The following is a 72089-nucleotide window of genomic DNA, read 5'->3' as shown; positions in this document are numbered from 1 at the left end:
TGGAAATCAAAAGAAAGCTGGAGTAGCAATTCTCATATCAGAAAAAATAGACTTTAAAACAAAGACTATTAGAAGAGACAAAGAAGGACACTACATACTGATCTAGGGATCAATCCAAGAAGAAGATATAACAATTGTAAATATTTATGCACCCAACATAGGAGCACCACAATGCATAACAAAAATGCTATCAGCCATAAAAGGGGAAATTGACAGTAACACAATAATAGTAGGGGACTTTAACAACCCACTTTCACCAATTGACAGATCATCCAAAATGAAAATAAATAAGGAAACACAAGCTTTAAATGATACATTAAACAAGATGGACTTAATTGATATTTATAGGACATTCCATCAAAAGTCGACAGAATACACTTTCTTCTCAAGTGCTACGTGTCTAAGTGTCCATTGACAAATGAATGGATAAAGATGTGGCACATATATACCACAGAATATTACTCAGATATAAAAAACAAAATTGAGTTATCTGTAGTGAGGTGGATGGACCTAGAGTATGTCCTACAGAGTGAAGTAAGTCAGAAAGAGAAAAACAAATACTGCATGCTAACACATATATATGGAATCTAAAAAAAAAAAATGTGTGGAAGAACCTAGGGACAGGACAGGAATAAAGACGCAGACATAGAAAATGGACTTGAGGACTCGGGGAGGGGGAAGGGTAAGCTGGGATGAAGTGAGAGAGTGGCATCTACATATATACACTCCCAAATATAAAATAGCTAGTGGGAAGCAGCCACATTGCACAGGGAGATCAGCTCGGTGCTTTGTGACCACCTAGGGGATGGGGTTGGGAAGGTGGGAGGGAGACACGAGAGGGAGGAGATATGGGGATATATGTATATGTATATTCAATTCACTTTGTTATAAAGCAGAAACTAACACATCATTGTAAAGCAATCGTACTCCAATAAAGATGTTAAAAAAAAAGAATACTTGGGGAAACTTCAGCAAAGGCAAGGTATTAGAATTAATTAATCAATATTATAGATATTAAATAATGTCATGAAATTGCTAATTTCTTTATGTGTCATAATGGTGTGAGGAGTTACGAAAATATCCTTGTTCTTAGGAGTTTAATGCTAAATTATTTAAGGTTGAATTGTCATGATGATTAAAATTTACTTTCAAGTAATTCAGCAAAATATGACTGTGATGTATATGTGTGTGCTGTATGCATAGATAAAACAAATATTGCAGAATATTAAGAATTATGGAAACTAAGTGGTTGATAAACGTGTACTTTTTGTACTATTTTAATTTTTCTGTGTGTTTGAAAATTTTTGAAATATAATTTTGGGAATATAGATGATGACATAGCATGTTTAAATGAAGTAGTTTTTGTAGCTGACATTTTTCAGAGAGCTGGCCCCCTCACTATAACACCCCCTCCCCTTTTCTCTAGGAGAAACTCTCAGGTGTACGTGGCTGGGACCCCCAATTCTGAAAATTTTGCATTTAGAGATACAGGGAATAGAGCTCACCACACTTAATCATACTATGAGCAGAGCCCTCCGTCTTCACAGTAAGTCCAAGAATTCCTGCTGATGAGTCTACCGACCTGCCCTGATTCCTGCACTTTAAAAGGCTTGGTTGGCTACTTTTACCTTAGATTCCCTGTAATGTCTCCTATAATCCTTCCGATAAATTTCGTTTTATTTTTGCTAGGCTAGGTAAAGTACATTTCTATTACTTACCATCACACGTGCAAAAAAAACCAAAACAAACAAACAAACAAAAAAACCCTTAAGTAATATGGAACAATTTTTATAAATAAAGTTTCCAAATTACTAAAGATAGATATATGGCTAGAGAACATATTTGTGGTTTCCATAGTAGAAAATAATGTTTTGCAAATTTATGAATTTGTAATTTATTTTTCGCTTTAACTCTAAGAAATCGAGTTCCTCTGCAACGTTCAGTAATTAGTGCTGGCTAGTAAAGCTAAAAAAAAAAAGAAGAGAAAGAGTCTTCATACACAAAAAAGCTTATCCTTCATATAATATATGAAAAACTCCTGATATGTGCACTTGCTAATGATTTTTCTGCTACAGACATCAGCTTCAGTTTGATCTTTAGAGATAACATATATCTTTATTTACATTATGATGTCCTCCCATCTGTGGGTATAAGTGTGACTGAAAAGACTAATGTCAGACCAATGGTCCTTTGCACACTGTGTACGTACAAAGACATTTCTTCAGAATCATGTCTGCAGTTATTTAAAGAGCTTGTTTTGCTTTGACCTCTATCTTTGAAATCCTTGCTTGGTCTGAAACCCTTACTAGTAAAAAGATAGTCCATTCTTTAAAGTCATAAACCAGACTGATGATTCAGTGGTTCATTTATTTCTCAGCTGTATACTGTTGTGCTTTGTTGCTCAGGAATTTTTTTTTTTTATGTTTTACAGTTGCCTGGGGGAGTTTAAAAGAAATAAAAGGACAAGTAAAAAACCTTTGGAGACAAAGAGACCTGGGTTCAAATCTAAGTTTTGTTATTTATTATCTGTGTGACCTTGGAAAATTCATGCTCACTCTTACTCTATTATTTCTTTCTGTGTACAGTGGGGAGAATAATGCATCATCTCAGGGTTAGTGTTGGAATGAAGTTTAACACAATGTACGTAAAGCATCTGACACAGAGGTTATACGAATGTTGTTAAATATATACATCCCTTTATATCAGTATCTTTCAACTTTTCTAACCCCTACACACTCAAGGGTCATAACACAGTAACAGTGGTTCAAAACAGCTGTTATTTATATTTATGTTGGGCATACTCTCCTTCCTAGATTGAGGGTATATCATGATTTTGGTAATTGCATAGTTTGAAAAAGCTTCTCAATTATTCTGATGTTTCCTCCTCTCCCCAATCCTAACAACTTTGGAAGATATGGATAATAATAGCTAACATTTAGGTAGTATCTCCTATGTGTAAGGAACTCTTCTAAATATTTTACATATCCAAACTCATTTAATTCTCACAACAACTCTATGAGGTAAATGTACTTTGATTATTTCTCTATTACGTTTGAGGAATGTAAGGCTTAGATAAGTAACTAGTGTAAAACAGAGTCAGGATTTGAGTCCAGGCAGCCTGCATCCAGAACTCATAATGTAAATTTCTTTATTAAACCAAGCAATATTTTGCTATAGACTCAATAATATTTGTAGTGTGCCATCATAGGTCAAATTTTTCCTCTACATATTTATGAAGAAATAATTGATAAGTCCCTGAAAATATCGGTTTATACTGGAAATCTGGTCTCAATTATAACATCACCTTGGGCTTGGAGCAGAGTAATGTATTAATACTGAAACCCACTACCGTTATTTTTCCCACTTCTTTTGTTTTGTACTTAGGCTTAGGGAGACATAAACTGGAAATAATAATCCTCCTTCTCCATCCTTTGCATTATGACCAGATTGTTTCATTACTTGTAACATCAGCATTCACATGCTTCCCTTGGACTTTCTAGCAGTATGTAAATACTTATACAGGAAAGAAGTTAAGATAGAAAGATAAAGAAGAAAACTTGTGCAATAATCTTCTCTTGGCAACAGGCATTGTTGGAGTTGCTTCAACACCTGCAGCAGAGTACGAGTAAAAAGGGTTTTGCCCCTGATCTTGGAAAGAGACTTTCATATCAGAATTTGTCTTCAGTGTTTTATGGTAAAGAAACCAACAAACATAAATGGATTTGTTCCCTCAGGGAATACAGAGAGGCTTTTGGGGCCAGATTAGCTAAGAAACTGCTGGACAGAGATTGTTCATCATTTTTCTAAAAGACATTTCACTTACAGCCTAAGAAGTGTTAATGAAGCATTCACACTTTTACCAAGTGAAAAAGCATAGAAAAACAGCTCCTTCAATCTCTTTTCAGAAATTCTCAGCAGTAACACATGGACTGCTCCTATGCAGTCTTCAGACAGCTGTAGTATTAAAAGATAAAAGATGAAAGTGGACTCTCAAAATAGGAAAGAAAGAAAAAATGAAAGGAGAAAGAAACACACACACACACTCACTGTTTTGAAAATCTTGCTTCTGGTGCCTTAATGAACAACACATTATGAAAGCAGAACTTCTGGAAGATGTCTCCTTTGACAAAGGCATTTCCTAGCATCCTTGAATAAAATGAATTCCTTACCACAAACAAAACAATTAGAGATCGGACTTTCACTTCTCTATAAACTGTTATTGATAGAATTGTATGGATGAACAACAAATCCTGTTTTAAGTTTATCAGGCAACTTTCTTTTCTTTTCTTTTCTTTTTTTTTTTTTTGCGGTACGAGGGCCTCTCACTGTTGTGGCCTCTCCCATTGAGGAGCACAGGCTCCGGACATGCAGGCTCAGCGGCCATGGCTCACGGGCCCAGCCGCTACGCGGCATGTGAGATCTTCCTGGGCTGGGGCACGAACCTGTGTCCCCTGCATTGGCAGGCAGACTCTCAACCACTGCGCCACCAGGGAAGCCCTCAGGCAACTTTCAATAACTCATATTGCTAGTATCAAAGACTTTATATCACAGCATACGCCCCTTCTCTGCATTCATTACAGGTATTTGTTGTCTGTAAATTATTTACACAAACTGTTGCCAGTCTTTAAGAGGCAGGGGAGATGGCACAAGCTGCCAGCTATTAGATTTCCTTGAAGGAGGCCATTATAAATCATTCTCAGGCATTTTTCTGAAATAAGCTATTTAGGACTTATTCAAGACAAGCAGGACAAGCCCTCTGAAAAACTGTGAAGTTTACCCTTAGTTGCTGTCTACTTGTCTGCTTAACCTTTCCTTATTCATTTAGTGGAAAGTTTTCCAGGACTTTTATTTTTGGTGTTAAATGCAATCTTAATATAGGACAAGAAAGCAAAGGGCACCCTCTATCTTAGAATAGAATATGCAGGCTCATGTATCTGAATGTAGGCCGTCAAGATTTGCTGCCTCACATTTGTTACCCAAAAGAATGGCCCTGATGTTCAGGCAGAGCACTTGAATGAGAGAAGTGTGCTAGACACATATTCCAGAGTTTAAGGAGTGTGGTCCTGTATTCCTATCTCTGAAGAGGCTGCTTTAGTGCTGATTAAAATGTTATTAATATTGAACAACATAGTGACCACCTCCTCCTCCCTACTCTTGTCAACAGGGACCATGAATGTTTTTTCTGGAAAGATAGACAAAACTTACTCCCTGAAAAGGAAAAAAGAAGGTTTGGACAACATAGAGGCAAAAGTTGAAAATTACACTGCCATATAGTCTTAGTACCATTTCTTTTTAAGTATTCTGCAATCTTCATGTTACTCAGACCCCAATAAGGAAGTATTTTTAAATGATGCATTGGTTTCATATTACACTGATTTGAAGGAAATCCCATGCATAAAACTGCATTACTTAGAAAAGATTTATCTCTTGGGTGATTGCTGCACAAGCATATAATTGAATCAGTGTGGTATCTCAGCTCCATAATGGAAGTCTTCCTGCCCATAGAATAAATATATTTCCTACTTGTACTTAATGTAATTTTTAAAAGATTTGTTTTAATCCTATGTATATGTAGTTGAAGAAGAAAACACACAGACCTTCATTTTACAATTTATAATGGACATACATTTTCTCCACAATTCTCATATGCAAGGAATGCCCCATATCTCTATATTTTCTTAACTCAAATTACATCTGCCTCTATACTCCAACTTGTCAGTATGATACCCGTATCATTGATGATTTTGAGCCTTCTTTGAGACTGGAGTCCTACAGTGACAAGAAAATACAGGAAGGTCCCTATTATCTTCATTCCAGTTTTTTAATAGTCACTGAAATATTCATTGTCCAAGCCCCCTTAGTCCATTTTGAAAGATCATTGTTTACTTGCTCTCCATGTCTTCCTTCACCTTTAATTAGCTCCCACCCTCTAATAAAAAGTTGGACCTTCTTGATACATTAAACTTCTCTTTTGGGCCCTGAAATAAAAAGATATGAAGGAACTCATGAGGCAAGGAGTCAAAATTCAGAAAAGGCTTGTTTACTTTCCCAGGATACAAGAATGAAAGCACTTCTCATTCTTTGCAGTTTCCTGCCACATAAAGAACAAAATGGAAAAAAACAAAAAGCAAAGAAAACCTACTGACAGATAATCCTGACTTAAGTGTTTGTTGAAAGTTCAGTGCAGTCAGTGATTAATGAAGCCAACTTTGTAGGTTCTATCCCCGGGTGGGCTAGTTAGCATCATTTTATCCTAGTCACAGATTATATCTGGATTTGTAAATATCTTGAAAATTTGTGTAACCAGTCACAAGGATAACTGACTGCAGATTATTTGACACAAACTCCTAACTTGTAAGAACCATAATGTAGTGTTATATGCATCTTCATATTTTCAGTAGCACCTAGAATATGTTTCATAGAGGTTTGTTCAATTGAACTGAATTTAATTGAAATTGATCATCATTGAAAGATAAGTGGCTAAGTAACAATCACTCTTTGTCTAAAGTAGATGATGTTATAGAGTCATAAGGATCACAGTAGAGAAGAGTGGCTGGTACCAAAACCTGAGTAAAAAGATCAAAAACATTCTGGATTAGTAAAATTTTTCTAAAACAAATAAGTACTATTCTTATTTCATTCATAGAAAAACTCATTTTAAAGATAATTATGTATTTTCATGTTTGGGAAATGTTGACTTACACCATAACATTTGAAGCTTGAGAACTAAAGAAAGAGTGCATGATTGTATTGAGAAGTGGAGGCAAAGGTGGACACACACTTAATTTGAGAGAGCATCTACCAACCTGTATAATTTTAAAGATCACCCTCATCTTCCTGACCTCAACACTATTAGCATTCCTTTACCAAGGGTTCAAGGAGTTAATTCCACAGTCAGAGTTAATTCCTTAATTTCTAATACCCCTGGGAAAGGGAACTGTTTGAGCTTCCATAACAAAACACCATAAATTGGATGACTTAAACAACAGAAATTTATTTTTTCACAGTTCTGGAAGCTAGAAGTCCAACATCAGAGCGCCAGCAAGGTCAGTTTCTGGCGAGAACTCTCTTTCTGACTTCTTATGGCTGCCTTCTCTCTGTATTCTCAAATGGAGAGAGAGAGAGAGAGATCAAGCTCTCTGGTGTCTTTTCTTGTAAGGTTATTAATCCCATCAAGAGGGCCCCAGCATCTTGACCTCATCTAAATCTAATTACCTCTCAAAGGCCCCATCTCCGAATACCATCTCATTGAGGATTAGGACTTCAATATATGAACTGGGGGAGGGAGACAAACTTTCAGTCCCTAACACTGTAAGGATACAGAACACCCTTTGGTATTAGGCTATGGAGAGAACACACCAAACACCTTTGGCTGTGAAAGGAGAGGCCCAACAATAGGAAAAGAGAAAGAGAATAGAAACAAAATACATCTACTTCAAAATTGTGTGGCCAATCCAGATACGTCAAAAGTGTTAAATTTAAGTCAGGAATTTTGTTCCCTTAAGTCAAATGTTATATGATTTAATTATTAGTGCTATACAACATGAGACTCTCCATCTTTCCAAATAATCTAACCATACTCCATTAGAAAAGTCTAATATGTCATTTTTCAAAGTAATACAGAACATCAATATGATATCTACAGTATTTCAAAATATCAGTTGTCTCTTAAGAGCTATTTTGAAAACAACGATTTTTTTGCATTTGACTTTTTACTTAGTTTCTCCCCCACCTAGAATTTTGCCCTGTTCATCTTTGTATCCTACATAGAGTGCATAATATTTGGCAAACACTAGATATCTAAAAAAAAATGATTAGTGGATTTAAAGTAAAAAAATCTAAAAATCTGCTGTGATAGTTAAAACCTTGAAAAAAATTTTATAATAACAATTTTGGTTTTCTGTTTTTAAATAGCAAACTTCCATATGTTACTTACCCTTCTAATTTATTTTTGTATCTCTTATTTTAAAATTATCTCTCAAGATTTTTTCAAAGTAAGAAGGCAGTGAGGTATTGTGTTAAAGATAAAATAAAATAGATTATCTTAACCTCTACTGTGATATTGCTTCTAATGAATAAATCATATAGTAACATTTAAATGAGCAGTATGTTAAACAGAATATGAATTGAGGGAAGTGACTTGTCATTCATCACAACTATACATTGTTCTAAGGAGACATAGAATCATTCACAAAAATATGGCACTAGGAGAAAATATTGTAGATTCAGCTTTAGAACCAATCCAGAAATGTTTTTAAGTAAGTTCCACAATTTTCATTAAGCTTTACTTATGCCACATATATTTGTAGATTCTTTGTAGATTTTTTAAGAGCTTATTCCCCAGCTATGTTTTCTTTGCAGAGCACTGTAGTTAAGCTTTTCTTTTTAATCTGCTTTTAAAATGGAAAGAAAACTTCATAGTTGCCCCTAATTTCCAATTTTGAATCATGTCATTACTGGGTATTTCTATTGAAAGCTGAGTTATCAATCTTGTAATAATTTAAAAAAAACACAAGGAGATGTTTAAAGAAAGAAATTATTTGTTTTGATATGTGCTTTAATTATGAATAAAATCTCCAGATATATCATCTTTCTTGTAATATACCACAAAATAAATCTATTAGAGTTATCTATCAACACATGAAAATAAAATTCCTTACGAATTATTAATACAGTTCTTGGGTACTTTTCAGTGTTGTTGTCATGTTTTTGCTGTTGTTGTTATTTTCCTGTTGTGGAAATTAATTACTGGGGCAAATGTGAGCCGTATGAGGTGATGAACTTTGAAGTTCAAGGTTGTATTGAGACTATTCATCTAGTGTCTAGTTTCTCAATGAAACACCTTAGTAACTTATAGTGTTACTCTCAAAACTTCTTCAGGTCTCTACTGAAATAGAAGGCCAGCTTGTTGTTCATTGATATACACTTGTATTATCTCCGTAAATACAGAGTGTGAATGAAAACCATCAAATTCCTTTTGTCCTTTACATGGAGCACCTCTTCTCTATTTATGGCAAGTCATATTGTGTGGACCATACTAAGAAAGTGAAATGTAACCAATTATAATTCAAGGTAATCTGATATAGCCATACACACATTTTAAACATTTGCACAATGTGTCTGTTCTTTAACTCAGCAAAACAGATTTGGAAATATTTGCAAAAAAGGGCATCTTACATATTGAAACAAAGGTTCTAAAAGTCTTACGCACATTTTCAATGCATCTAACTGCCTTTATAATGGAGTCACAACATTTGATTGATTGATTGCATTACAGGAAAGACAGTAAATCTTTCAAAGAAAGTCATCTAATTTTCCTCTTAAGACATTACCCTCTAATATATTTCAAACTCAAATAAAATTTTGTGAGTGTCCTGATCCACTTGGCCTTATTTTGTTCATTGTTGCTTTCTACTTGCTTCTCCTCCTTGACTTTGCCATTGAAACGTATGCAACATTGACCTTTCCTTTTTTCATATTCTCGTACCTTCATGTCCCATAAACATGACCAATATGACTATCTGCTGTAATTTGGGAAAACAACATACCTGCTATATCTATGAATCCTTCCAAAGTCTGTCTTTTCATGGTGTATGTTTTATAATGGCATGTTTTATAATAATATCATGAAATCTTTTTTAATTGTGGGGCATTATAATAAATACCCAGATATCAGTAAATCATACTGATATTTTTATGTGAAAACTAATTTTAAAATAAGTTTGAAATTTTAAAATCAGCAAGGGAGATCATATTTACAAATATGTAAAGCTCAATTTTATCATCATATGACACACTTGAAAACAAACATGGATACTTTTGTTGATTTACTTCTGAATTATGTAAATTAATTAAAGATAAGGAAATGACCCCAAACTGAGGGTTTAGTACAATCTAGTCAACAAAGTTCATAAGGTTTAAATAGAAAAGGAATTATTAAAAACTATGATACTTAGCACCTTGTTTTATGATGAATAATAATTCTACTGATGAAACAAAAAATAAGGCTTCTATATGTGTGCAGCTACTACTTACACTTTATAAAAAACTCATTACAGAATAGCAGGAGAAAAATTGAAGTATTTATGCTATGTAAATAATAGTATTTTATAATCATATAGTGTCAGAGCTAGGAGGGAACACAGAGTTAATTCTAAATGGGTGACCTTAAAAAGGTCACCCAACCGGTTTAAAACAGAACCAAAGCAGAATAGAAGCACTATGAGAAGAGAAAGGAATTAACATAGAGTCCCTATGGGACTGATAATGGGTTCTTTACATAAATTCAGTCTTGTAATACTTCTCATACCCTGGTGAGCTAAGTACTATCATTATTTGTATTATACCGACGAGGCAGCTGAGACTCACCCAGGGTCAATTCAGTACTGATGAACCAAGTCAGTCTAAGTCCAAAGTCCTTGCTCTTTCCATTATGCTGCTCTGCCTCTCATATTTTTTCCTGATTTCCTGTCCAGTGTTCTTTAGCTATATCATTCTGTTGATGTGCCTTTTCTGCTTTACCATTAATAATAGAAACTCAAAGTGCAAAAAGATTTGAAACCATACCCTATCCTACATTTTGTAGTACCTATTCTATATATATATATATATATATATATATATATATATATATATATATATATCTCCACTTCTTCACTTGAAATCTCAGCCACGTGTGTGTTGCATAGATAGCAATTGCATGAAGATGAGAAAGTGTAATAACTTCGTAATAGAATGATAATAATGCACACAGCCATCAGGGCATGTTTTAATTCCAACATGCACTGAGTCTAGGATCAAGAAAGGATCCAATGGATGTAGTATTGGACCATAAGTTAGGAAGGGCACTCCTTAACTTTCTCTGAATCTTAGAAGATTTAAAAAGTGTGTAAGATAGACTGTGTCACAGACTTTCAAGCTTTTTTCCTCAAATCCATTTATAGAAAGCAGAGGGTAAAAAAAGGGAGTGCAGACATGGCCAGGCTCCAGAACATCCACTTCCACTGTAACTGTAAGCTCCATTTTCAGCTGTTTTGCACATTAGACTTCTGTTTAGTACTTGATTTGAAGAAAATATATTTCTGCAAAAATTTTTAAAATAAAAATCTTTTGATGATCTTTAAAGTCCCCTACTGTTCCAAATAATGTTGGAAGTATCATGATATTTATAAAATTAAGTTAAATCTGACTGAAAACAAAGATCTGTTTAAGTAGTAAGAATACTTAGACTTACACAATTTTTTTTTCCTTCTGCCTATACATTTTCTGGAAACCCACTAGTTTTTTGCTGGTTTCAACTAGCACAATATTTTTTTTATCTAGCAAGTAATTTTTAAGGTCTCTAGTGTTTGAGTATACAGAAGGAATGCAAAAGGAATCTATAAATTATAGAAGTTCTTTTTGAAATAATGAGAAAAACTGTCCTCTAAGACTAGCCAACTATAGAGCAAAAAAAGCTAATTAAATGGGTCTGAATGTGCAAAAACGTGCTTCTGACTGGCCTAACAGAAGAAATCAGGGTTCTTTGTATTATTTCCCTTGGAATAATTAATTTATCATTAATCTATTTTTAATCAAAAATGTGTATTAGTCACTTCCATTTATTATTAGCAGACTCATCCTGCCATCTAGTGGTAAGCTTGATGACAATTATTGTTGAAATAAGATAGTTATTTAAACCTACTAGGTAACTCGGTGATAAATGGAAAAGAATTCCCAAAAGCAAAAAAAAAATTTCAAAGAATTTGTGTCAGAGTAATTGCACACCTTTTTACTTCCTTTGTATCATCAGGTATATTTCTCAATTCCTTTTCTTTTGAGTTACCTACAACATTTAAAATAGTTTTGTACACTGGTTATCCTTAATTGTTCGCTGTCATTTTTATTGACCTTGCTGAAAATGTTACTATCAGTTAACTCATCCTCATTATTTTGAGAACTCTTAGGAACATCCAGTGAGCCTATCTAGAAAGACCTTGCTTTTTGTTATTGAGAAAGCTTCCATCATCACCCTTTTTAAAATACTTCAATGTTTTTGCATTTTATTTATTAAACAGTAAATTGAATTGAGTAAAAATTCTTACTTTGACTTCTTGCCAATCTTATCTTCTCATTACTTTGTATGTCTATTCTAAGCTTAAGCCAAATCGAGCTATTCACTGTTCCCACAAAACCCCACTTCTGTGTTTTGACCATCTTTTCATTTTACCTAGAAAGATTTTTGAATATATCTCTGTCTGTCAGTATTCTACATATCTTTTATGATACTTTCATTCATTTAGTAATATTTAAGTGTCCACTTTATGCAAAGTATAATTCTGGGAATAGTTGAGGTAAGTGAAAGGAGCTTAAGGGTTTATGTCAGAAAACCAGAGTTTAAATGTTAGCTCTGCTTCTATCTAGTCATGAGACATTGAACTAGTCATCTCCCCTGCTTTAGCCTCAGTTCTTTAATCTCTAAAAGATTGAATTAATAATAGTTGCTCACTGGATTGTTGTAAATAATGAATTAGATAAGATACGCAGAAAAAAAAGTATGCCAAAAACATCTAGCATGGTGTGTCTGCCACATAAACACACCTTGAGTAAAATGTTACTTCTTCTTTGAAGGCTTATCACCCATAAAGTTGTGTTTTCCTTTACCACACAACACGTTGGAGAAGTATGGCATAACAGTTAAGTGTGAGGTTTTGGGAGCTAGATAGATGGAGGTTCAAATGTCAGCTTAATAGTCACTAGTATGTGAGCCTGAGAAAACCACTTAATCTTCTGATCCTCAGCTTCCCCCCCTTCAAACTTTAGATAATAACAGCTATTACTCACAGGGTTCTTGTAAGGATTAAATGTTATGCATGTAAAATGCTTTGATAGTATCTTCTGCTGTTGGTATCATAACCATTTTTTAATATTTGTCTAGTCTCCATTACCTAATTGCAACATTTCTGAAGAAAAAGCTATATTCTACTAATTTTTATATGATCCATAATGCCATACACCTAGGTTTGTCTCAATAAATGTTTGTGAAATGACTTTGGAAAGCAAGCATTCATTCTTCAGGTATCACTGTGCATGTAAAGGAGTGGAAAGCACTGATGTACATGTAGGATTACTTTACTAATCTCAGTGCCTCAATTCACATAAAACTGAGATCAGTTGCAAAATTTCTCTTAATATGGGTGTTTTGTTAAAACAGTCAAAAACACTTTGCATTGCTTTTTCCTTTCAGACCTAAAATATTCAAGTGTTCAATATTTCCAGACCACAAAACATCAAAACTGGAACACAAATGAACATGAAGGATCAAAGGCACTAGGTGGGCAATGGGCAAACTATTGCTAGTAATCATACCAATATCTAGGCTTTGACTAGAAATAGCAATTCCTTTGCCCTAAACTTGATGATTTTCAGCCTCCTATAAGTAGGAAAAAAAGTATTAAACATTTAATTATCTTAAAGTGGCTTTGCTAAGTGAATTATCCAATACAACAACAAATCTGTGACAGAATAAAGTGTAGAATATGTGCTTACTCCACAGACTACAGGCTATCTTGGTGTTTTGGCTATGTTTATCAACATTACAATTAAAATATGGTGTGGTTGTCTAAAAGATCTGGAGTCTCCCTTTTCTTTGAAGGCTGTCTTGGTTAGAGTCAGACAGCCCTAGCCTTGAATTCCAGCTTGCATGCTCATTGTCTGTGTGACATTTAATGAACGGCTAAACCTCAAAATAATTAAAATAAAAGATATGGAGTTTCTATGAAAGTAAAAAAAAATGTATATTAAATATCAGAATCAGTTTACATTTATGAAAACTCTTATGGCAATTATAAGGTAAGCTTTCATTTCCTCTTTATGTGAATGAAATATCACTCTGGTAATTGTTTTATCTTCAATCAGATACAGTTCACAAATAGAAAGTAAGAGATCCATTGGACCATTCTAGTCTAGGGCAGTCAGTTTTAGTAAGTAAAATTAATTGTCCAATTCAGAGACCATAATTTCTCTCATAGAAATGGTCTCAAATCTTTTTCTGGAGAGGAAGTGAAAAAGGCAGAAAGCAACCTAGTAAAATTCATCAGCCATTCACTTTGAAAAACCCAGCTTTAAATTCCGCAATTTCCATTGAATCATTAAGAGGAAAAATGAACGTTATCATGGGACTCAAATTTTTTTTTTATTTTTGTTTGCCTAGACAAAGTTGATATGGAATTTGCAAAAATAGACACTCAAAAATAAGAACATGACCAGGTATGCAGAACAGAGCTGTATAAGAAACCTGGAAAAGGAATGTGCCATCAGGTCTGAACACTCAAGCATGACGATCATTTGAATAAATTACTTAAACAGATTGTGCCCATCTCTCCCTTGAGATAGTTTAAATGCAGCATCTTTAAAAATCATGTTCAATCTTATGTCTACTGTCTGGCATAATTTAAAAGAATGATGCCCAAGGCTAGGTAATAGACTAGATTAAGCCTGGATTGTCCTTCCGGTCTTTTATAATTATGATACAGTGAAATTTCAATTAACCAGAATATTTGGAGGACTGAATATCCTGAGAAATTTGATGTTATTTTTTTTTTAAACTGAAAAGGAAAAACATCTTAAATTTGGTCCAATTTTGTAAATCTATTTTAGGTTGTCTGATTCTACTTTCCTGTCACATGACTGACATATTTTCTTCTTTGAAGCTTTGTAAAATTCAGGGTCATCAACATGCTCATCAATTCTTATTATCCAGGATTATGGAAATAACCAAGTTCAAGGGATATATTCTTAAGGCAGAGCAAACAAGATTTTCTAATGGATTTGATGTGTGCAAAAAGGAGAAAGCCTAAAGATTACACCATGATTTTAGGGCTGAGCAAGTGGCAGGAAGGAGTTTCCATTAACTGAAATGGGAAAATATGTGGAAGGATCTCATTAGGATTGAAATATCAGGAACTCAATTTAGAATGTTCCTTTTGAAATAACTACTTGCCATTCAAGAGATGATTGGTAGGCAGCTAGTCGTATGGATCTGTAGTTGAGGGAAGAGCCAGGTTTCTACTGCACAATCACCCAATCATTCTGTAATCCCCAACTTTAGTCGAAGTAACCATGTTCTATATCAGTGGTCCCCAATATTTTTGGCACCAGGGACCGGTTTGTGGAAGACAATTTTTCCATGGATGGGGGTGTGGGAGGGGGATGGTTAAGGCAATAATGCAAGCGATGGGGATTGGCAGATGAAGCTTCGCTCACCCGCCTGCCACTCTCCTCCTGCAGTGCAGCCCGGTTCCTAACAGGCCACAGACCAGTACCTGTCCATGACTCGGAGACTTGGGACCCCTGTCTTAAAGCATAGGGTGCAAAACTTTGAACCTTCAGAGACATTTTCCCCCTAAATCATTTTTCCTCCTGGTTTCCTATTACACATAAAAGTGTATATATAATGTACTAAAAATCATAATAACAATACCCAATATCTGTGTTATCTCATGTAATTCCCAAACTAATACTAGATGAGAGATACTTTTTATTACCCTACATTACTGATGATGACACTGAGACTTAGAGTTAGATAGCTTTACCAAAGTCACACAAATGTGAGTTGAGTACTGGTTTAACTGTCTTCAGATCCCCAAATTTTAACCACAACATAGTTCTGCCTCTCTCTGATGAGTTCATTTCCCCCCTTCTGCATTATTTTGCTTTTCTCAGCATACATGTGTGTGTGCGCACGCGCACACACACACACACACACACACACACACACACACCTGTTTGTCAAGGTTTTTTATCAGTACAGAGCAAGGTTAACAAAACTGCCATAGGCTCAGGTGCTTCTTACTACTGGTAGCTTCTTCAGTCCAATTTCTCCTTTTCCCCTCTCAGTGTATTCATTTTGTTTTGGTATCAGATGAGAAAAATATTTGTTACATACTTGATATACATATGTGAGTACTTTGACATCACACTTCTCAGTTACAGCAGTGGGGGGAACATAGAGCTGGCAAAAATTGACATAATTTTAGGTAGAAAAGAGGCTCCAATTAATATTTTGGCATAATTAAATTTGCTACAATTATTTTGCCATACAGATTGCTTTCTGATGCTAGTATTTTTGAATTCTGTAAATAAGTTGTCAAGAAATCACTTGACATATAATTGAGCTATGCTTCCACTTACAACAATAATGAAAACAAATATGGAAACTATGCATTCTGGGTTTTTTCCCCACAAATAATACTTTCATATTGTTGAGCAATGTATTTTTCTCTCTTTCTCTTTGTACTCAATGTGAGGATAAATTTATGTCTATCACAGTCTAAATTTATTTTAAATGAATTTCTATGTCATTTTTTACAGTTCCAGGTACTTGTAGTTTCAAAATCATGTTCACAACCTGAGTTCGATATCATGGACAATACTCCTGTTTTACAGCTGTAGAGCTTCAGGATCAGAGAAAGTAGGTGATTGACCCAAAATTTCTTACTCTTATGAGCGGCAGAGCTAAATTTACAACCTGATGTTCGAGTGCAATTTATCTCAAACTTTAATGTACCTAAGAATCATCCATGGATCTTGTTAAAATGAAGATTTTGATTCATTAGATCTAGAATGCAGTCCAAGACTGTATTTCTATCATGCTCCCTATTGGCAATAAGGCCACCAGGTCCAGGACCACATCTTGATTAGAAAAGGGCTAGATCAAACTGCTGTTCATAGTTGAATTCAGAAGAAGGATTTAGCCTATTTGCTAAGTTTATTCACTCACTTTCAAATACCTACTATGTTGAAATTTTGTGGATGTAAAGATGAAGAAGCCATAGTCCTTGTCTTCAAAGAATTCACAGTAAAATTGACAAGGTAAACCCCTCTACAAATAAATACATTGTAATATATACATATATGAATGTGAGGTAATTTTAAAAGGAAAGCAGGATTTCATTCTTTCTGTAACTAGAAAAACTCAAACAATGGAAAGATATACAATATAAAAAGTGAGAGGTCCCCTTTCATTTTCATTCTTAGTCTTCAAAAGTAACTACATTTTTCCAGTTTTACTGAGATATAATTTATATACATCACTATATAAATTTAAGGTGTACAACATAATGGTTTGACTTACATATATTGTGAAATGATTGCCACAGTAAATTTAGCTAGAAGTAATTACTTTTAATAGATCAATGTGTATTCTTCCAGATTTTGAAAATGAACAGAGAGATACATTAATTACCAAAAACAGGATCATATTCTATGTATTGTTCAGCAAGTATTTATTTTAATTCAACAATGAACGTCTTATTTCAATGTATCTATATATCTTTTTCCTCATTATTTTTAAAATTTTACACATAACAATTTTTTTCCAGTAGTAGAGCTTTATTAGATATTCTGATTTTGGTTGTTTACATTATTAAAAAAATTACTCTGATTTGTATCAGCCAAATTGAAAATTCTAAAGGGCATCAATATTTAAAAATGGAAGAGACAAAAACTCCCTGCTCATATTCAAGTTTCAGCTATCAAATTAATATATTCTGGCTATTTTTCTTTTTTTCAGTTACATATATATTCTTTTCCATATCCTTTTTCATTATGGTTTGTCACAGGATATTGAATATAGTTTCCTGTGCTATACAGTAGGACCTTTTTGTTTATCCATCCTATATATAATAGTTTACCTTTGCTAATCCCAAACTCCCAACCCTTCCCTCCCCTACTCCCTTTCCCCCTTGAAAACCACAAGTCTGATCTTTATATCTGTGAGTCTCTTTTTGTTTTGTAGATATGTTGATTTGCATCGTATTTGACATTCCACATATAAGAGATATCATATGGTATTTGTCTCTCTCTTTCTGACTTACTTCACTTAGTATGATAATCTCTAGGTCCATCCTAGAGATACTCCAATGTGTGTGTGTGTGTGTGTATGTGTATATGTATATATATATATATATATATATTTATATGTATACCACAACTTCTTTATCAATTCACCTGTAGATGGACATTTAAGCTGTATCCATGTTTTGGCTATTGTAAAGTGCTGCTATGAACATAGGTCTGCATGCATCTTTTCGAATTATAGTTTTGCTCAGGAGTGGGATTGCTGGATCATATAGCAACTCTATTTTTAGTTTTTTGAGGCGCCTCCATACTGTTTTCCATAGTGGCTGCACCAATTTACATTCCCAGCAACAGTGTAAGGGGGTTCCCTTTTCTCCACACCCTCTACAGCATTTGTTATTTGTAGAATTTTAATGATGGCCATTCTGACTGGTGTGAGGTGGTACCTCATTGTAGTTTTGATTTACATTTCTCTAATAATTAGTGATGTTGAGCAGCTTTTCATGTGCCTCTTGGCCATCTGTATGTCTTATTTGAAGCAATGTCTATTTAGATCTTCTGCCCAGTTTTTTGATTGGGTTGTTCTTTTTTGCTGTTGACTTGTATGAACTATTTGTATATTTTGGAAATTAAGCCCTTGTCAGTTGCATCATCAGCAAATATTTTCTCCCACTCTATACGTTGTCTTTTCATTTTGTTTATGGTTTCTTTTGCTGTGCAAAAGCTTATAAGTTTGATTAGGTACCATTTGTTTATTTTTGTTTTTCATTGCTATTGCCTTGGGAGTCTGACCTAAGAAAACATTGGTACAATTTATGTCAGAGAATATTTAGCCTATGATGTCTTCTAAGAATTTTATGGTGTCATATCTTAGGTTAAACTCTTTAAGCCATTTTGATTTACATGCTGCTGTCCAACTTTCCCAGCACCAGTTGCTGAAAGGACTGTCTTTTACCCATTTTATATTCTTGCCTCCTTTGTTGGAGATTAATTGACCATAGGTGGGTAGCATTTTTTTTTCAGGCTCTCTCTTCTGTTCCATTGATCTGTATGTCTGTTTTTGTACCAATACTACACTGTTTGGTCTGAAGTCTGGGAGGGTTATGCCTCCTGCTTTGTTCTTTTTCCTCAGGATTTCTTGGCAATTCTGGATCTTTTATGGTTCCATAAAATGTGGAAAGTTCCATGAGTAATTTGATAGGGATCATTATAAATCTGTAGATTGCTGTGGGTAGTATTGTCATTTAAATTATATTAATTCTTCCAATCCAAGAATATGGGATATCTTTCCATTTCTTTGATCATCTTTAATTTCCTTTTTTAACATTTTGTAATTCTCAGCATATAAATCTTTCACCTCCTTGTTGATGTTTATTCCTAAGTATTTGGGGGTTTTTTTGATGCAATTTTAAAAGGAATTGTTTGTTTACATCCCTTTTCTGATATTTCATTGTTAGTGTAAAGAAATGCAATTGATTTCTTGTATCCTGCTATGTTGCTGAATTCATTTGTCAGTTCTAGTAGTCTTTGTGTGAAGTCTTTAGGGTTTTCTATATATAGTATCATGTCTTCTGCTTATAATGAAAATTTTCCCTCTTCCTTACCAATTTAAATACACTTTATTTTTTTTTTTCTTGTCTGATTGCTGTGGTTAGGACTTCCAATTCTATGTTGAAGAGAAGTGGTGAGAGTGGAAATCCTTATCTTGTTCCAGATTTTAGTGGGAAGTCTTTCAGCTTTTCACTATTTTGTATTATATTGGCTGTGGGTTTGTCATAAATAGCTTTTATTATGTTGAGATATGTTCCTTCTATACACACTTTAGTAGGAGTTTTTACCATGAATTTATGTTGAATTTTGTCAAATGCTTTTTCTGCATCTATTGAGATGATCATGTGGTTTTAGTCCTTTCTTTGTTTATGTGGTGTGTTGTATCACATTGATTAATTTGCATATGTTGAACCATGCTTGTGACCCTGGGATGACTCTAACTTGGTCATGGTGTATGACCTTTTTTTTGTGTTGATGCTGCTTCATTTCTAGTGATTGGTCTGTTCAAGTTATCTATTTCTTTTTGATTCGTTATCAGCCAGTTGTATGTTTCTAGAGACTTGCCCATTTCTTCTAGGTTGTCAAATTTTTTGGAATGTAATTGTTCATAGTATTCTCACTTTTTTTGTATGTCTGTGGTATCAATTGTGATTTCTTCTCTTTCATTTCTTATTTTGTTTATTTGGTCCTTCTCTCTTTTCTTCTTAGTGAGCCTGGCCAGAGTTTTGTCAATTTCTTTTAACCTTTTCAAAGAATCAGCTCTTGGTTTTATTGATTTTTTTAATTGTTTTTTAAATCTCTATTTAATTTTTTTCCTCTCTGATCTTTATTATCTCCTTCCTTCTGCTGACTTTAGGTTTTGTTTGTTCCTTTTTTCCTAATTATTTTAGGTGGTGGGTTAGGTTGTTTATTTGAGATTTTTCTTGTTTCTTAAAGAAGGCATATATTGCTATGAACTTCCCTCCATGAACTACTTTTGCTGCATCCCATAGATTTTATCTGGCTGTATATTCATTGTCATTCGCCTCAAGGTATTTTTTAATTTTTTCTTTCATTGTTCACCCATTGGTGTTTTAGTAGCAGGTTGTTTAGTCTCCATGTAATTGTTTTTTTTTTCTTTATTTTCCCCCCGTCATTGATTTCTAATTTCATGCCATTGTAGTCAGAGAAGATGCTTGAAATAATTTCTATACTCTTAAATTTGATGAGGCTTGTTTTGTGCCCTAGTATGTGGTCAGTCCTAGAGAATGTTCCATGTTCACTTGAAAAGAATATTCTGCTTTATTTGGAGGTAATGTCCTGAAGATGTCTATTAAGTCTAACTGTTCTATTGTATCATTTAGGATCTCTGTTGCTTTATTGATTTTATGTCTTGAAGATATGTCCATTGATGTGAGGGGGGTGTTAAAATCTCCTACTATTTTTGTATCCCCATCAATTTCTCTTTTTATGTCTGTTAGTATTTGTTTTATGTATTTGGGTGCTACCATGTTGAGTGCATATATGTTGATGAGTGCAATATAATTTCCTTGTATTTACCTTTTATCATTATATGTTGTCCATTTTTATCTTTCTTTATAGCCTTTGTTTTAAAGTCTACTCTGTCTGATGAGTATTGTGATCTCTGCTTTCTTGTTATTTCCATTTGCATGAAATATCTTTATCCATCCCCTCACTTTCAATCTATGTATGTCATTTGCCCTAAAATCGGTCTCTTATAGGCAGCATATTATAGACTCTTGTTTTTTTATCCAATCTGCTGCTCTATATCTTTTGATTGGAGCATTTAGTCCATTGACATTTAAGGTAATTATTGATAGATATGTACTTATTGTGATTTTAAACATTATTTCCCATTGATTTTATATTTCTTCTTTGTCCCTTTCTTTTTCTTGTTTGTTTTTCCTTTCGAGGTTTGATGATTTTCTTTTGTATTATGCTTATGTTAGCTTCTTTTTGTTTTTGTGAATCTGTTGTATGCTTTTGATATGTGGTGCCCTATTTTTCAAGCATGTTAACCCCTTCCTATCTCTACTTGCTTTAGACTGGTAGTCATATAGGCTCAAATACATTCTAGAAAAAAAAACTGCATTTTATTACACTCTCCCCCATATTTTATGATTTTGATGTCTTCTTTTGCATCTTCATGATCATTCTTTTGCTGTTCATTGTGGTTATCATCACTTTCACAGAATTTTTTTGATTTTTTTGATTTTTTAATCAGTGTACTGGTTTATTTAAGTGATTTACTTTCCAATTGTGATTTTCTCTTTCCTATAGATTCTTACTTCTTTTCTATTTAGAGAAGACCTTTTGATATTTCCTTTAGGATAAGTTTAATTTTGCTGTATTCTTCTAGTTTTTGCTTGTCTGAGAAAATATTTCTCTCTCCTTCTATTCTAAATGATAATCTTTCTGGGTAGAGTATCCTAGGTTTCACATTTTCCTTTTCAGGATTTTGAATCTATCTTGCCACTCCCTCTGGCCTGCAATGTTTCTGTAGAGACTTCAGCTAATAGCCCTATGGGAGTTCCCTTGTAACTGACTCTTTGTTTTTCTCTTGCTGCCTTTAGAATCCTCTATCTTTAAATTTTGCCATTTTTATTATAATATGTCTTGGTGTAGGTCTGTTTGAATATATCTTGTTTGGGACCCTCTGTGCTTCCTGTATCTGGATATCTGTTTCCTTCTTTAAGTGTGGAAAATTTTCAGCCATAATTTCTTCAAATATATTTTCAATCCCCTTTTCTTCTCATTCTGGGATCCCTTATTATGCATAGATTGGGGCATTTTACATTATCCCATAGACCTTGTATATTGCTTTAATTATTATTATTATTTTTTTAATTTGGATTTCTGTCTGCTGTTCTAATTAGGTGATTTCCATTATTCCATCTTCCAGATCACTTATTTGTTCTTCTGTCTCATTCATTCTGCTATTCATAGTCTTTAGTTCAGCTTTCCTCTCTTCAAATAAATTCTCTAATTTTTCTTGGCTCCTCCTTATAGTTTCTAGTTCCTTTTTACAGTAATCTGCATTTCTGTCAATAGATTTTCTTAATTCCTTCAGTATTTTTATTATCTCCTTTTTGAACTTAGTGTCTATTAGACTGAAGGGATCTATTTCATTGTTCTTTCAGGGGAATTCTCTTGATCTTTTAATTGGATGTGGTTCCTCTGCTTCTTCATTTTACTTATATTTCTCTTGCTCTATGAGTTTAGGAGAAATAAGTATCTACTGTGGTCTTGGAGGGCTATATTTTTGTGGGAATGTCACTGTGTAGCCTGTGTGGGCTTAATATTCTTTGGTGCAAGGGCTGTTTTTAGTATGTATGCCTACCGCCTCTTTCCTCAGTGTATGACAGTTATCCCCTTGATAGGAGGTGTAACTGAAGTTGTGGTGACCAGAGTCTTGATAGGAGATATAACTGATGTTGTGGTGACTAGAGCCTGAAATGGATACTGAGAAGGACCTCCTCTTTTCTCTGTGGTTTTCACTGCCCTGTCAGGGTCAGGGTCTGCTTCTTAGTTGTTCGAGTAGAAACCCCCAGATCCGTTCTGAGTTGCATTTCTGATCTGCAGTGCAAGGTAGGTGGGATTGGGGTACTCCCACTGGGAGAAGAGTCACTGAATATTCCTGTGCTGGAGTTGTTCACCTGTGAGCATTCTTTGTTGTGTCACCTGTCAACTGTAGAGTGGGCTCACAAAGAGCACTGTTGTTAGCACAGTCCTTGGCCCCATCTCAACCATGGGTATTCTGGCAATCAGCTCTGGTATCTCTCAGGCATTTACCCCAGGCTACCAGCACAGATCCACTGAAGTCTGGTCCCAGGACTGCAGTAGTTGTGCCCTTTGGCTCCCTGTAGGAGTTATGGAGGCATCTCAGACCCGGGCCCAGCACAGCTCACATGTGTACATGCCCACAAAGCCCACAGCTGAGGCCAGATGTGTCCCAGCCACGGGAGCACTTGTTGTGTGTTCAAATCTTCTACAGGTTCTGCATTTACACAGCCAGCAGCAGTTTGTAAATAAGATCGTCTATATCAATGTTTTCAGGTTCCACATATATGTGTTAATATACAATATTTGTTTTTCTTTTTCTGACTTACTTCACTGTATGACAATCTCTAGGTCCATCCATTTCTCTACAAATGACCCAGTTTTGTTCCTTTTTATGGCTAAGTAATATTCCATTGTATATATGTATCACATCTTCTGTATCTATTTTTCTGTTGATGGACATTTAGGTTGTTTCCATGCCCTGAGTATTGTAAACAGTGCTGCAATGAACATTGGTGTTGCATGTGTCTTTTTGAATTATGGTTTTCTTTGGTATATGTCCAGTAATGGATTTGCTGGGTCACATGGTAGTTCTATTTTTAGTTTTTTAAGGAAGCAATTTCCCTACTGTTCTCCATAGTGGCTGTATCAATTTACTTTCCCACAAGCAGTACAAGAGGGTTCCACTTTCTCAACACTCTCTCCAGCATTTATTGTTTTTAGATTTTTTGATTATGACCATTCTGACAAGTGTGAGGTGTTATTTATTTGCAAAGCAGAAATAGAGACACACATGTAGAGAAAAAGTGTATGGATACCAAGGGGGAAAGGTGGAGGGTGGGATGAATTGGGAGACTGGGATTAACATATATACCATATCAATACTATGTATAAAATAGATAACTAATGAGAACCTACTGTATATCACAGGGAACTCTACTCACAGCTCTGTGGTGATTTAAATGGGAAGGAAATCCAAAAAAGAGGTGATATAAGTATACATATAGTTGATTCACTTTGTTGTACAGTAGAAACTAACACAATATTGTAAAGCAACTATACTCCAATAAAAAGTTTTTTTAAAAAAAAAAGGAATATAGCTTCATCTCTGGAAGGGTTTCAAAGTGGATATCACAGGAAAAAGGATTCAATGTTTAGAGGACTTGGGTTGTTTGAAGCAATCTGGTGCATGTTGGATGTGGCAAAGACTATCATAGTCTCTCAACAGCCATTCTTCTCTCCCACTGAACAGAACACTGACTTTTTGAAATGCACATTTCACAGGTTCTTTTGTAGTTAGGTGAGGCCATGTGATTAAGCAGAAGTATTGTATGGAAGCAAAAGTATTGTATGGGAGTAAGTACTTAAGTAAAGAAAAAAATTTAAAAAGAAAATATTAAAACAAAACAAAGCCAGCAGCGGAAAGGTGTTAATCCATAGTGCGTGCAGCTGTGGGGAGAGATTTCAGCTGTTTCCTAAGTTGCACCCTGGGGCTCAGCTGTGATTTCAGCCCCACACCTGCACTTGGGCAACCTACCAGCATCTGCTCCCAGGACCTGCCTTGGTGGCCAGGGCGAGGGAGCTTACCCAGGCATGAGGGAGCCAGGGTGGTGGCCATGGCATGAGAGCCTGCTCAGGTGGGAGGTGGCCAGAGTGGTGACGTGGGCACTCCAGCCTGTCCAGGTGGGAGCCTCTCCTGGAACCGGCAGTGTCAGGGCCCAGTGTGTGGGGAAAGAGGCTGCAATGGCAGCCACACCTCTCCCTTTCATGCCACTTAACAATGGCACTTTACTTCTGTAGCAGTCCGGGATTCTTCTGCAAATATTCCCAGTTGCGGTGACACACACTCCAACCCTTTCAGGCTGTCTTCACACATCCAACAGCTGTCCTCTCCCCAGGTCTGTTCTCCAGCACCCACACTGGTGGATGTGCATCTCCGCCTTGGCCATGTAGGGCAGTGGTGGAGACAATCTGTGTAGATCTCTTTCTGTCCTGCCTGTCACAAACTGTTTGTTTCACTCTCCTCTGAGACTCTGAAGCTCCTTTTCTGTCACGCTAAGCTCCTCACCAGGGAGAGTGTTTCTCAGGGTGCAGGAACCCCTACTTTCGTTCAGTTCCCTCCCAGGGTCTCGCAGGTCCCATTCTACTTCCTCTTTTTTTTTTTTTCCTTTTGTCCTACCCAGTTATGTGGAGACCTTTCTTGTCCTTTCAGGTGTTTGAGGTCTTCTTATAGTGTTTAGTAGGTGTTCTGTGAGAATTGTTCAATTTGTAGATGTATTCTTGATTTATTTGTGGGAGGAGGTGAGTTCCAAGTCCTACTACTCCATCATGTTTATTGGAGCCTCTTTCCTCATTCATTTTAATGACTATGTAGTTTTCCCATTAAGGAGACAACATAATTTGTTTAACTATCCCCCTATTACATACATTCAGTTTGCCTCTATTTTTTTCTTGGTACAAATATTGCTTTAAGGGAGACCTTCAAGATGGTGGAGGAGTAACATGTGGAGATCACCTTCCTCCCCACAAATACATCAGAAATATATCTACATGTGAAACAACTGCTACAGAACACCTACTGAACGCTGGCAGAAGTCCTCAGACCCCCCAAAAGGCAAGAAATTCCTCACGTAGCTGGGTAAGGCAAAAGAGAAAAGAAAAAACAGAGACAAAAGAATAGGGACAGGACGTGCACCAGTGGGAGGGAGTTGTGAAGGAGGAAAAGTTCCCACACACTAGGAAGCCCCTTCACTGGCAGAGATGGCAGGTGGTAGGGTGGAAGCTTCAGAGGCATGGAGGAGAGCACAGCAACAGAGGTGCAGAGGGCAAAGTGGAGAGATTTCCACACAGAGGGTTCGTGCTGACCAGAACTCACCAGACCAAGAGGCTTGTTTGCTCACCCATGGGGGTGGGTGGGGACTGGGAACTGTGGCTCAGGCTTCAGAGGTCAGACTCCAGGGAGGACTGGGGTTAGCTGCGTGAACACAGCCTGAAGGGGGTTAGTGCACCACAGCTAGCCTGGAGGGAGTCTGGGAAAATGTCAGGAACTGCTTAAGAGGCAAGAGACCGCTATTTTGGAGTGTGCAAGGAGAGGGGATTCAGAGCACCTCCTAAATGAGCTCCAGAGACAGGCGTAGGCGACGGCTAACAGTGTGGACCACAGAGATGGGCATAAAATGCTAAGTCTGCTGCTGCAGCCACCAAGAAGCCTGTGTGTAAGCACAGGTTACTATCCACACCTCTCATCCTGGGAGCCTGTGCAGCCCGCCACTGCAGGCACCCATGGGACAACTTCCCCGGGAGAACACACAGTGCACATGAGGCAGTTGCAACGTCATGCTGACCTCTTCTGCCATAAGCTTGTCCCGCATTCCGTACACCTCCTTCCACCCAGTCTGAGTGAGCCAGAGCCCCTTAATCAACTGCTACTTTAACTCAATTCTGTCTGAGCAAAGAACAGACGTCCTCATGTGACTGACACACAGAGGTGGAGCCAAATCCAAAGGTGAACCCCCAGAGATGTGGGAACAAAGAAAAGAAAGGGAAATCTCTCCCAGCAGCCTCAGTAGTGCAGAATTAAATCTCCACAATCAACTTGATTTACCCTGCATCTCTAGAATACCGGAATAGACAATGAATCATCCCAAAATTGAGGTGGTGGACTTTGCGAGCAACTGTAAACTTGGGGTTTGCTTTCTGCATCTAATTTGTTTCTGGATTTATGTTTACCTTAGTTTAGTATTTAGATTTTATCATCATTGGTAGATTTGTTTATTGATTTGATTCCTCTCTTCCTTTTTTAATATATAGAAATATATATTTTTTCCCTTGTCTCTTTGTCTGAGTGTGTATGTGTATATTTCCTTGTGTGATTTTGTCTGTATAGCTTTGCTCTTACCACTTGTCCTAAGGTTCTGTCTTTTTTTTTTTTTTTTTAGTATACTTTGTAACACTTATTATCATTGGTGTATTTTGTTTTTTGGTTTGGTTGCTCACTTCTTTCTTTCTTTTTTTTTAAAATTACTTTTTAATTTTTACTAATTTTTCTTTTTTTATTTTAATAACTTTATTTTATTCTTTCTTTCTTTCTTCTTTTCTCCCTTTTATTCTGAGCCTTGTGTCTGACAGGGTCTTGGTGCTCTGACCGGGTGACAAGCCTGTGCCTCTGAGGTGTGAGAGCCAAGTTCAGGACATTGGTCCACCAGAGATGTCCCAGCTCCATATAACATCAAACAATGAAAGCTCTCCCACAGATCTCCATCTCAATGCTAAGACCCAGCTCCATTCAACAACCAGAAATCTACAGTGTCAGACACCCTAGGCAAAACAACCAGCAAGACAAGAACACAATCCCACCCATTAGCACAGAGGCTGCCTAACGTCACAGTAAGGTAACAAACACCCCAAAACACACAACCAGACACAGTCCTACAAACCAGGAAGACAAGATTCAGCCTCATACACCGGAACAGAGGCACCAGTCCCCTCAACCGGGAAGCCTACACAAACCACTGAAACAACTTTAGGCAGGGGGAACAGACAACAAAAAAAAGGAAATATGACTGCACTCAGGGAAAAGGAGACCCAAAACACAGTAAGTTAAGCAAAATAAGAAGACAGAAAAACACACAGCAGATAGAGGGGCAAGAGGTAACAGGAAGTCTACCTGAAAACTAATTCAGAGTAATGATAGTACAGGTGATTCAAAATCTTAGAAATAGAATGGAGAAAATAAAATAAACATTTAACAAGGAATTGGAAGGACTAAAGAGCAAACAAACAATGATGAACAGCACAATAAATGAAATTAAAAATTCTCTAGAAAGAATCAATAACAGAAAAACTGAGGCAGAATAAAGGAAAAGTGACCTGGAAGATAAAATAGCGGAAATAATTACTGCAGAGCAGAATAAAGAAAAAAGAATAAAAAGAATTGAGGACAGTCTCAGAGACCTCTGAGGCAACATTAAATGCAGCAACATTCGAATTATAGGGGTCACAAAAGAAGAAGAGTAAAAGAAAAGGACTGGGAAAATATTTGAAGAGATTATAGTTGTAAACTTCCCTAATATGGGAAAGGAAATAGTTAATCAAGTCCAGGAAATGCAGAGAGTCCCAAACAGGATAAATCCAAAGAGAAAACCGGCCAAGACACTTATTAACCAAAGTATCAATAATCAAATACAAAGAAAAAATATTAAAAGCAGCAATGGAAAAACAACAAATAACATACATTGGAATCCCCATAAGGTTAACAGCTGATCTTTTAGCAGAAACTCTGCAAGACAGAAGGGAGTGGGAATACATAATTAAAGTGATGAAAGGGAAAAACCTACAATGAAGATTACTCTAACCAGCAAGGATCTCATTCAGAGTCGATGGAGAAATTAAAATCTTTATGCACAAACAAAAGCTGAGAGAATTCAGCACCACTGAACCAGCTTTACAACAAATGCTAAAGGAACTTCACTAGGCAGGAAACACAAGAGAAGGAAAAAACCTAGAATAACAAACCCAAAACAGTTAAGAAAATGGTAATAGGAAAATACATATCTATAACTAACTTAAATGTTAAATGTATTAAATACTCTAACCAAAAGACATAGACTGGCGGAATGGATATAAAAAACAAGACCCATATATATGCTGATTACAAGAGACCCACTTCAGACCTAGGGACACCTACAGACTGAAAGTGAAGGGAAGGAAAAAGCCATTCCTTGCCAGTGGAAATCAAAAGGAAGCTGGAGCAGCAATTCTCATATCAGACAAAATAGACTTTAAAATAAAGACTACTACAGGAGACAAAGAAGGACACTACATAATGATCAAGGGATCAACCCAAGAAGAAGATATAACAATTGTAAATATTTATGCACCCAATATAGGAGCACATCAAATGCATAAGGCAATGATAGCAGCCATAAAAGGGGAAATTGACAGTAGCACAATCATAGTAGGGTACTTTAAACCCCCAGTTTCAGGGCTTCCCTGGTGGTGCAGTGGTTGGGAGTCCACCTGCTGGTGCAGGGGACGTGGGTTCGTGCTCTGGTCTGGGAGGATCCCGCATGGCGCAGAGCAGCTGGGCCTGTGGGCCATGGCCACTGAGCTTGCACATCTGGAGCCTGTGCTTCACAATGGGAGAGGCCACAACAGTGAGAGGCCCGCATACCACACACAAAAAAACAACAACCCAGTTTCACCAATACAGATCACCCAAAATGAAAATAAATAAGGAAACAGAAGCTTTAAATGATACATTAAGCAAGAAGGACTTTATTGATATTTATAAGATATTCCATCCAAAAACAACAGGATACAGTTTCTTCACAAGTGCTCATGGAATATTCTCCAGGATAGATCCAATCTTGAATCACAAATAAGCCTTGGTAATCTTAAGAAAATTGAAATTGTATCAAATATCTTTCCGACCACATTGCTATGAGACTAGATAACAATTACAGGAAAAAATTATGTAAAATATACAAACACATGGAGGCTAAACAATACACTACTAAATAACCAGGAGATCACTGAAGAAATCAAAGAGGAAATCAAAAAATACCTGGAAACAAATGACAATGAAACATGACAACCCAATATCTATGAGATGAAGCAAAAGCAGTTCTAAGAGGGAAATTTATAGTAATACAATCCCACCTGAAGAAACAAGAAACACCTCAAATAAACAAACTAACCTTACACCTAAAGTAATTAGAGAAAGAAGAACAAAAATACCCCAAATTTAGCAGAAGGAAGTAAATCATAAAGATCATATCAGAAATTTAAAACAAGAAATGAAGGAAATAATAGTAAAGGTCATTAAAACTAAAAGCTTTTTCTTTGAGAAGATAAACAAAATTGATAAACCATTAGCCAAACTCATCAAGGAAAAAGGGGAGAAGACTCATTTCAATAGAATTAAAAATGAAAAAGGAGAAGTAACAAGTAACACTGCAGAAATACAAAGGAGCATGAGGGATTATGACAAGCAAATATATGGCAATAAAATAGAAAACCTGGAAGAAATGGAAAATTCTTAGAAAAATCACAACCTTCTGAGACTGAACCAGGAAGAAATAGAAAATATAAACAGACCAATCACAAGCACTGAAACTGAGACTGTGATTAAAAATTTTCCAACCAACAAAACCCCAGGACCAGATGGCTTCACAGGTGAATTCTTTCAAACTTTTAGAGAAGAGCTAACAGCTAACCTTCTCAAACTCTTCCAAAAATAGCTGAGGGAGGATCACTCTCAAACTCATTCAATGAGGCCACCAGTAACCTGATACCAAAACAAGAAAAAGATGTCACAAAGAAAGAAAACTACAGGCCAATATCACCGATGAACATAGATGGCAAAATTCTCAACACAATGCTAGCAAACAGAATCCAACAGCACATTAAAAAGATCATACACCATGATCAAGTGGGGTTTATTCCAGGAATGTAAGGATTCTTCAGTATATACAAGTCAATCAATGTGATACACTACATTAACAAATTGAAGGATTAAAACCATATGATCATCTCAGTTGATGGAGAAAAGTCTTTCAAGAAACTTCAACACTGATTTATGATAAAAACCCTCCTGAAAGTAAGCATAGAGGGAACTTATCTCAACATAATAAGGGCCATATATGACAAACACACAGCCAACATCGTTCTCAATGGGGAAAAACTGAAACCATTTCCTTTAAGCTCAGGAACAAGACATGTTGGTACACTCTCACCACTATTATTCAACATAGTTTTGGAAGTTTTAGCCACAGCCAGAGAAGAAAAAGAAATAAAAGGAATCCAAATCAGAAAAGAAGAAGTAAAGCTGTCACTGTTTGCAGATAACATGATACTATACATAGAGAATCCTAAATGTGCTACCAGAAAACTACTAGAGCTAATCAATGAATTTGGTAAAGTAACAGGATACAAAATTAATGCACAGAAATCTCTTGCATTCTTATATGTTAATGATGAATAATCTGAAAGAGAAATAAAGGAAACACTCCCATTTATCACTGCAACAAAAAGGATAAAATACCTAGGAGTAAACCTACCTAAGGAGACAAAAGAACTTTATGCAGAAAATTATAAGACACTGATGAAAGAAATTTAAGATGATACAAACAGTTGGAGAGATATACCATGTTCTTGGATTGGAAGAATCAACTTTGTGAAAATGACTATACTACCCAAAGTGATCTACAGATTCAATGCAATCCTTATGAAACTACCAATGGCATTTTTCACAGATCTAGAACAAAAAAATTCACAATTTGTATGGATAAACAGAAGACCCTGAATAGTCAAAGCAATCTGGAGAAAGAAAAACTGAGCTCGAGGAATCAGGTCCCTGTCTCCAGACTATAATACAAAGCTAGATTAATCAAGACAGTATGGTACTGGCACAAGAACAGAAATATTGGTCAATGATATGGATTAGAAAGCCCAGAGATAAACCCATGCACATATGGTCATCTTATTTTTGATAAAGGAGGCAAGAATGTACAATGGAGAAATGATAGCCTCTTCAATAAGCGGTGCTGGGAAAACTGGACACCTACATGTAAAAGAGTGAAATTAGAACATTCCTTAACACCGTACACAAAAATAAACTCAAAATGGATTAGAAACCTAAATGTAAAGCCAGACACTATAAAACTCTTAGAGGAAAACATAGGCAGAACACTCTATGATATAAATCACAGCAAGATCCTTTTTGACCCACTTCCTAAAGTGTTGCAAATAAAAATAAACAAATGGGACCTAATAAAATTTAAAAGCTTTTACACAACAAAGGAAATCATAAACAAGACGAAAAGACAACCCTCAGAATGGGAGAAATTATTTGCCAATGAAGCAACTGACAAAGGATTAATCTCCAAAATTTACAAGCAGCTCATGCAGCTCAATATAAAAAAAAAAAAAAAACCAAACAGCCCAATCCAAAAACGGGCAGAAGACCTAAATAGACATTTCTCCAAAGAAGATATACAGATTGCCAAAAAACACATGAAAGGATATTCAACGTCACATAAAAAATTACAAACAAAAGAAAAATAGTCATGTGCCACAATATTAATTGCAGATTAAAAACAGATGTTCAGAGAACTGAAGTAATTTTCCCCGGTAAATAACTAACTGGCGGAGGCCAGATTTACATCTCACACACCAGAGCCTAGACACTTAACATCTTTACAACAAAATGCTCCCTTCTAAAATCATACGAAAAGCTAAAACACAAGCATACACGGAAGCTCTCCACACCTTTTCTTTTATCTCTCTCATGAAGTATCAAGTGTCTCTGATTCTCAAGTTATCTAACTAAACTCTAGAAAATTTAAACCTAGAAATAAAGATAAATACAAATTGAGTTGAGAACCACAGCATAACACCTGTGTGATCTTGGACACATAATTCAATCATTCTGTGCCTTGTTTTCTACATCTGTAAAATGTTAATAATAACAGTACTTATCTCGTGGTGCTGCTGTAAGACTTATGATTAAATGAAATAATGCATATAAGAACAGTGACTTGCATATGGTGAGTGCTCAAAAAATGTTAGCAACTATTATTATTTAATACCTATGGTTTGGTAATAATATGAAGAAGTTTCTGAATGGATTTGAATTGCTTATGCAAAAAAAAATCTGCAGTGTTAAAAGAGCTGTGGAAAATAGAAATTAATGGTAACACTGAACAACAGATACACTGAGTATGCTATTTAATCCTTTTACATAAGCCACCCAACAAAAACATGGCTACCAAGGAGCCATTCAGAAACAAATGTCTTTTGCTATTTCATAAACACATTCTAAGTTTCGTGTGAAGTCCCCAAATTGTCTTCTTACCACTCAGAGTTTCTAAATAAGAGGTGCATATATAACAAGTCTAGAAGGATCATTTTCTAAAAGTACTGGCAGAATTCTGGTGAGAATTTTGCATGTTTCAAAGTCTTAAGATCAGCTATTCTTCAGTCCATCACTGAATAAACTTTGAGCTCTCTAAAAAACTTTCAAATTTTTATAAACAAATTCTAAAATAAATTTATGTTTTAAAACAAGTGTTCTCTATTACCAATCTCTGTTTTGTTTAAGGATTTTTATAAGGAACTGTGTACTGAAGTAACACAGCTTTCAGTTGTCACTGCTGTACGTTTGTTAAATGTATGTTCATTAGTTGATACTGATTTTCAAGTGAAAATACAGCAGCTCATCCCTGATTAAGGAAGTAAGGTATTATACCAGGTCAGTGTTCAAAGACTGTACTAACAAGAATTGGAACTAGAACAGTCTTTGTTCATTTTAAACATCTCTGTCTAGAACAACTACTCCCATGAAAGAATGTTTCTATTCATCTAGGAGTAAATATAAGTTAGAATTTGCCATATCTTATTATTTTAATTTTCCTTAATAGCTGAAGAAGCATGCATTTAATGTAAAGGATAGATTTTTAAACTATTAGGACTTGATCATCTGGAGATGAGGGCAAAGAAAATAAAATTAAAATTTATAAATTCATGGAATATAGCAATTGTGTAAATTCAAACATCTTGATTAAATTCTGCTATGTTAATGAATTGGAAGTATCTTTAGAAATTGAGAGATCTCATTTTTCTTTAAGATATAGAATAAGAATCTACAACCTAGATTTTCAAAGAATTTTAGCTTCTATAACTCATCTAACCTGTGGTCTCCATCCTACTGTGCAGCTAAAGACAGAGGGTTTAGTGGGATATCATTATTTCTGCCAAATAAAAGGATCCAAGTTTGTCTGAACTCCTACTATGTACCAGGCACTAGTCTAAGTGCTTTACATATGTAATTCCTTTAATCCTCACAGTAACCTTATGAGGTAGGTACTATTATCACCCAGTTTTATAGATGAGGAAACTGAGGTACAGAGCATTTAAGTTATTTTTTTTTCCCGATGTTTACACATGAACATGAAAAGCTAGATCTTTTATATTACCCTTTGGAGTACATTTTGAAGCTTTCAGGATTGTTCATTCCTTACAGTGCCAGCATCTGTGAAGAGAAACGCTTCTGTGTTCTCATGGTGATGCGTGGGGACATTTGTAGATACACACTGTCCACTGTCTTCTAAGTATTCACTGGTTTCTGATGTGATATGATTGACTGGTTTGATTTTGTCCCAGGGCATCAAAATGTTTTCAGCTGCCTAAGTGCATAAATGATGAATCACAAGGTCTGTTCTGCTGCTGATTCCAGTACCGGTGATGCCTAGTTGACACTGCAATCATGTGGCAATGGTATAACAAGTGGCCCCATGTGTTGACTGGCTGTTAAACAGAGTGATTGAGAGGACAGAACCATATGTCAATCATAATTTAATAATCTCTCAGGGGGGCTTCTTCACTTGGCAGTCACAGGATTCCAAGAATTCAGGAGTATAAATTGCAAGCACTATTAAGGCCTAGGTTTAGAAATCACACAATGTCATTTTCAATCCAGATTCAAGTGGTGGAGAAAACAATTATGCTTCCTGAAATGAAGACTTTAAAAATACTACAGCCAATTTTCAAATCTACATACAACCCAAATGTCAATCAGCAGGGAGTGAATAAATACATTTTTATATTGAAACAGTGGAATACTATATAGCAATGAAAAGGAACACTTCATTGCTATGCACAATAACTTAGATAAATCTTAGAAACAATGTTGAACAAAAGAAAGCAGTCATAAAAGTATATATCTGAATGATTTCATTTATATAAAATTCATTTTGGGGGGGCATGAAAGACATTTTATATACTAGTAATGTTCTATTTCTTCATCTAGGTTTTGATTATATGGATATGTTCAATTTGTTATAATTAATTGAGTTGTACATTTAAAATTTGTGCACTTTGCTATATATAATGTTATAACTTAATTTAAATTTTAAAAAGTGAAAATTATAAATAAGTTGTCTAATATTTCTCAGATATTCTTACAAGTGGGAATCTTCCACTGATTGATTTCCCTTGTTGATACTAAGCTATATTGTTTCTGAGGAAACTCAAGTTTTTTTCACATTATTACTCAGCTATGTCAATCATCTTTGTTTCACTTATAGTCTATTGTAGCCTTGTTCTATAAGCCATAATTTTACAACCAAGTTGGTTTATTAAAATGTTTTTCCAAACTGACTATTCTCCCCCTAAAAAATGCTATTTACATTTCTTAAACAGACAATATTTTCAGCAGAGTAGTTATTGCCATTATTATAGTTGCTATTTTTTTTTTTTTAGCTCTGGAATAGTTTATAATGGCAGCTATTTTGCCAAAAGTGCAAGGAGATGACAATAGAGCACAAGGTAAGCTGTTAGTGAATATTCTGTGAGTTGTAGTATCTGATCAATAGATAGAGCTGGTAAGGACAAAGGACAAGTAATTTGGCTGCCTAGTCTTAGACCTCTATCTGTGCCACAGCTAAGCATAACGATCAACAAGGGCATGCATTTAAAGGTTAGTGACAGTGGCTGCTTAGCATAATTTAAGAAGTATTCTTCTACATACTCAAATCACCTAAAATACCTCAATCACCTCTCTGCCTAAGGTTTTTTGAAATTCCACTAATAGCAGTTCATTTTTTAGGATTAAGGTGTTAATGTTCCTAAGAATCTTCTTAAATTTTCAATACTGTGGAAAATAGAAACTTAATCCATTATTACCTTGCTTAAATTAGTTTATCAGATTTGCTAGCCAATCATCAGCAATACCCTCAGTAAACTAGACATAGAACATATGTTTCTTTAATTTAATTTAATTTAATTTTATACACAGGTTCTTATGTTATCTATTTTATACATATTAGTGTATATATGTCAATCACAATCTCCCAGTTCATCCCACCACCACCTCCCCCATTGGTGTCCATACATTTGTTCTCTATATCTGTGTCTCTATTTCTGCCTTGCAAACCAGTTCATCTGTAACATTTTTCTAGATTCTACATATGTGTTAATATATGAAATTTGTTATTCTTTTTCTGACTTACTTCACTCTGTATGATAGTCTCTATGTCCATCCACGTGTCTAGAAATGACCCAATTTTGTTCCTTTCTATGGCTGAGTGATATTCCATTGTATATATGTACCACATCTTCTTTATCCATTCATCTGTAGATGGGAATTTAGGGTGTTTCCCTGAGCTGGCTATTGTAAATAGTGCTGCCATGAACATTGGGGTACATGTGACATTTTGAATTATGGTTTTCTCTGGGTACATGCCGAGTAGTGGAATTGCTGGGCCATATGGAAATTCTTTTTCTAGTTTCTTAAGGAACCTCCATACTGTTCTCTGTAGTGGCTGTACCAATTTACATTCCCACCAACAGTTCAAGAGGGTGCTGTCTTCTCCACACCCTCTCCAGCATTTGTTGTTTGTAGATTTTCTGATGATGCACATTCTGACCAGTGTGAAGTGATAACTCAATGTAGTTTTGATTTGCATTTCTCTAATAATTAGTGATGTTGAGCAGCTTTTCATGTGCCTCATGTCCATCTGTATGTCTTCTTTGGAGAAATGTCTATTTAGGTCTTCTGCCCATTTTTGGATTGGGTTGTTTGTTTTTTTAATATTGAACTTCATGAGCTGTTTATATATTTTGGAGATTAATGCTATGTCCATTGATTCACTTGCAAATATTATCTCCTATTATGAGGGTCTTTTCATGCTGTTTATAGTTTCCTTTGCTGTGCAAAAGCTTTGAAGTTTCATTAGGTCCCATTTGTTTATTTTTGGTTTTATTTCCATTAATCTAGGAGGTGGGTCAAAAAAGATCTTGCTGTGATTTATGTCAAAGAGTGTTCTTCCTATGTTTTCCTTTAAGAGCTTTATCGTGTCTCTTACATTTAGGTCTATAACCTATTTTGAGTTTATTTTTGTGTATGGTGTTAGGGAGTGTTCTACTTTCATTCTTTTACATGTAGTTGTCCAGTTTTCCCAGCACCACTTATTGAAGGGGATGTCTTTCCTCCATTGTATATCCTTGCCTCCTTTGTTATAGATTAGTTGACCATAGGTGTGTGGTTCTTCTCTGAGCTTTCTATCCTGGTCCATTGATCTATATTTCTATTTTTGGGCCAGTACGATTTTGTCCCAATTACCATAGCTGTGTAGTATAGTCTGAAGCTAAGGAGTCTTAAACAGACAATATTTCTCTAACGCTGATTCCTCCACCTCGGCTTTTTTTTTCCCCTGAAGATTGCTTTGGCTATTCGGGGACTTTGTGTCTCCATACAAATTTTAAGATTTTTGGTTCTAGTTCTGTAAAAAATGTCACTAGTAATTTGATAGGGATTGCATTGAATATGTAGATTGCTTTGTGTAGTATAGTCATTTTCACAATATTGATTCTTCCAATCCAAGAACATGGTATATCTCTCCATCTGTTTGTGTCATCTTTTATTTCTTTCATCAGTGTTTTATGGATTTCTGAGTACAGGTTTTTTGCCTCCTTAGGTAGGTTTATTCCTAGGTATTTTTTTTCTTTTTGTTACAATGGTGAATGGCACTCTTTCCTTAATTTCTCTTTCTGAAATTTCCTTGTTAGTGTATAGGTACGCAAGATATTTCTGTGCATTAATTTTGTATCCTGCAACTTTACCAAATTCATTGACTAGCTCTAGTACTTTTCTCATGGCATCTTTAGGATTATCTATGTGTAGTGTCATATCATCTGCAAACAGTGACAGTTTTACTTCTTCTTTTCCAAGTTGTATTCTTTTTATTTCTTTTTCTTCTCTGATTGCTGTGGCTGGGACTTCCAAAACTATGCTTAATAATAGTGGCAAGACTGGACACCCTTGTCTTGTTCCTGAACTTAGAGGAAATGCTTTTAATTTTTCACCATTGAGAATGACGTTGGCTCTGGGTTGGTCATACATGGCCTTTTTTATGTTGAGGTCAGCTATCTTTATGCCCACTTTCTGGAGAGTTTTTTTTATCATAAATGGGTGTTGAATTGTGTCAAATTTTTTTTCTGTGTCTATTGAGATGATAATATGGTTTTTATTCTTCAATTTGTTAATATGCTGTATCACATTGTTTGATTTGCGTGTACTGCAGAATCCTTGCATCCCTGGGATAAATCCCACTTGATCATGGTGTATGATTCTTTTAATGTGCTATTGGATTTGTTTTGCTAGTATTTTGATGAGGATTTTTGCATCTATATTCATCAGTCATATTAGTCTGTAATTTTCTTTTTTTGTATTATCTTTGTCTGGTTTTGGTATCAGTGTTATGGTGGCCTTGTAGAATGTGTTTGGGAGTGTTCCTTGCCCTGCAAAGTTTTTGGAAGAGTTTGAGAAGGATGGGTGTTATCTCTTCTTTAAATGTTAGATATAATTCACCTGTGAAACCATCTGGTTTTGGAATTTTGTTTCTTGGAAGGTTTTTAATCAGAGTTTCAATTTCATTAATTGTGATTGCTCTGTTCATATTTTCTCTTTCCTCCTGGTTCAGTCTTGGAAGGTTATTCCTTTCTAAGAATTTGTCCATTTCTTCCAGGTTTTCCAGTTTATTGGCATATAGTTGCTTGTAGTAGTCTTTTATGATGTTTTGTATTTCTGTGGTGTCCATTGTAACTTCTCCTTTTTCATTTCTAATTTCATTGATCTGAGTCCTCTCCCTCTTTTTATTGATGAGTCTGGCTAAAAATTTACCAATTTTGTTTATTTTCTCAAATAACCAGCTTTTAGTTTTATTGATCTTTGCTATTGTTTTCTTTGTTTCTATTTTATTTATTTCTGCTCTGATCTTTATGACTTCCTTCCTTCTACTAACTTGGGGTGTTTTGTTTTTTCTTCTTTTTCTAGTTCCTTTAGGTGTGAGGTTAGATTGTTAATTTGAGATTTTTCTTGTTTCTTGAGGTAGGATTGTATTACTATAAACTTTCCTCTTAGAACTGCTTTTACTGTGTCCCACAGGTTTTCTATCATCATGTTTTTGTTGTCATTTGTCTCTAGGTATCTTTTTATTTCTTCTTTGATTTTTTCTGTGATCTCTTGGTTATTTAGTAATGTATTGTTTAGCCTCCATGTGTTTTTTATTTTTTACCCTTTTCTCTGTATTTTATTTCTAATTTTGGAGTGTTGTGTTTGGAAAGATGCTTGGTATGATTTCAATTTTCTTAAATTTACCAAGGCTTGATTTTTGGTCCAAGATGAAATCTATCCTGGAGAATGTTCCATGTGCACTTGAGAAAAAAGTGTATTCTGCTCTTTTTGGATGGAATGTCCTATTAATATCAATTAAGTCTATCATGTCTATTTTGTCATTTAAAGCTTGTGTTTCCTTATTAATTTTCTGTCTTGGTGATCTGTCCATTGGTGTAAGTGAGCTGTTAAAGTCCCCTAGTACTCTTCTGTTACTTTTGATTTCCTCTTTTATAGCTGTTAGCATTTGCCTTATGTATTGAGGTACTCCTATGTTGGACGCATATATATTTATAATTGTTATATCATCTTCTTGGACTGATCCCTTGATCATTATGTAGTGTCCTTCCTTGTCTCTTGTAACATTCTTTATTTAAAGTCTCTTTTATCTGTTATGAGTATTGCTACTCTAGCTTTCTTTTGATTTCTATTTGCATGGAATATCTTTTTCTGTCCCTTCACTTTCAGTCTGTACGTGTCCCTAGGTCTGAAGTGGGTCTATTGTAGACAGCATATATATGGGTCTTGTTTTTGAATCCATTCAGTGAGCCTGTGTCTTTTGGTTGGAGAATTTAATCCATTCACATTTAAGGTAACCATCAATATGTATGTTTGTATTATAATTTTCTTAATTGTTTTGGGTTTGTTTTTGTAAATCCTTTTCTTCTTTTGCATTCTGCACTTAGAGAAGTTCCTTTAGCATTTGTTGTATAGTTGGTTTGGTTGTGCTGAATTCTCTTAGCATTTCCTTGTCTGTGACACTTTTGATTTCTCTGTCGAATCTGAATGAGATCCTTGTCGGGTAGAGTAATCTTGGTTGTAGGTTTTTCTATTTCATCACTTTAAATCTCTTCTTCCTTGTAGAGATTTTGCTGATAAATCAGCTGTTAACCTTATGGGAGTTCCCTTGTAAATATTTTATCATTTTTCCCTTGTTGTTTTAATTATTTTTCTTTGTCTTTAATTTTTGTCAATTTGATTACTATGTGGCTCAGCTTTTTCTTCTTGGGTTTATCCTGCCTGGAATTCTCTGTGCTTCCTAGACTTGGGTGGATATTTCCTTTACCATGTTAGGGAATTTTTCGACTATAATCTCTTCAAATATTTTCTTGCGTCCTTTCTCTCTTCTTCTTCCTGGACCCCTATAATGCGAATGTTGGTGCATTTAATGTTGTTCCAGAGGTCTCTTAGGCTGTCTTCACTTATTTTTATTGTTTTCTCTTTATTCTGTTCAGTAGCAGTGAATTCTACCATTCTATTTTCCAGGTCACTTATCCGTTTTTCTGCCTCAGTTATTCTCCTATTGATTCTTTCTAGTGTATTTTTCATTTCAGTTATTGTATTCTTCATTTCTGTTTGTTTGTTCTTTAACTCTTCTAGGTGTTTGTTCTTTAATTCTTCTATGTCTTTGTTCAACATTTCTTACATCTTCTCAGTCTTTGCCTGCATTCTTTTTCTGAGGTCCTGGATCATCTTCACTATCATTATTCTGAATTGTTTTTCTGCCAGGTTGCCTATCTCTACTTCTTTAAATTGTTTTCCTGGGGTTTTATCTTGTTCCTTCATCTGGTACATAGTCCTCTGCCTTTCCATTTTGTCTATATTTCTGTAATTGTGGTTTTCATTCCACAGGCCACAGGATTGTAGTTCTTCTTCTGTTAACATATAAGTTTTGATTGAGTTGGTGGATTTGAGAAGGCCTATAGTTTGAGGCAATAGAGAGAGTGAGAATAGCAGATACAATGAAGGGTGTTATTTTCTAATCTCTTCAACTGATAAACTCACTGAAAAGCAACATTCAGTGCAGTAGGGCTTATGTCATTAATATTATATTTTTCCTTTGATTTTATCCTTATTCATTCCTGAAACTTTTATTGACTGTCTAAGATGTTCCAGAAACTGCTGGACACTGAAGTTGCTAAGGTGAATGAGGCATGGTTCTTATTCAGGGTACTTACAGTCTAGTGAAGGAAATACATACAGTAATGAAATACATAATATGGTTACCATAAAAATGAATCAAACAGAATTCTACAGGATGATAAGAGAGAGATTTGAGTCCAGTTTAGAGGAATAGGATGATTGCACAAAAAAGTTAAAAGCATTTGAACTGAGTCTTGATGGATGAAAGATATTTCAATTATTAGAGCAAAGAGACAATTAATTCAGGCACGAGCAAGCTCAAAGTCCTAGGACCATAAAAGTGGAAAAGCTTCTTGTCAAGGACTCTTCAGTCATAAGAGTGGTGAACTTCTTAGGCTCTGGAGTTAGACTAGATGGTCTGTGTTTGAATCTCAGCCCCATCATTTTCTTAACTGTATGACTCTAGACATGCCCCTTCAGCTCATTGAGCCTCAGTTTCATCATCTATAAAATAGTAAGCAATACTTACTTCATTAGGTTGTCATGAGGATTTAACAAAATAATTCATGCCAAACATGTAACATGGTACCTGGCATGCTATAAGTACTTAATAGGTAATATCATCATTACTCCTCACAGTCACCCTTTTTGAGGGGTACGATACATTTATATTTCTGATTTTCAGATATGAAAATCTTGAGATTCAGAGAGAATGAATGATTTTTTTTTTGGCCAATTAATTTGTGAGAAATCCAGTACCGGAACCCAAGTTTCCTGACTCATATCTAGCACAGAGCTCTTTCTGTATAACACACATGCTTACATCCCCATCTGCCTTCCCACATCATCTCATATCTTTCATTTTTGCCACAACAAGATCAGCTCTATTGAATCACAATGTTAAAAAGCCCTAACAAAATGTAAAAAAAATAATAATAATTTTATTTATGCTGACAGATAACAAGAAATCAGTTTCATGCATACTTTTTCTTCCTACCCAATCCAGGAGAAATAAAAGGAAAATAATATATATCTTTATACCATTCTGGAGCTATTCTGAGTGACTTGTTTATGTAAGTCTCTGGAGTTAAAATATTTTATATTAAACAGTCCTTGTATTTAGGTATATTTTGTTCATCTTAAGAAAAAAATGAAGAAAAATCATTGCTAAGTTTTCTCACTAGTGAAGTCCAATCCCCTTAATGCAAAGCCACATTATGTTTTATTTCTCTTCTTAGAACTTTTCCTGCTTCAAAATATACGTCACATACACTGGGAACACAAGGATAGGCCATGAGCCTCAGAATCACCACATGTCAGAATAATAGCTCAGGGCACAATTATGTGTTAAACATCATCAATGGAAGCTTAGTAGCATTTAAGTTAACTAATCTAAAATAGTTACTCTGAAAGAGTTTCTATGGTGAGATTGATAAATTTATTCAAAATGATATTAGTGTTTCATTTACATTTTAACTCATTGTTCATATCAAAATGTTTTATACCATCAGATGTATAAAATTATATTAAACATTCAATTGAATGTGTTCTTATAATTAAGATAAAATTGTCATTGATTTCTTCCTGTGTCTTTTTTCAAGTTTCTTCTTCTATTGCTGACACATTTTTCTAAGCCTGTTCATTCATTCTGTCACTCAATCAACAAACAGTGATGGGACAACCACTGTTTACTTTGCATTGTGCTAGAAGCTGGGAATACAAGGATGAACAGACTCTGTCCCTTACCTCAAAAACCTCTGAATCCCGTAATTATTCCAGGTGTAAGCAGTGTTTCAGTAGTGGCTCATGGTATTTCAGAGTACCACATTTTTGTACCACATTCAAATATACCTCAAGTAGCACCAAAATTATCTTATCACATTCTTCCTACCCAACTCACCCTCTTCAAAACACTTCTTCTATGGAGAAAGGAGTAAAATAAGAATAAATAAATTCACATTAAGAAATTAATGACTGCTAAATGAAGATTTGTGTTACACCAACATTTGCAATTGATTAGCAAATTTCTAGACCTAGAATTTTTTTTAAAGAATGGCTCTCATTATGACAATTCAACAGTATCTAGAACATATTAGAGTAAGGTAACAGTACACGCAAATTATATCAAATCATATGAAGTGACCACTTGCTCCTCTCAGAATTAGTCCTGTTAAACATTTTATTTTGCCAATTCATAAGATATAAAGAAAATTTATTATTGGCTATTGCCTACTTTTTTTTTTACTCATACCACTTGTAGTTCTATGGAATGTTAATAAATGTCATTATACAAAGTTTTATTATAAAAAATTTATAAACATTTATACTGTTGGCTATAACTGTTTTAAGTTTGATTTATCTTTAATAGTTAAAGATTATTTTTCAATTTCTAACTTCAATATGTTGAAATATTCAAAGAATTCTAAAATAGATTCATATAGGTGTGACCAAGATGGTGGAGTAGGAAGACTGACCTCATCTCCTCCCATGAGCACACCAAGATTATAACTACATACAGAGCAACTATCAATGATATTGATCTAAAGACCAGCATAAAAGATTTTCCACAAGTAAAGATAAAAGGAAGGAACCATCACAAGATAACTAGGAGGGCCAGAGACATGGTATAATCAAGATCCACACCCCTGGCTAGGTGGCCCACAAATAGGAGGATAATTACAATTGCAGAGGCTCTCCTCAAGGACTGAGGGGTCCAAGTTCCACATTGTGTTCTTCAGCCTGGATTTTCTTCACTGGGAAGACAAGTGATTCCCCAGAAAGTCTGGCTTTGAAGACCAGTAGGGCTTGCATACAAGAGCAGAGAGAGAGAGAAAGAGGGAGAGCTGAAGGACAGTAGGAAGAAGAGATTTTGATCTCAAAAGGCTCACACAAAGTATCACATGTTCAAAGGCCCAGTTCAGAGGCAGTAATTTGAAAGGATTCTGTGTCATTCCCACTGCTGATCTTGGAGAGACTCCTAAGGAGGCAGGGGGCAACTGGAACTGCCCCTGGGGAAATAGATGCTGATAGCAACTATTTTATGGAGCTTCTACCATGAGGCTCATAGATAGAGAGAACAAACAGGTGGTTGCCAGATGGGAGGGGGCTGGGGGGGAATGAGTGAAATTGGTGAGAGAGATTAAGAGGTACAAAGTTCAGTTACAAAATATATGAATCACAGGGATGAAATGTACAGCATGGGGAATATAGTCAATTATATTGTAATAAATTTTTATGGTGACAGATGGTACCTAGAGTTATTGTGGTGATCATTTTGTAATGTTTAGAGACATCAAATCACTGTTGTACACTTGGGGCTAACATAGTTTTGTAGGTCAATTATACTTAAATTAAAACTACATAAAAATTTAAATAAAGCTAATTAAGACTTTTAAAAGAAAGAAAAAGATTGAACATGTATAAAGTTCTGTAACATAATAAATCAGAAAAAAATAACATTTCAACTCTTAAAAAATAAATAAATTAAACTAATATTGAAAATGACAAACCATATACATTTAGAAAGGTATGTTAATCAGATACAGTAAGAAATCTAAAATTTCGTGTTCAAATATTTTTAAATAATTTTTATTGAAGTATAGTTGATGTACAATATTATATATGTTACAGGTGTACAATTGTTTTTGAAGTAGCAAGAGTGTCAAAGTATAAAAAAACACTAGAGAAGACACTTGTTGCAATCATTCATTGATATTTATTGAATGCCCACTAAGGCCAAGTAGTGTACTTGCTTCTAGTAATTTTCATACAAAAACTGACATAGCCCCACAACTCAAGGAGTTTACATTCAGTGAGAAATTGTATACAAGAGGATTGGCAAGTATAGATCAGATTGATCAGTATTATTAGAGAGATACAGATAGAGAATAAAATTTATTAGGTTGGGGAGCTTAGGAAAGGTCTCTTGATAGAGTTAATTTTTTTTATAAATTCTAAGGTAAGTAGGAACTGAGATGAGAGCAATATTGGCAAAGGGAGCCATATGGGGTTTTGTTAGGAATTAAAAACAATAAAATATGGATAAAATATTGGCAGTGAGAAGAGATGAATCTGGAAAGGCAAGTTACCTTTATTTTATTTTTTATTCCAGTTTTATTGAGATATAATTGACATACAGACTGTATAAGTTTAAGGTGTACAGCATAATGACTTGACTTATACACATAATGAAATGAATACCATGATAAGTTTAGTGAACACCTATCATCTCATATAGATACAAAATAAAGAAAAAATTTTCTCTTTGTGATGAGAATTTGATTTACTCTCTTAACTTTCATATATAACATACAACGGTGTGAATTATGTCAATCATGTTGTACATTATATCTCTAGTACTTATTTATCTTATAACTGGAAGTTCTAACTTTTTGACCACCTTCATCTAATTCTCCATCACCACATCCGCCACCTCTGATAATCACAAATCTGATTTGTTTTTCTATAAGTTTGTTTATTTGTTTGTTTAACTGACCTGCAACACTATGTTAGTTTCTGTTGCACAGCATAGTGATTCAATATTTCTATACATTACAAAATGATTATCATGATAAGTCTAGTTACCATCTGTCACCATGCAAAGATATTACACTATTATTGACTATATTCCCCACACTGTACACCTAATTCCCATGATTCATTTATTTTGTAACTGGAAATTTGTACCTCTTAATCTCCCTCACTGATTTAACTCATCGCCTCCACTCTCCTTTCCTCTGGCAACCACTTGTTTGTTCTCTGTATCTTAATTCCTTTTTTGTTTTGTTGTTTTATGTTTGTTCATTGTTTTGTTTTTTTATATTCCACATAAAAGTTAAATCAGATGGTATTTTTTCTCTGTCTGACTTATTTCACTTAGCATAATATCCTCTATGTTCATCCATGTTGTGAAAAATGACAAGATTTCATTCTTTTTTATGGGTGAGTAATATTCCATTATATATATATATATATATATATCCTTTAGTCATTCATCTATCAGTGGACACTTAAGTTGCTTCCATATCTTGGCTATTGTGAATAATGCTTCAATGAACATAGAGGTATATATATATATATATATAATTTTTTCAAATTAGTGGGGTTTTTTTTCTTTAGAAAAATACCCAGAAGTGTAATTGCTGGATTGTATGATAGTTCTATTTTTAATTTCTTGAGGAACCCCCATACTGTTTTCTATAGGGCTGAACCAATTGACATTCTCACGATTAGTGGACAAAAGTTCCCTTTTCTCCATGTCATCACGAATACTTGTTATTTGTTGTCTTTTTTGATAATAGCCATTCTGACAGATGTGAGGTGATATCTCATTGCGGTTTTGACTTGCATTTCCCTGATGATCAGTGATGTTTAGTATCTTTTCATGTGTCTGTTGGCCATATGCATGTCTTCTTTGGAAAAAAATGTCTATTCAGGTCTTCTGCCCATTTTTTAAATGTGTTTTGTTTATTTAATGTTGAGTTGTATGAGTTCTTTGTATATTTTGGATATTAACCCCTTATCAGATATATTGTTTGCTCTCACAGAAACCATGCATTGCAAGGGCTTGTCAGCAATATTTGAGGAGTTTGTAATTTGGAGTAATTGAGGAGTGTATTAGTTAGGGTTTTCCAGAGAAATCCTATATATTCATGAGAGATTAGCTCATGCAACTATAGAGGATGAGAAATCCCACAATCTGCTGTATGCAAGCTGGAGACCCAGGAAAGCCAGTGGTGTAGGGGTAATTCATTCCAAGTAAAAATCCAAAGGCCTGAACCAGGGGAGCCAATGATGTAAATCTCAATCTGAGGGTAGGAGAAAAAGTGATGAGATATCCCAGCACAGTGAGGCAGAAAAAAAGGGGTGAAATCCTCATTTCTCCACTTTTTGTTCTATTCAAACCATCAACAGATTGATTGATGCCCAATCTCTTTGTGAAGGGCAATTTACTTTACTGAGTCACTGATTCAAAGGCTAATCTCTTTTGAAACAGTTTCACAGACCTACCCAGAAACAAAATTCAACCTGAGTACCCCTGGCCCACTCAAGTTGGCACATAAAATTAACCATCACGAGGAGCCATTGTAAGGTTTTAATTAAAGAGGTGTCATAATATATTTTCCTTTTGAAAAGATAACTCTTGCTTTGGAGAGTGAAGAATAAAATAAGCATAGAGATAGGGACTCTGCTGAATTCATTTGACTAGAGATGGTAGGACATTTGTTGAGAATAATAGCATTAAGAATGGAGAAAAGTGGGTGAATTTTAGAGGTGCTTCAGAAACAAAATTGGCACAACTTTGTGACTTATTGGCTTTGAGGAAGGGGATAAGTAAAGGATAATATTTGTGCAACTAGTTACATGATAGTGCTAATTACATAGTGATTATTAGAGGACAAAAATTAAGTTTAGGAAGCAGCATACAGAGTTCAGTGTTGACTTTGCAGTGTCTTTGGGACATCCAAGTATTCTAGCAGTTTGTTATACACATCAGAAGCCCAGAAGAGAGTTCTGGGCTGGCAGTATCTGGCCTCATAGTATGTGATCAATAATTATTTTTCATTGATTAAGTAAGTGAATTAAAGAGCAATGACGTTGTAATAATAATAAAAATTAAAGTTGACTGAGCACTTTCTATTTGCTGTGCACAATTTTATATGTTAAGTATACAGAGAATTGCCTCAGTAAACACTGATAAAAATCGTTTGATATAATTACTACCCTCATTCACATATGTTGAAACTGAGACAGAGAAGGGTTAAAGGCATATAGGTACAGATATAAATGTAGATATAGATACAGACACAGATATAGGTATAGACATAAAACCAGTGTTCCTTGACAATAAATGAGATAAACCAGAGAAAACATATTAAAAAATAGTTCTCAATTTGGGGATAAAACTCTCTCCTCCATCTACCTAGGGAATTTTGATTCTCAGATTTGAGCTGGGGATATAGTACATTTTAAAAACTTCCCAGAAGATTCTTCTTTTTCTCCTTTTCCATCTCCTTCTCCTTCTCTTTCTCCTTCTTCTTCTTCCCCTTCTTCTTCTTCTTCTTCCCCTTCTTCTTCTTCTTCTTCTTCTTCTACTTCATCTTCTCCTCCTCTTCCTTTATCTTTCTCTCTCTCACACACACACACACGCACACAAATACACACACACACACACACAAACTCTCACATTGAGATGGAAACCAGGGGTATATTGTCATCTATGTGTAAGTATAAGAAGTAAGAGACTGGAAAGGAGACCAAGTTAGAGTTGATGGTGGGAGGGGAGGACGTTTTGTTGAAACCAGGAAAGACAAAATCGCTCATGCTAAAGAAAGAGTAAGTGGTGGTAAACTGTATGTGGAGAAATAGGGTTATGTCAAGGCCTGGTAAAATGACATTTAGCTAAACACTTAAAAATCTGCCGGAGTGAAACAGCAAAAGATTTTCAACTGCTCTCACTTCAGCTGCTTACTGAAAAGCTGCAATCAAGTCAAACTGCCCTCACCACTCTGGTCTTCCTTTCAATCCTGTTCTTACCCTGCATCCCCATTTCCTGCTACCAAAATTAGCCTACCTCTGTCATTATTTAAAACTCCCACCAGCAGGATCCTGTCCTTTATTTATTTGTACCCCTAGAAACTGTTCAAGTTGTCTCTCACGCCTTTTTGCCTGGATCCTCTTGCTGGTGGGACCTGTCCCTAGTTCAGGGAATCTAAGTGGCTTTTCAAATACCTAAGTGAGTAATAAACATTTAAATTAATTTTGGCAACTGGCTTTTGGGTGGTCTGTTTTATCTACATGCATTTCAGAAGGGGGAGTGAGTGGCACACCCACAGCCACTGGATGGTATCATAACAAGTATATTATACATCAGAGAGCACTCCAGTCAGATTAGACTGAAAATCACCCATTGGCTTTAGCAACAAAGAGGTGTATGGTGACCTCTTTCATAATATAATTAAATGTGCATCAACTTACATGTTTTATTTACCCGCTGTTAGAGTTAAAATTATATAGTATACCTTCATTTATCTGATATTATTAGACAATGGAATGTTGTAGTAAATAAAATATTCTTGTCAAGGATTACCATGCATGATCTAGAATAGTATCTGTTATGGAGTAAGCATTTTAAAAAGTTTTCTGGAATAAATAAATGACTTACATAAGTTCATCAATATTTAGAGAAGTAGAGGATAAAAACATAACTACTATCAAAACCTTACTGACTGGATTTTATTCAATTAGCTTTCTTTCACGAGTATCCGACCCCTCCAGAAAAATCATACTATATAAGCAAGGATTTTCAGCATTTAGTTAGCATAACCGAGAAATGTTGGTTAATAGAAAGTAACACACCCAGGGGTTTTTGATCCTACTACATTTTTGTTGTTGGCTTGGGGGAGCATTCAGGAAAAGACCATAATTTATCATGTAAACTAAAGATTACATGCTGATTTCTAAAGGCACAGATATCTTTGCCCCAGTTATAAATAAGAACATGAACAATTTCCTGAATGGAAGTGTCTGAAAACATATTTTAAAACTTGGTTGATCTCCTTCCATATACATGTGTCTTAAATTCTTTTTTAGGTAATGACATTTTAGTCATTTGATTTTTCATAGCTACAGACACTCATGGAGATAAACAGTGCTGATTGTTGGACAGCTATGGTTGGTAAGGTGCCCTATAGCATAGTTTCTTCTACTAAGGAGTGAATGAGACTTGAGGACAGCAAACTAATAATTTTAGAGGAAAGTCATGAAAGAAGAATGATTTCCATCATACACATACATACTCATAGGCTAAAAAGTTGAAATTAAAAATATTGCCCTCTTGATGTAACTTTCAAATGGCCAAATGGTTTAAATCCATTCTACCTTACCTCCAGTCATATTACTTGATGTTGTAGAAAAATTGCCATGTTAAAAGCCACTTAGAGATAGGGTATAGCATCTAAAGCTTTGTACAAGTTATCATATAGTAATATTTTCCTTATGAGAATTTTTGTGCTTAATTTCTTTTTAGAAAACCATTGTTATTCTGAATAAAAACCACATTGACGATTCTGGAGTGACGATTATGGAGAAGATGGCGGAAGAGCAGAACATGGAGATCACCTTTCTCTGCACAGATACATTAGAAATACATCTGCACGTGGAACTGCTCCTATAGAACACCCACTGATGGCTGGCAGAAGACCTCAGACCTCCCAAAAGGCAAGAAACTCCCCACGTACCTGGCTAAGCCAAAAGAAAAAAGAAAAAACAGAGACAAAAGAATAGGGACGGGACCTGCACCAGATGGAGGGAGCTGTGAAGGAGGAAAGCTTTCCACATACTAGAAGCCCTGTCACAGTCGGATACTGAGGGTGACAGAGGGGGAAGCTTCACAGCCACCGAGGAGAGTGCAGCAACAGGGCTGCGGAGGACAAAGTGAATAGATTCCCGCACAGAAGATCGGTGCCGACCAGCACTCATCAACCTGAGAGTCTTGTCTGCTCACCCGCTGGGGTGGGTGGGGGCTGGGAGCTGAGGCTTGGGCTTCGAGGACTGGCAGTGAAAACACAGCCTGCAGGAGGTTAGTTCACCACTGCTAGCAGAGGGGGTTCCGGGAAAAAGTCTGGACCTGCCAAAGAGGCAAGAGACATTTTCTTCCTCCTTTGTTTCCTGGTGCATGAGGAGAGGGATTAAGAGCGCTGCATAAAGGAGCTCCAGAGACGGGCGTGAGCCGCCGCTAACAGCACAGACATCAGAGATGGGCATGAGATGCTAAGGTTGCTGCTACCGCCACCAAGAAGCCTGTGTGCAAGCACAGGTCACTATCCACACTACCCCTCCTGGGAGCCTGTGCAGCCCGCCACTGCCAGGGTCCTGGGATCCAGGGACAACTTCCCCAGGAGAATGAACGGTGTGCCTCAGGCTTAAGCAATGTCACACCAGCCTGTGCCACCACAGGCATACCCCTCATCTGTACCCCTCTCTCCGCCCAGCCTGAGTGAGCCAGAGTCACCGAATCAGCTGTTCCTCTAACCCGGTCCTGTCTGAGTGAAAAACAGATGTCCTCAGGTGACTTACACACAGAGGTGGGTCCAAATCCAAAGCTGAACCCCAGGAGCTGTGCAAACAAAGAAGACAAAGGGAAATTTTTTCCAGCAGCCTCAGGAGCAGCTGATTAAACCTCGACAATCAACGTGATGTACCCTGCATCTGTGGAATACCTGAATACACAACGAAACATCCATAATTGAGGAGGTGGACTTTGCGAGCAAGATGTATTATTTTTTCCCCTTTTCCTCTTTTTGTCAGTGTGTATGTGTATGCTTCTGTGTAAGATTTTGTCTGTACAGCTTTGCTTTCACCACTTGTCCTAGGGTTCTGTCCATCCTTTTTTTCTTTCTTTCTTTTTTTACTTAAAATTTTTTTCTTAATAATTATTTTTAATTTTTGTTCTAATAACTTTATTTTATTTTATCCTACTTTATTTTATCTTCTTTCTTTCCTTTCTTTCTTTCTTTCTTTCTTCCTTTCTTTATTTCTTCCTTTATTTTTTCTCCCTTTTATTCTGAGCCATATGGATGAAAGGCTCTTGGTGCTCCAGCCAGGAGTCAGTGCTGTGCCTCTGAGGTGGGAGAGCCAACTTCAGGATACTGGTCCACAATAGACCTCTCAGTTCCATGTAATATCAAATGATGAAAATCTCCCAGAGATCTTCATCTCAAAACCAAGACCCAGCTTCATTCAATGACCAGCAAGCTACAGTGCTGGGCACCCAATGCCAAACAACTAACAACACAGGAACACAGCCCCACCCATTAGCACAGAGGCTGCCAAAAAACATGATAAGGCCACAGACACCCCAAAACACACCACCAGATGTGGACCTGCCTACCAGAAAGACAAGATCCAGCCTCATCCACCAGAACACAGGCACTAGTCTGCTCCACCAGGAAACCTACACACCCCACTGAACCAAACTTAGCCACTGGGGAGAGACACTAAAAACAATGGAAACTATGAACCTGCTGGCTGCAAAAAGGAGACCCCAAACACAGTAAGATAAGCAAAATGAAAAGAAAGTAAAACAGGCAGCAGATGAAGAAGCAAGGTAAAAACCCACCAGACCTAACAAAGGAAGAGGAAATAGGCAGTCTACCTGAAAAAGAATTCAGAATAATGATAGTAAAATGATCCAAAGTCTTGGAAATAGAATAGAGAAAATGCAAGAAACATTTAACAAGGACCTAGAAGAACTAAAGATGAAACAAACAATGATGGACAACACAATAAAGGAAATTAAAAATACTCTACAAGGGATCAATAGCAGAATAACTGAGGCAGAAGATCGGATAAGTGACCTGGAAGATAAAATAGTGAAAATAACAACTGCAGAGCAGAAAAAAGAATGAAAAGAACTGAGGACAGTCTCACAGACCTCTGGGACAACATTAAACGCACCAACATTCTAATTGTAGGGGTCCCAGAAGAAGAAGAGAAAAAGGAAGGGACTGAGAACATATTTGAAGAGATTATAGTTGAAAACTTCCCTAATATTGAAAAGGAAATAGTTAATCAAGTCCAAGAAACACAGAGAGTCCCATACAGGATATATCCAAGGAGAAACACCCAGGACACATGTTAATCAAACTATCAAAAATTAAATGCAAAGCAAACATATAAAAAGCAGCAAGAGAAAAACAACAAATAACACTCAAGAGAATTCCCATAAGGTTAACAGCTGATCTTTCAGCAGAAACTCTGCAAGCCAGGACATATTTAAAGTAATGAAGGAGAAAAACCTACGACCAAGATTACTTTACCCAGCGAGGATTTCATTCAGATTTGATGGAGAATTTAAAACCTTTACAGACAGGCAAAAGCTGAGAGAATTTAGCACCACCAAACCAGCTTTACAACAAATGCTAAAGGAACTTCTCTAGGCAAGAAACACAAGAGAAGGAAAAGACCTTCAATAACAAACACAAAACAATTAAGAAAATGGAAATAGGAACATACTTATTGATAATTACCTTAAATGTAACTAGATTAAATGCTCCCACAAAAAGACACAGACTGGCTGAATGGATACAAAAACAAGACCCATATATAGGCTGTATACAAAGGACCCACTTCAGACATAGGGACACAAAGAGAATGAAAGTAAGGGGATAAAAAATGTATTCCATGCAAATGGAAATCAGAAGAAAGCTGGAGTAGCAATTCTCATATCAGAGAAAATAGATTTTAAAATAAAGACTATTGGGCTTCCCTGCTGGCAGAATGGTTGAGAGTGTGCCTGCCTATGCAGGGGGCACAGATTCATGCCCCAGTCTGGGAAGATCCCATATGCCACAGAGCAGATTGGCCCGTGAGCCATGTCAACTGGGCCTGCGCATCTGGAGCCTGTGTTCTGCAATGGGAGAGGCCACAACAGTGAGGCCCATGTACCACAAAAAATAAATAAATAAATAAATAAAATACAGACTATTACAATAGTCAAAGAACGATACTACCTAATGATCAAGGGATCGATCCAAGAAGAAGATATAAAAATTGTAAATATTTATGCACACAACACAGGAGCACCTCAATACATAAGGCAAATACTAACACCCAAAAAAGGGGCAATCAACAGTAACACATTCATAGTAGGGGACTTTAACACCCCACTTTCACACATGGACAGATAATCAAAAATGAAAATAAATAAGGGAACACAAGCTTTAAATGATACATTAAACAGCATGGACTTAATTGCTATTTACAGGACATTCCATCCAAAAACAAAATACACATTTTTCTCAAGTGCTCATGGAACATTCCCCAGGATAGGTCATATCTTGGGTCACAAATCTAGCCTTGGTAAATTTAAGAAAACTGAAATTGTATCAAGTATCTTTTCTGAAAACAATGCTGTGAGACTAGGTATCAATTACAGGAAAAGATCCGTAAAAAATACAAACACATGGAGGCAAAACAATACACTACTTAATAACAAAGTGATCACTGAAGAAATCAAAGAGGAAATCAAAAAATACCTGGAAACAAATGACAATGGAGAAACGACGACCCAAACCTATGGGATGCAGCAAAAGCAGTTCTAAAAGGAAAGTTTGTAGCAATACAATCCTACCTTAAGAAACAGGAATCATTTCAAATAAACAACGTAACCTTGCACCCTAAAGCAATTAGAGAAAGAAGAACAAAAAAACCCAAATTTAGCAGAAGGAAAGAAATCACAAATATCAGAGCAGAAAGAAATGAAAACAAATGAAGGAAACAATAGCAAAGATCAATAAAACTAAAAGCTGGTTCTTTGAGAAGATAAACAAAATTGATAACCCATTAGCCAGACTCATCAAGATAAAAAGGGAAAAGACTCAAATCAATAGAATTAGAAATGAAAAAGGAGAAGTAACAACTGACACTGCAGAAATACAAAAGATCATGAGAGATTACTACAAGCAACTCTATGCCATAAAAATGGACAACCTGGGAGAAATGGACAAATTCTTAGAAATGCACAACCTGCCAAGATTGAATCAGGAAGAAATAGAAAATATAAACAGACCAATCACAAGCACTGAAATTGAAACTGTGATTAAAAATCTTCCAACAAACAAAAGCCCAGGACCAGATGGCTTCACAGGTGAATTCTATCAAACATTTAGAGAAGAGCTAACACTTATCCTCTCAAACTCTTCCAAAATATAGCAAGTGGAGGAACACTGACAAACTCATTCTACAAGGCCACCATCACTCTGATACCAAAACCAGACAAAGATGTCACAAAGAAAGAAAACTACAGGCCAATATCACTGATGAACATATATGCAAAAATCCTCAACAAAATACTAGCAAACAGAATCCAACAGCACATTAAAAGGATCATACACCATGATCAAGTGGGGTTTATTCCAGGAATGCAAGGATTCTTCAATACAGTCAAATCAATCAACGTGATACACCATATTAACAAATTGAATAAGAAAAAACATATGATCATCTCAACAGATGCAGAGAAAGCTTTTGACAAAATTCAACACCCATTTATGATAAAAACCCTGCAGAAAGTAGGCATAGAGGGAACTGTCCTCAACATAATAAAGGCTATATATGACAAACCCACAGCCAACTTCATCCTCAATGGTGAAAAACTGAAACCTTTTCCACTAAGATGAGGACAAAGACATGGTTGCCCACTCTCACCACACTTATTCAAAATAGTTTTGGAAGTATAGCCACAGCAATCAGAGAAGATAAATAAATAAAAGTAATCCAAATCGGAAAACAAGTAAAGCTGTCACTGTTTGCAGATGACATGATACTATACATAGAGAATCCCAAAGATGCTACCAGAAGACTACTAGAGCTAATCAATGAATTTGGTAATGTAGAAAGATACAAAATTAATGCACAGAAATCTCTGGCATTCCTATACACTAATGATGAAAAATCTGAAAATGAAATTAAGAAAACACTCCCATTTACCATTGCAACACAAATAATAAAGTATCTAGGAATACAGCTGCCTAAGTAGAAAAAATAACTGTATGGAGAAAATTATAAGACACTGATGAAAGAAATTAAAGATGATACAAATAGATGGAGAGATATACCATGTTCTTGGATTGGAAGAATTAACATTGTTAAAATGACTCTACTACCCAAAGCAAGCTACAGTTTCAAAGCAATCCCTATCAAACTACCACTGGCATTTTTCACAGAACAAGAACAAAACATTTCACAATTTGTATGGAAACACAAGAGCCCTGGATAGCAAAGCAATACTGAGAACGAAAATTGGAGCTGGAGGAATCAGGCTCCCTGACTCTACTACAAAGCTACAGTAATCAAGACAGTATGCTACTGGCACAAAAACAGAAATATAGATCAGTGAAACAGGATAGAAAGCCCAGAGATAAACCCACGCACATATGGTCAACTTACCTTTGATAAAGGAAGCAAGAATATACAGTGGAGAAAGGGCAGCCACTTCAATAAGTGCTGCTGAGAAAACTGTACAGGTACATGGAAAAGTATGAAATTAGAACACCCCCTAACACCATACACAAATATAAACTCAAAATGCACTAAAGATCTAAACATATGGCCAGAAACTATCAAACTCTTACAGGAAAATATAGGCAGAACACTCTATGACATAAATCACAGCAATATCCTTTTTGACCCACCTCCTAGAGAAATGGAAATAAAAATAAATATAAACAAATTGGACCTAATGAAACTTCAAAGCTTTTGCACAGCAAAGGAAACCACAAACAAGACAAAAAGACAACCCTCAGAATGGGAGAAAATATTTGCAAATGAAGCAACTGACAAAGGATTAATCTCCAAAATTTACAAGCAGCACATGCAGCTCAATAACAAAAAAACAAACAACCCAATCCAAAAATGGGCAGAAGACCTAAATAGACATTTCTCCAGAGAAAATATACAGATTGCCAACAAACACATGAAGGAATGCTCAACAACATTAATAATTAGAGAAATGCAAATCAAAACTACAATGAGATATCATCTCACACCAGTCAGAATATCCTTCATCAAAAAATCTAGAAACAATAAATGCTGGAGAGGGTGTGGAGAAAAAGGAACACTCTTGCACTGCTGGTAGGAATGTAAATTGTTACAGCCACTATGGAGAACAGTATGGAGGTTCCTTAAAAACCTACAAATAGAATTATGATACGACCCAACAATACCCCTACTGGGCGTATACCCTGAGAAAACCATAATTCAAAAAGAGTCATGTATCAAAATGTTCATTGCAGCTCTATTTACAATAGCCAGGCGATGGAAACGACCTATGTGTCCATCATTGGATGAATGTATAAATAAGATGTGGCACATATATACAATGGAATATTACTCAGTCATAAAAAGAAACAAAATTGAGCTATTTGTAATGAGGTGGATGTACCTAGAGTCTGTCATACAGAGTGAAGTAAGTCAGAAAGAGAAAAAAAATACCATATGCTAACACATATATATGGCATCAAAAAAGAAAAAAGGTCATGAAAAACCTAGGGGTAAGACAGGAATAAAGACACAGCCCTTCTAGAGAATGGACTTGAGGATATGGGGAGGGGGAAGGGTAATCTGTGGCAAAGTGGGAGTGTGGCATGTACATATATACACTACCAAACATAAAATAGATAGCTAGTGGGAAACAGCCATATGGCACAGGGAGATCAGCTCGGTGGTTTGTGACCACCTAGATGTGTGGGATAAGGAGGGTGGGAGGGAGGGAGATGCAAGAGGGAAGAGATATGGGAACATATGTATATGTATAACTGATTCAGTTTGTTATAAAGCAGAAACTAACACACCATTCTAAAGCAATTACACTCCAATAAAGATGTTTAAAAAAATCACATTGACATTCTGAACTGAAAGCAATTTAATTACTTGCTTATTATTGAACTTTGTCTTTAACCCAAGGGTAAAATTGTAAAGGAAAGCAATAAAATGATGTGACCTTCAAGTACCAATGAAGATGAGACAGTAAGGATATAATTAAATCATGCTTTTTGGTATTCATATACTATTTGTATAATTACTTATGTAGAGAGGCATAATAACAATACTCAGGAGCCTGACTACCTGATCGTCTACTCTAGTCGGGAATTCAGTATAAGTCAAAACCAGGCAAAATTTATTCACCTCATAACTAAGACTCCAAGTACACCGTGATAACCAGGATCCAAGGTATTTTGCATTTTCACAACTCTTTTTAGCACTTCAGAGGTAAGACACTACATGTAAATTCTTTGAGATTCTCTCCTGGCATTGAGAAATCCTGCCTCAAGACTTTTCCACGTTGTTTCCTGTAGGGGACTCTTGCTTACCTGGACTATTCCAACTTCTGAGACCATAGTAGAATAACGATCATAGTTAAATAGTAGTATTTTTTGTTTGATCTTGGGAAAATTTAAGTTCAATCAGCTTTGTACCTAAAAGAACACTGGGGTGGAGGAGTAGGGATAGACATGGCCAGCTTGAAGCAAAACTAGGAAACATAAAATTTGTTTTTGTCCACCCACTTCCCTTTAGTAATTTTTGTTACTCTATTTGGTGTCTCTGCTCATTAAACTACACTAAGTTTCCTTTAATATTTCCTAGCTTACCCTTCTCCACAGAGACTAGGAAGCGCTTCTGCTTCTTAGATACCCAGTGTCCTCATTCTGAGGAAGTGGATGTCTGGTTTCACCTTGGTGACAATGACATTTACTTCCAATTTTCTATAATATGTTTGTCTTTTATACTCTTCTGAACCCTGTCCTCTAAATTTATTTACGTGATGAAAACTGAGTACTAATACTAGGACTTCCAGAGATATGCTATGCAAAAGAGTTATCTAATGTAAAGATTTTAGCTTCTACAGCAGTCTGATTTGAGATATATTTGGAGGCATATAGGCATATCAGAACCTCTCACAACTCAACACAGGCATTCACTCATTATCAATATACCTAAGGTATGCTTGGAATTTAGTACCAAATTCAGTCATGTAAATGTGTAGAACACACTCTTCATGACAGTTGAGATGATAATACAGGATTTCTGAATCATAATATAATATATTCATTAATAATGACATTAAATTATATTACTATTTTGAAAACCACAGACCAGTGAACTTGATACCATTTCTATATAATATTACTGAATATATAACTAAAAATATGATCTCTAATCAGAGCAGCTGGTATTTTATACCATGTGCTTGACAAATACTATCTCATTTAATCTACAGAACAACCTTGTAGAATAGGTTCTATTATTTTCTCCACTGAAAAAAATGAAATTGAGGTTCTAAGAAGTTAGCTAACTATTATGGACTTAATGTTTTTGTCTCCTCAAAATTGATATGTTGAAACTCTACCCCTCGGTGTGATGGTATTAGGAGTTGAGGCCTTTGGAACATAATTAGAATTAGATAAGATCATGAGAACAGAGGTCTAATGAATAGAATTCATGCCTTTATAAAAGTCATGAGGGAGCATGTTTCCACTTTCTTCTCTCTGCCATGTGAGGATACAGAGAGAAGTCAACATTTTGCAACCCACAATTAAGCCCTAACCAGAACCTGACTGTGCTGGCACCCTTGTCTCAGACTTCTAGGCTCCAGAACTGTGAGAAATAAATTGCTATTGTTTACCATCAGTTTGTAGTATTTTGTTATAGCTGCCTGAGCTAAGGAAATAACTCTTCCAATATGACACAGCTGGTAGGCAATGTAATGTGAATTGAGTCCAAATCCATCTGATTCCAGACTCCTTGTGCATAGCCCAACATGCTTCTATGGTGGTAATTAGGATGAATTCACTAAATATACATCACATAAATACAAGCTCATTTCCTTATTAAGTTACACAAGTAGGTGCAAATATAAATACATTTATTTCTGGACTCTAGCAACACATTTGACTGTTTCCTCTCATGATATTCCTGAAAATAAAAGATGTTGATTTACAAATATTAGCAAAGAGACGTAGACTTGGATCTACTGAACAATTTCATCTAGCAGATTTAAAGTAGTGTGTCCTTGGCCCTTTCCTCAAGAACACTCTTAGAGATTTGTATGGAAGCTATAAACCAGAAGTCATATGTTGATGTTACACAGGCTGAATCTGACCCTCATATATTGTTTCTTTGGCCTATCCAATATTTTTGAATCTGTTCCTAAAGAGGATACACCTTATTGATGTGAACCTATTTCCCATAGAATAAAAGATGAAAATGTCTTTTACTCACATCTTTAGTCTCCCTTGCAGCAATGTTGTAGTCACATGACCCAGGTTATATCAATCAGACATATGCCCTCTGTGTCTACCAGAAACTACTTATTTCATCAAATATGAAACACTATGGCTTAAAAAGGCATACCAGTTTCTTGTACCATTAAGAAAGAAAAAAAGCTGCCAATTAAACAGTGCCACACAGTTGATTATAAAATGCATTGTGATTCCCTAGATGTTAAAAATGTGAAAAAATAGATGCCTTGGAATTAAGGTATCTGTGCTAAGAAACAAGGATTGGATAGTATCAAGTCAGCCAAATTGGAAGCAGTGGCAGTAGGTATATAATTTCCAGGGACAGCTGCTCCAGTTGCACATTAACATCTAGCATCAGGGATGTTCAGTGTCTAGAACCAATAATGGTGGCAAATGGTATCTGCAAGGGGATAGTTCCAAATGATTTAGGGCATTAAACTTTGCTGCTTAATGACTAAGCCAGATTCTTTAGACTTCCCAGATATCCTGTGACCTCTCCAATTTTTTGTGATTAAATAAATGTAATATTCAATTTTCCATTTCAACCATTTTCTAGTGCAACATTTAGTGTTTTTTAGTGTAGTCACAGTGTTGTGCAATCATCCTTACCTGTTATAAATCAAATTTCTTAAATAAGTTTAGATAACTTAAATTTCTTTAAATAAGAAATTACTTATTTCTTCTTCTTAAATAAGTTTAGATAAGAACGTTTTATATCTGGAAGAATTTTTGTTTCGTCTAGGGTATCCAATTGGTTAATATACAGTTTTCATAGTATTCTCTTATGATCTTTTTTATTTCTATAAGTTGGTAGTTGTGTTTCCTCTTTTGCTTCTGATTTTAGTACTTTGATTTTTTTTTCTTAGTCTTGTAAATTTTGTTGATTATTTTATAAAACCTAACTTTTAATTTTTGTTATTTTCTTTATTGTTTTATGGTTTCTCTTTTGTTTATCTACTCTCTAATCCTTACTACTTCCCACCTTCCACTAGCTTTGCATTTAGTTTGCTCTTCTTTTTCTACTTCTCTAAGGTGTATAGGTAGATTATTATTTTGAGATCTTGCTCCTTTTTTAAAAATGTAGGTATTTAAAGCTACAAATTTCCCTCAGACCATTGATTTGCTGCATCTGTAGGTTTTGGTATATTATATTTTAATTTTTAAATTTTGTTTATTGAAGTATAGCTGATTTACAATATTGTGTTAGTTTCAGGTGTGCAGCAAAGTGAGTCTGTTATACATATACATATACATATACATATACATATACATATACATATACATACATCCACTCTCTTTTAGATTATTTTCACATATAGGCTGTTACCTATATGACAACCTATATGACATACCTCCCAATAGGAGTATTGTGTAGAAAGAGTTCCTATGCTATACAGTAGGTCCTTCTTATTGATCTATTATATATATAGTAGTGTGTATATGTCAATCCCAATATTCCAGTTTATTCCTCCTCCCCACTTGCTTCCTGGTAACCATAAGGGTTTTTTCTACATCTCTAACTCTATTTCTGTTTTGTAGATAAGTTCATTGGTACTATTTTTAGATTCCACATATAAGTGATATCATATGATATTTGTCTTTCTCAGTCTGACTTACTTCACTGAGTATGACAATCTCTAGGTCCATCCATGTTGCTGCAAGTGGCATTAATTCTTTTTTATGGATGAGTAATATTCCATTGTATATATGTACCACATCTTCTTTATCCATTCTTCTGTTGAAGGAGATTTAGGTTGCTTCCATGTGCTGGCTATTATAGATAGTTCTGCAATGAATATTGGGGTGCATGTATCTTTTCAAATTATAGTTTTCTCCAGATATATACCCAGGAGTGGGATTGCTGTATCATACAGAAGCTCTATTTTCAGTTTTTTAAGGAACATTCATGATGTTATCTATAGTGGCTATAAAAATTTACATTCCCACAAACAGTGTAGGAGGGTTCCCTTTACACCACACCCTCTCCAGAATTTATTGTTTGCAGATTTTTTGATGATGGTCATTCTGGCTGGTGTGAGGTGATACCTCATTACAGTTTTGATTTGCATTTCTCTAAATTAGTGATGTTGAGCATCTTTTCATGTGCCTCTTGGCCATCTGTATGTCTTCTCTGTAGAAATATCTATTTAGATCTTCCCTCCATTTTTTAACTGGGTTTTTTTTTTGTTTTTTTGGATATTGAGCTGCCTGAGCTGTTTGTATATTTTGGAGATTTATGTCTATTAGTCACTATGTTTGCAAATATTTTCTCCCATTCTGAGGGCTGTCTCTTCATTTTGTTTATGGTTTCCTTTCTTGTGCAAAAGCTTTTAAGTTTAATTAGGCTCCTTTTGTTTATTTTTGTTTTTATTTTCATTACTCTAGGAGATGGATCTAAAAAGATCTTGCTACGAATTATGTGAGAGAGGGTTCTACCTATGTTTTCCTCTAGGTGTTTCATAGGATCATGCCTTACATTTAGGTCTTTAATCTATTTTGACGGGTTCTTTGTGTGTATGCTATTAGGGAGTGTTCTAATTTCATTCTTTTACATGTAACTGTCCAGTTTTCCCAGCACCACTTACTGAAGAGACTGTCTTTTCTCCATTGTATATTCTTGCCTCCTTTGTCATAGATTAGCTGATCATAGGTGCATGGGTTTTTCTCCATATTTTCTACCCTATTCCATTAAACATATTTCTATGTTTTTGTGCCAGTACCATACTGTTTTGATGACTTTAGCTTTGTATTATAGTCAGAAGTCAGGAAGCCTGAAACGTACAGCTCCATTTTTCTTTCTTAAGATTGCTTTAGTTATTCAGGGTCTTTGGTGTATCCATACAAATTGTAAAAATTTTCGATCTAATACTATGAAAACTTCTATTGTTAATTTGTTAGGGATTGCATTGAATCTGTAGATTACTCTGGGTAGTATAGAAATTATGACAACATTGATTCTTTCATTCCAAGGACATGGTGTATCACTCCACCTGTCTGTGTCATCTTTGATTTCTTTGATCAGTATCTTATAGTTTTCTGAGCACAGGTTTTTGCCTCCTTAGGTAGATTTATTCCTAGGTATTTTATTTTTTTGATGTGATGGTAAATGGGATGGTTTCCTTAATTTATCTTTCTGATCTTTTGTTGTTAGTGTATAAGAATGCAGGAGACTTCTGTGTATGAATTTTGTATCCTGCTACTTAATGAAATTTATCGATGAGCTTCAGTATTTTTCTGGTGGCATCTTTAGAATTTTCTATGTGTAGTATCATGTCAACTGCAAACAGTGACAATTTTACATCTTTTTTCCAGTTTGGATTCCTTTTATTTCTTTTTCTTCTCTAATTGCAGAGGCTAGGACTTCCAAGACTATGTTGAATAAAAGTGGAGAGAGTGGATATCCTTGTCTTGTTCCTGATCTTAGAGGTATTACTTTCAGTTTTTCACCATTGGGAATGATGTCTTCTGTGGGTTTGTCATATATGGCCTTTATTATGTTGAGGTAGTTTCTCTCTATGCCCAAATTCTAGAGTTTTTTTTTTTTATCATAAATGGGCATTGAATTTTGTCAATAGATTTTTCTGCCTCTATTGAGATGATCATATGGTTTTTATTCTTCAGTGTGTAATGTGGTATATCACACTGATTGATCTATGTATGCTGAAGAATGCTTGCGTCCCTGAGATAAATTCCACTTGATCATGGTGTATGATCCTTTTAATGCGTTGTTGTAATCTGCTTGCTAATATTTTGTCGAGGATGTTTGCATCTATATTCAGCAGTGATACTGGCCTGTAATTTTCTATTTTGCGATATCTTTACCTGGTTTCAGTATCAGGATGATGGCAGCCTCAAAGAATGAGTTTGGGAGTGTTCCTTCCTCTGCAATATTTGGTAATATTTTCAGAACGATAGGTGTTAACTCTTCTCTAAAGGTTTGAGAGAATTCATCTGTGAAGCCATCTTGTCCTGGAATTTGTTTGTTGGACGTTCCTTAATCACAGTTTCAATGTCATTACTTGTGATTGGTCTATTAATATTTCCTATTTCTTCCTGGTTCAGTCCTGTAAGGTTGTATTTTTCTAAGAATTTGTCCATTTCTTGTCAGTTGTCCATTTTATTGATGTATAGTTGCTTGTAGTAGTATCTTATGATCCTTTGTATTTCTCTGGTGTCAGTATTAACCTCTACTTTTTCATTTCTAATTTTATTGATTTGAGTCCTCTCCCCTTTTTCTTGATGAATCTGGCTAAAAGTTTATCAATTTTGTTTATCTTTTCTAGTCTTTTCTTCATCCCTATTTTATTTCTGCTCTAACTTTATGATTTCTTTCCTTCTACTAACTTTGGCTTTTGTATATTCTTCTTTCTTTAGTTGCTTTAGGTGCAAGGTTAGGTTGTTTATTTGAGATTTATCTTTCATGAGGTAAGATTGTATTGCTATAAACTTTCCTCTTAGAACTGCTTTTGCTGAGTCCCATAGGTTTTGGATTGTCCTGTTTTTGTTGTCATTTGTCTCTAGGTATTTATTGATTTCCTCTTTGATTTCTTCAGTGATCTCTTGGTTGTTTCGTAACATTGTTTAGCCTCCATGTGTTTGTGTTTTTTACAGTTTTCTTTTTTTTTCTGTAATTGATTTCTAATCTCAGCATTGTGTTTGGAAAAGAAGCTTGATATGATTTCAATTTTCTTAAATTTTCCAAGGCTTGATTTTTGGTCCAACATGTGATCTATCCTGGAGAACATTCCATGTGCACTTGAGAAGAAAGTGTATTCTGCTACTTTCAGATGGAATGTCCTATAGATATCAATTAAGTCTATCTGGTCTAATGTGTAATTTAAGGCTTGTGTTTCCTTATGAATTTTCTATCTGGATGATCTCTCTATTGGTGTAAACGGAGTATTAAAGACCCCAACTATTAATGTGTTACTGTCAGTTTCCACTATGGATGTTAACATTTGCCTTATGTATTGAGATGCTCCTATGTTGGGTGAATAAATATTTATAATTGTTATATATTCTTCTTGGATTGATCCTTTGATTATTATGTAGTGTCCTTCCTTGTGTCTTGTAATAGTCTTTAATTTAAAGTCTATTTTGGGCTTCCCTGGTGGCACAGTGGTTGAGAGTCCGCCTGCCAATGCAGGGGACACAGGTTCATGCCCCGGTCCGGGAAGATACCACGTGCCATGGAGCGGCTGGGCCCGTGAGCCATGGCTGCTGAGCCTGCACGTCCGGAGCCTGTGCTCTGCAGTGAGAGAGACCACAACAGTGAGAGGCCCATGTACCGCAAAAAAGTAAATAAATAAAGTCTATTTTATCTGATATGAGTATTGCTACTGCAGCTTTCTTTTGATTTCCATTTGCATGGAATGTCTTTTTCCATCCCCTCACTTTCAGTCTGTATGTTTCCCTAGACCTAAGGTGTCTCTTGTAGACAGCATATATATGGGTCTTGTTTTTTTTTTTTATCCATTTAGCCAGTTTATGTCTATTGGTTGAAGCATTTAATCCATGTACATTTAAGGTAATTATTGATATATATGTTCCTATTGCCATTTTTCAAAATTGTTTTGGGCTTCTTTTTGTAGGTCATTTTTCTTCCCTTCCTGTTTTGTTCTTTTCTCTTGTGGTTTGATGACCGTCTTTAGTGTTGGGTTTGTGTTTCTTTTACTTTTGTGTGCGTGTGTGTGTGTGTGTCTATTATAGTTGGGGTTTGCTGTTCCCATGAGGTTTTGATATAGCAGTCTATATATGTGAAAGGTTGTTTTAAGTTGCTGGTCTCTTTCCCATCCACAGAAGTTCCTTTAGCATTTGTTGCAAAGCTGGTTTGGTGGTGCTGAATTCTCTTAGCTTTTGCTTATCTGTAAAGCTTTTAATTCCTCTGTTGAATCTGAATGATAGCCTTTCTGGGTAGAGTATTCTTTGTTGTAGGTTTCTCCCATTCATCACTTGAAATGTATAGTGTCACTCCCTTCTGGCCTACAGAGTTTCTGCTGACAAATCAGCTGATAAACTTATAGGCATTTGCTTGTATGTTATTTGTTATTCACATGTTGCTTTTAATTTTTTTTTTGTCTTTAATTTTTGTCAGTTGATTAATATATGTCTCAGTGTGTTCCTCCTTGTGTTCATCCTGTATGGGATTCTCTGTGCTTCCTGGACTTGAGTGTTTCCTTTCTCATGTTAGGGAAGTTTTCAGCTACAATATCTTCAAATATGTTTTCAGGCCCTTTTTCTCTTCTCTTTCTGGGACCCTTATAATGCGAATATTGGTGTGTTTAATATTTTTCCAGAGGCCTATGAGACTGTCCTCATTCCTTTTCATTCTTTTTTCTTTATTCTGTTCTGTGGCAGTGATTTCCACCACTCTGTATTCCAGTCACTTATATGTTCTTCTACCTCAGTTATTCTGCTATTGATTCTTTGTAGTGTATTTTTTTTCATTAATTGCATTGTTCATCTCTGTTTGTACTTCAAATCTTCTAGCTCCTCAATAAACATTTTTTTTCTATCTTCTCAATCTGTACCTCCATTCTTTTTCCAAGATTTTGGGTCATCTTTACTATCATTACTCTGAAGTCTTTTTCAGGTAGATTGCCTATCTCCTTTTCATTTAGTTGTTCTTGTGGGTTCTTATCTTGTTCCTTTGTTTGCAACATATTTCTCTGTCATCTCATTTTGTCTAACTTTCTGTGTTTGTGGTCTCCTTTCCACAGGCTGAAGGATCATAGTTCCTCTTGCTTCTGCTGTCTGGCTCATGGTGGGTGAGTTTAGTTCATGGGTTCGTGCAGGCTTCCTGGTGGGAGGGACTGGTGGCTGCCCTCTTGTGGGTGAGCTGGCCAGTTGTAAGGCCCCTGGAGCTCAGCTGTGGTTTCAGCTCCACCTCTTAGTGTGGGCAACCAACAGGGGTCTGCTTCTGAAGTTGCCTAAGAACACATGAGTCAGCCCTGGTGAAGAGGGGGCATGGAGGCTGTGGCAGCCAGTGTCATGGGAGCCCCAGCAGCAATGGGGTATGTGGGGAGCCAGTGGCTTTGGGCATGAGAGAGACATCCATGACAGCAATGGAGCACTTGGGGAAGCTGGCGTCTATAGGCACAAGAGATCCAGCCCCAGCAGGGGCCCTTCATGGTGCCCAGGGATGCAGCAGCTGGAGCATGGAGAGACAGGCTATAATGGAGACCTTGCCCTTTGTGCATCACTCAACATTGGTACTATGCTTCTATGGTTTCCTCCACAAGCATTCCTGGTTTCATATTTCCTCACTCCTATCCCCTCAGGCCGTCTACTCACAGCCAACAGCAATCCTATCCCTAGGTTTGCTCTCCAAATCCCATGTTCCAGCACCCAGCACCCATCAGCACTGGTGGACACCTGTCTCAGGCAGTGGCATGCATGGCTGTGGCACAGACCATCTGTGAAGGTCTCCCTTTGTCCTGCTTGTCACACACTGGTTGGTGTGCTCTCCTCCAATACCCCTGAAGCTCCCCTTCTGTTCCAACTGACCTCCCCACTGGTGAGAGGGTTTTCCTGGATGCAGGAACTTCTCCACTCCTTCAGCTCCCCCCCCAAGGAGTACAAGTCCTATCCCACTTACTCTCCTATTTTCCCTTCTTCTTTCTTTCATCCTACCCTCTTATGCAGGAAAGTTTCTTGTCCTTTTAGGTGTCTGAGGTCCTCTGCTAGTGTTCAGCCAGTGCTCTGTGAGAATTGTTTCATTTGTAGATGTACTCTTGATGCATTTGTAAGGAGAAATGAACTCCACATCCTCCTACTCCTTGGCCTTCTTGACCATCCTGTTTTCTGTAGTTCTTATATGAATTTTGTTCCTCAGTTCCTCCATTAGTTTTTTTGTTTTTTTGTTTTTGTTTTGTCTTTTTTTAGTATTTAGTTGATTTTTTGTTGTGCACACTTTGATTCCTTTCTTGTTTTCTTTTCTGTGTATTTTTAGTTACTTTGTTAAAGATTGTTTTGAGGATTAAAATGAACATATTAAACTTATAACAACCTAATTTGAATAATACAAATTTGGTTTCAATAATACACAAACTCCCTGCTCCTAAATATCCACACCACCCCTTGTATTGTCAAGGTTATATTTTTATACATTGTGTGCTCATTAACATAGATTTATAATTACTGTTTACCCATTTGTTATTTAAATCATAAGGGAAAGAAGAGGAATTAAAAACCAAAAGTACAATAACACTGGCTTTATATTTACTTGCATTTTTTTTTATTTTATCATATGGCTTCAAGTTACTTTAGTGTCCTTTCTTTAGAGCCTGAAGGATTCCTCTTCACATTTCTTGTATGGCAGATCTACTAGTAACAAACTCCCTTAGCTTTTGTTTATTTATCTGGAAATGTCTTTATTTCTCCTTCAGTCTTGAAGAATATATTTTTTTCAGATATAGAATCCTTGGATGGTTCCTTTTTTTTTTTTTTTCTTATAACACTTTAAATATATCATCCCAATGTCTGCTGGACTATTTGGTTTCAGATGAGAAATCAGCTGTCTATCTTATTGAGGTTTATTGTATGTGATAAGTCACTTTTCTTTTGCTGCTTTAAAGATTCTCTTTTCGTATTTTGACGATATAACTATAAAATTTCTTGGTGTAGATCTTTCTGAGTTTATGCTGTTTGGAATAAATTGAGTTTCTTGGATGTGTAGATATATTTCTTTCATCAAATTTGCAATGTTTCAGCCATTATTACTTCAAATATTCTTTCTGTGAAAAGAAAGTTTTTCTTTCTAGTTTTTAATTTTGGTGAAGTCAAATGTATCTATTTTCTTCCTGTTACCTGTGCTTTGTTTTCATATTCAATAATCTCTTGTCAATTTAAAGGTCAAGAATATTTGCCCTTAAGCATTTGTAGCTTTCAATCTTAAATTTGGGGTTTTGAGATGATTTTTGTTTATAATGTAAGGTTAGGGTTACTTTACTTCATCGCAGTATAGTCCAAAAATGTGGCTATCAAATTGTGGTATTAGGACAGGCAGCATCAGCATTACAAGGAAACTTCTTACTTTCCCAAATTCTCGGGCCTTACTCCATGCTACTAATCAGATACTCGGTTGTGGGGTCCAAGAATATGTGTTTTAATAGCCCCCCAAGTGATATTTTTGATAAAACAATTTGAAAACCATTGGCCCTTTGTTTCACTGGTTTACCACAAAGAGAAAGAAAAACATGATGTTAACTTAGATTGCAGTTATTCTATATGAATTTCAGCATAACTCACATTCCAAATAATTTTGCCTTACACTAGAGAATGTGAACAATATAGTAAATTTCACTTACAAAGAAAACTTCAAGAAAGCTCCTAGCTGAGGTAATAAAGAGGTCTTAGTGGTATCTCTTAATGTAGATTATCAATTTAAATTCAGGTATGCCTTTACCAACAAAAGGTAGGAAGGAGAAGTTGTTTCACTGCAAACTCTTAAGATGCAAACTTTAAAAAAAATATGATTCCATGTGTTAATTAACATCTTTAAACAATACCTTTTGATTACATGCTATTTTGCACATATTTAGAGAGTGCATTTTAACAGGTATAGAAAATCAATATTTTTATCTACAAATAGTGTATGTCACACACATAACCTTCAGAATTGGCACAGACTGGGACAGAAAATTATTAGTCTATAGCAGCATCTAAGTGATGACTCATTTCCAGTAATAATATACTTCTGACATGCATGACCTCATAATTAATACTAATGTTATAGGTTCTAAATTATTTTCAATATCAGTGGATTAAATCTTATATTAAATAGAGTTATATGAAATATAAATAAGTTTATTAATGTTGATGATTTGCAAATTCCCAGAAAAAAACTCTATTTCAGAGTACCAAAAATTGGCATAGAGGAATATAAATTCTGACCTTTTTTTAAATCCTTGAATCATTTATTTAATGGAAATCAAAAAAAAAATCATTGTCCCCAGAGTGACAAATGACATGGTTTAGGTTATTTAATAAGTTATATACATTAGTATTGGTAAATGTTATCAGTCTATCATTGATATTTTCCTTTTTGATTCTTGAGAGAAAGGTAGAAGACATTATGACACTATAAAAGTTCAAGAATAATACAAGTAAACTTGCAAGACACATTTCTTAGAATAAATAATATTACATTTCATCAGTTCTAATCTAAGGGAAAAGTATATGAAATTCACAGTCAAGAGCTTAGCATAGAATACTCCTCAGACTTTACTGTTTTTTCCTCAGAATGTGATTTTTCACTTCCCTATAGTCTTCGAGTAATTATTCATCTTCCTGCATTAAATAGAACTTGGAGAATTATCTTGATAATTTAAACAACATAAATAATTTGCCTTAAGAATTTTTATATGAACACAATCATTGTCTGAAAAACTCAAATAAAAGCCTATATCCTGTACATTTGATTGTAAACATACTTTATTGAGGATAATCTAGGTGTCTCAACAGCTGTAAAGAACCAGGTGTAATATGAAACTCATGAAGGATTTTGACATTTTTATTAACAAAATTTCTGATCCATTATTTCCTCTTGTGAATAAAATAATGCATCTTTATAAAGTTTCTAAAAATATCAACGTGGAAAGGACACCATTACAGATATTAAATTGACCATCAATTTTCTTATATTTTGTAAGGTAATTTCCTTTGTTTATGAACTTACTAGCTAAGCTTCTGAGAGGTATAGTTAATGATAGATTAAGGTTGGGCTATATCTTCCATTTCTTACAGTCAATTCCTGGTTTTTATTCAAAACAGAATTATTTATTCAGTAGGTCAGTATAGAGTTAAACTCCAGCCATGATACAGTAACAGGAACCAGGTTTATTCTTTCACCTTAAACAAGTAGAAAACAGGACAACATATATTAAATAATGGTTTTCAAACATTGAAAAACAGACATCATAGAAGAACGATTCCTGAGAGAAGAGAAAAAATGAGGTGAACTTTATTATTGCCTCAGGTTGCTGTGTAGAGAGAACTCTTAATGTGCAGTGCAGGGAGGGGAACTCAAATAAAGACCAATGGTATAACTCCACTGAAGAGGCAAAGTTCAGTGTTCAGTGAATCCAGGAGGTTTAAATTCATTGCAAAATACCCAAGAAGAGGAGGTGACACTTAAAGAACTCTCCAGGAATTTGTAGAGGGGTTTCTTAAAGTCTGTCTGTGGCTGATTCACAACTGGGTAGAAGAAAGTACACGAAGATCAGGAAATAACCATGGCAAAAGAGTAGGTTGAAAAATTCCTGAAGCTAACACAAAGCTTGTAATGGTTTGTATTCCTTCCAGAGAGAATGGATAAAAAGCTCTTAATATACAGCACTTCAGGTAAAGTCTTCAAAAAGTGTATTAACCTTATTAGTGGGTTAACTTAGAAATAGAATAAAGGATGCTCTGAACCTGCCATAACTAAACTTAAAATCAAACCTCAGGCCGGAGGGGAAGACGGCGGAAGAGTAAGATACGGAGATCACCTTCCTCCCCACAGATAAACCAGAAAAACATCTACACGTGGAACAACTCCTACAGAACACTTACTGAATGCTGGCAGAAGACCTCAGACCTCCCAAAAAGCAAGAAACTCCCCACGTACCTGGGTAGGGCAAGAGGAAAAAAGAAAACACAGAGACAAAAGAATAGGGATGGGACCTGCACCAGTGGGAGGGAGCTGTGAAGGAGGAAAGGTTTCCACACACTAGGAAGCCTCTTCATGGGCGGAGATTGCGGGTGGCAGAGGGCGGAGCTCTGGAGCCACGGAGGAGAGCACAGCAACAGGGGTGTGGAAGGCAAAGTGGGGAGATTCCCGCAAAGAGGATCGGTGCTGACCGGCACTCACCAGCCCGCCGGGGTGGGCGGGGCTGTAAGCTGAGGCTCAGGCTTTGATTGGAGCCCAGGGAGAGGACTGGGGTTGGCTGTGTGAACACAGCCTGAAGGGGTTAGAGTGCCACGGCTAGCCGGGAGGGAGTCCGGGAAGGGGTCTGGAGCTGCCGAAGAGGCAAGAGACTTTTGCTTCATTTTTTGTTTCCTGGTGTGTGAGGAGAGGGGATTAAGAATGCTGCTTAAAGGAA

This window comes from Monodon monoceros, unplaced genomic scaffold (assembly GCF_005190385.1).
Source record: "Monodon monoceros isolate NGI ecotype Baffin Bay Population unplaced genomic scaffold, NGI_Narwhal_1 Super_Scaffold_22, whole genome shotgun sequence".
NCBI classification, from domain to species: Eukaryota; Metazoa; Chordata; class Mammalia; order Artiodactyla; family Monodontidae; genus Monodon; species Monodon monoceros.
This window is presented reverse-complemented; position numbering follows the sequence as displayed.